The 72,089-nt window shown below is 43.3% G+C and overlaps 3 protein-coding genes across 3 annotated transcripts; 2 read left to right on the forward strand and 1 right to left on the reverse strand.

The window, feature by feature from the left end:
- Positions 1 to 9,926: 9,926 nt before the first annotated feature.
- Positions 9,927 to 13,119, reverse strand: LOC121858476 (myb-like protein V). Its single transcript, XM_042354923.1, has 2 exons — positions 13,042 to 13,119; positions 9,927 to 10,448 (listed from the first exon to the last, which is right to left on the reverse strand). Exons 1-2 carry the CDS (start codon positions 13,117 to 13,119, stop codon positions 9,927 to 9,929), a joined length of 600 nt encoding a protein of 199 aa, XP_042210857.1.
- Positions 13,120 to 14,104: 985 nt separating this feature from the next.
- Positions 14,105 to 52,511, forward strand: LOC121858477. The gene is made up of 7 exons (XM_042354924.1): positions 14,105 to 14,290; positions 26,821 to 27,014; positions 29,199 to 29,244; positions 43,489 to 43,558; positions 50,949 to 51,051; positions 52,004 to 52,019; positions 52,327 to 52,511. Exons 1-7 carry the CDS (start codon positions 14,146 to 14,148, stop codon positions 52,509 to 52,511), a joined length of 759 nt encoding a protein of 252 aa, XP_042210858.1. The 5' UTR covers positions 14,105 to 14,145.
- An 8,477-nt stretch (positions 52,512 to 60,988) lies between these two features.
- On the forward strand, positions 60,989 to 63,620 carry LOC121858478 (S-antigen protein-like). The gene is made up of 2 exons (XM_042354926.1): positions 60,989 to 61,004; positions 62,887 to 63,620. The coding sequence occupies exons 1-2, from the start codon at positions 60,989 to 60,991 to the stop codon at positions 63,618 to 63,620; spliced, it is 750 nt and encodes a 249-aa protein (XP_042210860.1).
- The last annotated feature ends 8,469 nt before the right edge of the window (positions 63,621 to 72,089 follow it).

The raw sequence follows: 72,089 nt of genomic DNA on the forward strand, positions 1-72,089 counted from the left end.
TGGTGTATGGTGTGGACGGACAGGTGTATGGTGTGGGCGGAAAGGTAGGGGAAGTGTAAGGTGTGGGCGTGTCAGTCATCGTGCAGTATGGTGCTTATCTACTGTTTTCCGGTCTAATATTCACGTGCCGGACGAGGAGGCGTAGCGGTAATTATCTCTACATAAACGGTATAACGGAGGGGTAATCAGAAGGGGCTGTGTGTTATATAGAACAACGGTAACAGCTGCCATAACGGGGGTTTGGTCATCTTGTTAAGTGGGAGTCGAAGGAGAAAATCTACCCTTCACCTGGTTGCTGGCGGGCGTTCGAAGCTTCACCTATTTATTCGAAGCTTCATTTTGTTGTTTCAGGCTTCAGTCATTCGAATTTTCTTGTAGTTATTTGGATTTTTTTATTAATTTTTTGCGCGTGTGTGTGTTAAAAATGACCTAACTTTCTCCTGACGAATAACAAGAGATATACCTGGCAGTGTTTCAGGTATATATCTTGAAGGCGTGAATAACGATGATGGCAGTGACGTGTAGTACTGTCGTTGGCAACACTGCTCCTAGGTCCTTTACTGATAACGCTGCTCAGGGCCCCGGATATTGTACACCTCCAGAGCACATTGTATACACTCCAGGGAATATTGTACACCCTTAAGGAGCATTGTACACCCCAGGGAACATTTGTGAACGCAGAGGGGCCATTGGATCATTATGCATCCCAGTTGGGGCCATTATATGCAGTATAGGAGTAAGGGATTACATTGTACACCTCAGAATCAAGTTTGTACACCATGAACCATTGTACAATTTGGTTAATGGTCCGAATACATTTAGCTGTGTTGTTGTTGATTGTTATAGAGGACGTCTCCTATAACTCGTACACCATAAGGAATATTAATGTTCACCCGTTTCTTTTTTTTTTACATTTATCATTTATCAGATCCAACGTTTCCTTATGAATGGTTTGAGCGAGAGAACCCCCATCACCCCCACACACACACACACACACACACACACACTTAACCTCACTCCCCCTACACACACACACACACACACTTAACCTAACCATACCATGATAATATCAGTAATTACGAACACCAAGATACAGCATGTACAAAGGAAACACCACACCACAGTACAGTACCTCCACCACAGCAGAGCCACGTACACTTAAGAGACCACTCGCCACGGACATGCCACTCGCCACGGACAGTCATTACAGCACGTTGGACTGTCATTACACACTGTTATTATTCGGTCACCTCCAGTTAACAGTTCTGGGTGTTTTAATTCCAGCGTGTGTGTTTTGGCCAGGGTGGTTTATGCCAGGTTGAATATACTCTGTCGTTTTATTTCTTTCTCTCTGTTTCAAATTTTCTTACGTTTTATACATTTTTATTTTATTTTTCCTTTTCTTTATTTCCTGTCTTCTCTTCCTTTTCCTTTCTTTTCTTTCTTCTCTTCCTTTTCCTTTCTTTTCTTTCCTCTCTGTTCCTTCCTTTTCCTTTCCTTTATTTCTTTCCTTCCTTTTCATTTCTTCTCTTCCCTTTCCTTTCTTTTCTTCCTCTTCCTCTCTTTTCTTCCCTTTCCTTCCTTTTCCTTTCCTTTCTTCCTTTTTTCTTGTCTTTTGATGTTTATACGATTTTTCTCTTTCAAGACGGGATCAGGTCTTGAAGATTCGATGTTCGTACTAATATGTCTAAAAGATTTGGTTCAGGGGATTTTATAGTGATTATTTTTATAGAGTTATAGACACGGTGTAACTTGTTATTTGTACACACACACACACACACATACATACACACAAAACACACACACACACACAAAACACACACACACACAAAACACACACACACACACACACAAATCAAGGTAAATGACAAGACAATGACAGGTGATGTACAACGCTCCCAGGCATGATATGACAAGAACAGACGGGACTTCAATGCCCCCACCGACTCACCTAGGAGGACTCTAGTTACCAAGTGTTCTGGTAGTGTAGTAGTAGTAGTAGTGAGAGTGAGTGCCCAGGAGCACACCGGTAGCCTCTGGGTAACTCAGCGGTCACTCACGCTGGAGTCAACAAGTCTGCGGTGTACTTGTGGCTAGGCCCTCAAACCCGCCCCCCCCCTTCACCACCGCCTTCGGGGTTGTGTAGGACTCCAGGGGATCCGTTGGCGCTCAGGTATGGCCAAGGAGTGTACTAAGCATTGGATAGGGCTTTGCTTTCACTGAACCCCATAACTTTGGTGTAATTTCCGTGACAGCTGCTGTGGGCGTGGTAGGCGTGGCGAGGTAGGCTTGGCGTGCTATGGCTGCCGCAGGGGGTACGATGGGGAAGGGGCCCTAAGGCGTGTTGTTTTCCATGAGGTGGGTGACAACTCCCCCCCCTCCCCCTCGGTAGAGGATGGGAATGCATATTGGATTGACTCACTGCCATTGTGTTGTTGGGGAGGGTGACTGTAGTGCGTGTGGGGGGGAGAGATGTGTAGTTTGTGTGTGGGGGGAGATGTGCAGTGTGTGTGTTGGAGATGGTGATGAGTGTGGTGTGGGGAGGAGGATCTGCGGTGCTTTTACCAACATCCGCAACACAAGAGACCGGCCCCTAGGTGGAGCAATGTTGCATCACACACACACACACACACACACACACACACACCAAGGTCCCGTCCAAGTCTCTCTCTCACGTTATCTCTTTTCACATCAACTGCAACCGTCTTACATAAATTGTACACATTACACACACTCATATGTAGATAAACAGCATTACACGGATCAGCTGACAAGAGTAAACAAACTCCCTGTATTCACGTATGACTGTATATTAAATCGACTGATAAAAGTAAACAAAGCCAACTCAAGTGCGACAACGTAAACATTGAATTTGATGATAAAAAATTAACAATCCCAAAACACATTCCTATCAGCTGACAATAAAAAAACACAAATCACCCAACTAACTGGCCTTGATCTCACACCAGCTGATAAGATAAACGATAAACAAGCTTCGAACTCATGCTTAGTGATTTAAGCTGACTCAAGCTTACAATAACAAACTATGGCCTCAATCTGGGTGATGAGGTGAATAAAACAAACCCTATCTCAGCTCAAGCGCCGCGACCCACACCTCCTCGGAACAGCTGACAAAAACTGGCAGAAGCAGAGTGTGGCAAAATAACACTTGTTGGGCCTGTTCCGCCTCCCGGTGACGTCAGGCTCTCAAGGGTAACATATTGTTCCCTCTATTTTCCTCTCTCTCTCTCTCTCTCTCTCTCTCTCTCACCACTATCTCCTCCACACGTTTTACCTTATCTACCTTATCTTACTTTACCTACCTTCCCTTCCCTTCCCTTCCCTTCCCTTACCTTCCCTTACCTTCCCTTCCCTTCCCTTCCCTTCCCTCCTTACCTTCCTTCCTTCCTTCCTCCTCCCTCCCCTCCTTGCAGCAGCCCCTTTCCCTTATCTTCCCTTACCTTCTAGCCCTTCCCTTCATCTCCTTCTCTTACCTTACCTTACCTTACCTTACCTTACACTTACCTTCCCTTCTACCTTCCCTTCTCTTACCTTCCTTCCAACCCTTACCTTGTACATACCTTACCTTACCTTACCTTACCTTACCTTACCTTACCTTACCTTACCTTACACTTCCCTTACCTTACCTTCCCTTTACCTTCCTTACCTTCCCTTCCCTTCCTTCCTTCCCTTCCCTTACCTTCCTTCCTTCCTCCTTCCCTTCCCTTACCTTACCTTACCTTCCTTCTTCCCTTCCCTTCCCCTTCCTTCCTGGACGTATATATAGGTTGTGTTGTCTCAGTGTCTAGCTTCTATTGTGTTAGTTAAATCTGTGTGTTTGGTTTTTCCTTCACGAGTCTTGACAGTGTCCGCTTAGCTTACGGTCCGTCGTGTGTTTTGCCGCCTCGTATAACTGGGGCCCACAGGTGCTGGTGCTTCTCTTTATTTTTTGTTGTAGTTCTCTCACCCTAACCCTCATTCTCCCCCCTCACCCACCCCCCCCTCTCTCCCTTCAGCCTCCCCTCTACCCCCCTCAACCTCCCTCACCTGCAGAGGATCACGACACAGACGAAATACCTCCTCCCCCCAGGTGTGTGCGTGAAAGATTCCTACACATTGTCTCACTCCCTCGTCATTATAACGAGGAAATATTTAAGTTATCATCATTAACAATATCAATTATCAAACGGTACTCTTATTATCCTATAGAAAGATACACCGTAATTAGCAATAACAATTAATACCTCGTAATTACAGGTGATAATTATGATGTTGTTATATACCATGAAGACGTCAGTGGATGGTAAGGAAAGCTGGTAATTATCTTCACTACACAACGTCCGGTGAAACTATAGATAAGAACTCCCTGCAGGTCGCCTCACAAAACTGTAATGTCACACAAACTACGACACATCATGGAATAAGGCATTGTTACATCCGTGCTTGTTGGGGATGTGGTGTTGGGGACGTGATGGTGTTGGGTGTGGGGGTGTTGGGGTATGGTGGTGGTGTGGTGGTGGTGGTGGGCGTGATGTTGCAAGGGTGAGCTGGTGTGATGTAATGGTCGTGGAGTTGTGTGTGTGTATGGTTGTAGTGGTTGTGTAGTTAAGAGTGGTTGAATTGGGGTTTTGTACTTAGTTGGTAGTGGACAATGGACTTGGGCGTGTGTAAGCTGCAGTGGGCGTGCAGTTGCCGTGGTTGCAGAGTATGTTGATTTGGTGAAATAACGGGGATGGTTCATTCAGTCATGGCCGCCCTGCACCAGTTAAGTGTGTTGAACATGGGTGAGTGAGGAGGAAATCGCTCTTCTCTCCACCTGCCCACCCCGCCTGCCCCACCCCGCCCTGCCCACCTCGTCCTGCCCCCACCCCGCCCTGCCCCACCTCGTCCTGCCCCCACCCCACCCCACCCTGCCCCACCCCGCCCTGCCCGCCCCTCACCTATTTCAACACCTTCCTCTTCCTGTGTTCACCTTCTCTCCCTATTTCATCACTAACTTCCTTCCTTTCCTTTTCCCATTTGAGCCCTTCCTCCCTCCTTCCATCCCTGTCCTACCTCTTCTTTCCTACCTTCCCCTCCTCCCCATTTCCTACCTACCCCTTAGCCCCTTTTCCTACCTCCCTCTCCTTACTTTCCCACCCTCTTTCTCCCCTTTCCTACCTTCCCCCTCTCTCCTGCCTCCCTCCTTTTCTCCCATTTCCCCCTCTCCTTCTCCCTTCCCCCCCCCCTCTTTCCCTCTCCCTCCTTCCTCAGTCCCCATGAAAGTTGTGTGGTGAGAACCAGCTATCCAAGGTGTTGATAAGTAGGTTTCCATTCTGTAGATAAGCGTCTTCCTCCCTCTCGTTATGACGCATTGATCTGGTGAACACGGTCCCTAAAGTTGGCCTCTTGGGTATATAAACTTGTGTGTGTGTGTGTGTGTGTGTGTGTGTGTGTGTGTGTGTGTGTGTGTGTGTGTGTGTGTGTGTGAGTGTGCTTCCTGTGTATTTCGCCATCTTTACAACCCTTCCCTCCCTCCTCCTCCCTCCCCCCTCCCTCCCCATTCCTTACTCCCTCCTTCAACCCCTCTCCCCCCTCCGCCCTCCTGTGACAAGTGAAATCGTCTACTTTCTTCCCTTTGCCCTGTGACTCTCTCGTGACACCCGGAGCTGAGAAAGGCATGTATCCGCCCTCCACGCCCACACGCATTACCCAACACACACACACCGCCCTCCCACCCATATTGTCATGGCCACACACTGATGAACACGACACGTTATTACTCGTGTACCATACGCCCATACACGCCCACAATTAATGTTTGTACTTAAATGCTTACACCTAATAAACGCCCACACACACATACTATTATGGGCGTGAAAGACTGTCCCATATACCCGACACGCTCGTTCTTATACACCGCACGCACACACTATAGGACTACGGACCATTAGGACTGAGCTCACGACCCTAATGGATAAAATTGAAGTTAAGCTGAGGCCTATTAGAATTGAGGCCTTTTAGGAATGGGGGCTATTAGAACTGGGGCCCATTAGAACTGGGGCCTATTAGAACTGGGGCCCATTAGAACTGGGGCCTATTAGAATTGGGGCCTATTAGAACTGGGGCCTATTAGAACTGGGGCCTATTAGAACTGGGGCCCACTGAAGCAGAAAGCAGAAGGAGGGCAGGAGCGGGTGTGGGGGTGAGAGGAGCTGCCAAGTCGACCTTATCAAACGACCTTCACCTCCGCTCATTCCCTTACTAGCCAGCTGAGGTGTTGGGGTCTACACTACATACATACATACATACATACATACATACATACATACATACAAATTTACCGTATACGCATGCATTAATACACAAAACACACACACACACCATTGTCGTTGTTGTCATTATTTTTGTTGTTTTTATATTATTTTTGGTTTGGTTTTACATGTGGGTAAATGATATCATTGTTTAGTATATAATATTGATTACAGGTCAGACTGTAGAGGGCAGGACCTGTTATACATGGGGAGGGGGAAGCAGGTCGATGGGGAGGAGGAGGAGGGGGAGGATGTGTGTTTGGGGGGCGAGAGGGAGAGGAAAGCTGGGGTGAGTGTGAGGTTGAAGGTGATCAGGTGGAGGTAAGAGGGAGGGAGAGAGAGAGAGAGAGAGAGAGGGAGGACATCAACTCAGTTAACGGAGGTAAGGTGGCCTGGGAACCTGTCGGGTGAAGGTAGCCAATTGACTTTGTGGAGAAGTAATGTGGGATGCTCGTAGGAGAGAGAGAGAGAGAGAGAGCATCAGTAAAAGGAGGATTGTGTGATTTAGACCGTCACCTACACACCTGTACACCTGGGTCCTTACCTTCACACACCTGTACACCTGGACCGTCACTTACACATCCCTTTACACCTGGGTCCTCACCTACACACCTGTACACCTGGACCGTCACTTACACATCCCTTTACACCTGGGTCCTCACCTACACATCCCTTTACACCTGGGCCGTCACCTACACACCTGTACACCTGGACCGTCACCTACACACCTGTACACCTGGACCGCCACCTACACACACCTGTACACCTGGACAGTCATCTACACACCTGTAAACTCACACTACATTCACCTACACCTGAAGACAAGTAATTAAGCACCTGGTATGTTTGGGTTTCTTTGTTCTCCAGTCGGAAATATTCGCTCGTTATTAAGTGAGCATTGAAAACACCTTATCACCAGGATGACTCATACTGATACCCCCTCCCTCAACCCCGGTCGACCTTCCCCTCACTCTAGTCGACCTTCCCCTCTTCCTCGACCCTCCCTCACTACATTCGACCCTTCCCTAACCCCAATCGACCCTCCCCCACCCTAGTCGACCATCCCCAATCTCATTCGACCCTTCCTCAACTTCAGTCGACCCTCCGCAATCGACCTTTCCCTATCGACCCTCCATCAAATTAGATTGTTGCTGTATTCATATCATTATAAAAGGAATCTAAAGTTTGCGTACGAGAGAAGTGAAATTACAACCCGCCAACGGGTATTTAGAAAAAGGTGATTATTTTGTTGTTGTGGTTGTTGGTGGTGTTGTTTTAACTGGTATGTTATAGTTGTTACTCGGTACAGGGATACAGAGCTTGATACACGGTGGCTGGCTGTATTTGGCTCTGCTTAGGTCATAAATTCAGTGGTCATATATTTTACTTGACCTTTTGGAGTTCAGTGGTTACATATATATTATTTATTAGGTTAAAGTGAAAACAGTCATAGAGTTAATGTTGATATGTAAATTTGGTCTTATAGTGATAGCCATAAAGTCAGTGTTTATATGGGATTTGATCTTGTTATATTATCCGTAAACTTAATGGTGTAATATAGGGGTTTTTTATTAGAGAAACCTAAATAATTATTATATATTTAGTCTTTATTTTCTGTTGATTTTATAGTTCCTACTTATTGTACGTCCTAAAGTAAAGTATTCATACCTTGTTTAAATGAGTCTTTTTAGATCTCTCGTTCCCCCACAATCTCATCCTTGGCCTCCAGAGAAATAATGAAAACAACACGAAACAGTATTGGTCATGTTTAATAGGTTACAACTTATTTAGTGAAGGGGGGAAGAGGGAGGTATGTGAGGAGGGTGAGTGTAGAGACACAAATTTTGTTTATTACTTTCTTGGACTTAATAAAAGCAGAAATGGCTTGCACCTCTCTTTCTTCTTGATTCTCCTTTTCATCTTTCCTCCTCCTTCGCTCACTTTTTTTCCTTTTCTCTCCTCTCTTTCCTCTCCTCATTGGCACTGCTTTATCCCTCCTCTCTCCTGATCCACAATCCACTCCACCTCACCCTTCCCCCCTCCTCCCTCACCCCCTCCTCCCTCACCCACCCCCTCACCTGAGAACAAGTTAGATGGATGTTGCCAGAAACACATCGACTCGGTTGGGACAGGATTTTATTGAATTTTTTTTTTATACTTTTTTCCGTGTTCAGAGGCGGAAAGTTTATTGAGAGAGTTTAGTAAAAGTTGAGGAACAGGTGTGAGGAACAGGTGTGAGGAACAGGTGTGGGGAACAGGTGTGAGGAACAGGTGTACTGATAACTAGACGTAGTGACGGCGACTATCATGGGAGTATTGACCGTAAGCGAGATATTGATGGGAATTGACTCAGAACTTCGGTAGAAATTTACGGTGTTAGTTCATGTGGATGTAGGTATTAGGTTGAGTAATTCCCTGCTGGTGTCAAGGTGGTGTCATAATCTGGTGTCTTAAACTGGTGTTATAACCTGTGCCGTAACATGTCATGACCTGGTGCCGAAACATGTCATGACCTGGTGCCATAACATGTCATGACCTGGTGCCATAACATGTCATAACCTGGCGCCATAACATGTCATGACCTGGTGCCATAACATGTCATGACCTGGTGCCATAACATGTCATGACCTGGTGCCATAACATGTCATGACCTGGCGCCATAACATGTCATGACCTGGTGCCATAACATGTCATGACCTGGCGCCATATCATGTCATGACCTGGTGCCATAACATGTCATGACCTGGTGCCATAACATGTCATGACCTGGCGCCATATCATGTCATGACCTGGTGCCATAACATGTCATGACCTGGTGCCATAACATGTCATGACCTGGTGCCATAACATGTCATGACTTGGTGCCATAACATGTCATGACCTGGTGCCATAACATGTCATGACCTGGTGCCATAACATGTCATGACCTGGTGCCATAACATGTCATGACCTGGTGCCATAACATGTCATAACCTGGCGCCATTAGGTTGACCTGGACAGAAGTGTACCTGGACTGCTGTACACCGTCATAAACACTAGGGTCACGAGCACTGACCTTCGTTGTCTCGCCTCTGCTTGTGGACCGGCTGACACCTGATACCTGGCCTCGGGGGTTGTTTCCTGTGTTGCTGCTGACACCACAAATCCGCTGATACCACGCCCTCGCTGACACCATCCTTCATGACTCACCTGCTGTTGTTGCCTTATACTTGTTTGTCAGGCTGGTCGAAGACTGAGTGGCGGGGAGAGGTCTAGATAAGGCAGACATCCCTAACAGGTGATGGTGGCGTTACTCAAATGTCTTTTCCAACATCAAGATAAAACAAAGCTATCGTCCGCTTCTATTAATTTCTGAAACTTTAATGCGTACTAACTTGTATCATTACCAACTTGTAAAAATGTAACAACCTAACCTAACCTATACAGATTCATTCTTGCTGACGCCGCTGCTGTAACCTTGCTGACGGACTACCCTTACTGCCTGCCTCCAGTCTTATTACTCTTGTTTTTAACTTTTTTCTTTTTTTTTTCAAGTTCGTCCTGCCAGGAGATGAGTCAAGGGTGTGGGTGTACAAGTCTTGATTTTTGGGTCGAGTGAAAACGATCGTGGGAGTACTGGGGGCGTGCTGGGGGTCATTTACCTTGTTTGTGGGCGCATTGGGTTTCCTTGTTCTTTGTGGGTGTAATAGTTCCAATGGCTTTGTTTGTGGGTGTCCTGGAATCAATATTCTTGTTTATAGGTATGAAGGTGTCGGTGACTGTGGGCGTGATGGGTTCAGTGTTCTTGTTTGTGGGTGTGATGGGTTCAGTGTTCTTGTTTGTGGGCGTGATGGGTTCAGTGTTCTTGTTTGTGGGCGTGATGGGTTCAGTGTTCTTGTTTGTGGGCGTGATGGGTTCAGTGTTCTTGTTTGTGGGCGTGATGGGTTCAGTGTTCTCTGTGGGCGTGATGGGTTCAATGTTCTTGTTTGTTGGCGTGATGGGTTCAGTGTTCTTGTTTGTGGGCGTGATGGGTTCAGTGTTCTCTGTGGGCGTGATGGGTTCAGTGTTCTTGTTTGTGGGCGTGATGGGTTCAGTGTTCTTGTTTGTGGGCGTGATGGGTTCAGTGTTCTTGTTTGTGGGCTTAATGAAGGTCACTAGACTAGCTTGTAGAGGTGCCTGGGGTAAGTGACCTGGCTTGTGGTAGTGCTAGGGTTAGTGACCTGGCTTGTGGTAGTGCTATGGTTAGTGACCTGGCTTGTTAAAGTGCTAGGGTTAGTGACCTGGCTTGTGGTAGTATGTAGAAAAGTGCTAGGGTTAGTGACCTGGCTTGTGGTAGTATGTAGAACTCAGGGTCCAGGTCCCAATTTCTCTCTTGTTGGTCCAGGTTGTTTCGTGTCGTCTCCTACACACTGCTGGTTTGGCCTCCTTCCGTCTCCGTCATTTTCAATATACTCTAATGTTTGTCCTTTGTGTGGTCAAGGCGTGTGCTTAAACCCCTCCTAAGATTAACTTCCTATTAACACTTAATAATTGTATGGGGCGCGACGACTGGCAGTTCTCAGGGGTTTTTAGGACGGGATGATCTCAGGGTTTTTTAGGACAGGGCGACTGGCAGTTCTCAGGGGTCTTTAGGACCGGATGATCTCAGGGTTTTTTAGGACGGGACGACTGGCAGTTCTCAGTGGTCTTTAGGACGGGACGACTGGCAGTTCTCAGTGGTCTTTAGGATGGGGCGACTGGCAGTTCTCAGGGGTCTTTAGGAAGCGACGACTGGCAGTTCTCAGGGGTCTTTAAGATGGGATGATCTCAGGGGTTTTAGGACGGGACGACTGGCAGTTCTCAGGGTCCTTCCTTCCTTCCGTTCTTCCTTCCTCCCTCACAGTCCATAATCAGGACTGGCTGAGGACGATGTAACAACAGCGAAAAAACCTAACCTAACGCCGAATACCAAAGAGCTTTATAAATAGCATCACGTTCTCTATCACGGGGGAGGTTTTGTCGCGAAGCAAAAAATAAAACAAAAAACACGTCACGGCAAATTGAAAATTATATTACATCTCCACCCACTAATGAGTTATATCAACGTGTATAACGGTGTGTGTGTGTGTGTCGGTCAGCATTAGTTAATTGTACCTAGACTGTGGGGACGGGGGGAAAGGGGCACCTGGCGATACTGTACTACAACACCGTTATCACGTAAGGTAGTGCTTTGTTGGATCACGAACCCTCACACACACACACACACACACACACACACACACACGTACTCACTCACTCATTCACACACACACTCACACCGCCCACATAATAACATACGCCCTCATCACCACTGTCTCTTGTGGTCTCTTACTTAACTAACACATTGGTCTTCTCCGTGTGTGTTGACAACTACTGGCTGAGTGTGTGTATTTGCATACACAGGTACTGTACACATGTTTGTGTGTATACCGGTCCTTGTACATATGGTCTTAACTCGTTCATTTTTCACTACCTGTGTTGAGTTACAATGGAGTATACGTGTACATTATACATATGTTAGCGTATGTATATGTATGTATATCTGTGCCTCTACTGAAATAGTGAAGTGTGACGTCAGTCTGTGTACTATCATGTTAGCTACAACTGAAGTGTGCAGTATGCTGTACATACCTGTGTGTGTGTAATGTATGTGTGTGTGTGTGTGTGTGTGTGTGTGTGTGTGTGTAACTATAGTGAAAATATGACGTATGATCGTCCAAAGTGGCGTACTGTTACCTGTGGTAGCGCAAGATCGCCAGCAGGAGTGACACAAGATCCCCGGCAAGAACATTTACCATTCCAGGTACAGTAGAGCGACAGAAGGCGGGTCCTCTTGTCTTCCCTCGCGGCATTACTGTTATAAAACACACTACCGCTGGATCCTTACACACCCGCAGGTCAAAGGTCAAGGTCACTACATCGAAAAAGACACAATTAGTTAGCAGGACCTCCCTCAAGTGTAATCCTATTGGTGATATGTGTGTGTGTGTGTGTGTGTGTGTGTGTGTGTGTGTGTGTGTTAATGTCATGCAGACGGGTGCCTCTGGCCGGCCTTGGCACTCCTCTTGCGATGACTCTGTGTAACTAGTTAGTGATGTAAGCATTGAGGTCGACGACACGGTGAACGTAAGGCACCCGTCGATTATGCATATTGAGGTCGACAAAACCAAGAGAACGTAAGATACCTATTGATCATATACAGTGAGGTCGTCGACACAGAACGTAATACACCTGTCGCTCATAACCATTGCTTATTAAGTACAGTATATAAATAGTAAAGCCATCGACGTAGATAATTAATGTGTGATGTGTCGATAATCACTTGGAGATTTTTCGACAGCTCCAGGACCGTCGTTAGCACTCGACGGTCTGAGGGTTGTGATGAAAGTTTCTTTGAAGTTTGATATTAATAGACTGACAGCTCCCCTGCGCCCCCTGACCGTCCTTCCACGCCTTCCAGTTGTCCTCCCACGCCCTCCACCAATTAGGGGATCCTGACCTCGTGTATCTGATGCCTGGGTCACTCGGCAACATTTTAGACCAATCAGCGGCCAGCATGGATAATATGAACCAATCAGCAGCCGATACCATCAATGTGAACTAATCAGTGGCCGCCACATACTTCATGAAGCAATCAGCTGTCCACACCGGTAATATGAACCAATCGGCTTCCGACACCGACACTTTGGATTAATTGGTGGACAGCATTGACCTAATTATCCAATCAGGGAGAATGAGTGGAACAATTAACCAATTGAGCGACGCAGGAATCTTGATCGACGAAGGTTCTGAGGACTGACGTAAACAATGATACGTACAGGATGTCCATCTTGAACCTCACGTATTCTATGCAGTCTTCCGTGCTTCCTCCTACGTATAAGACCCTCCTTCCTCACACAGCCTCCTCCCATCCATATATCTCCCACGCTGTCTCCTCCCATCCCCATGTCTTTAAGGCTTCTTCCCACGCCCCCTCCCAAACACACACACACAGCCTCCACCCATCCCCATAATCCCAGACTCTCTCCCACGTATAAGGACCTCTTTTCCACACAGGACGTCCTCTGAATCCCCCGCATCTCCCACGCTGTTGCATCCTCCCACACGCGGCAAGGGGTAAAACCAGGTTAGGAGGGCCCCTTTATCCTCCCACATCACCGAGGGCGGCGGTCTCTTCTGCGTGTCACCTTGAACCCGTGCTGCCCCAAGTCATCATCCGTCGCTGTTACAACATACGTAAAAAATAAAAATTCTATCGTGTTATTCTATTAAGGTGGCATTGTTTTTGTTGTCTCACTGTATTGCTGTAATTCTTGGTTTGCATTTCTTATCGGTGTTGTGTCAGGTGGCTGTAATCCTTGTCACTGTAATCCTTGTATCATTGTACCTGGGCGTCGTGGTATTGTATATACTGTAGGTGTTGCCTCACTACACTCGTTTTACCTGACCTCATGACGGGATAACAAGGACGCTGTAGTGTTGTTTTCCTGTAGCAATGTCTCCCAGTGTCATCAGATCACAGGGTTACATGGTTAAACTGTAGTCATGTGTTACCGTGTATCGTTGTTTTGTTATATTCACCTGCCACGTATCATTGTCACTGCTTCTATGGTAACACATTGTATCACTGAAGCATTGTGTTCCTGTATTTCATGGAGTTGTATTGTTGTATTAATGTATTATTATTAGTTACTACACGTGTCTTGTATCAATGTACTCGTGTATTTTAGAATGTATTAGTGTATTGTTTTAGAATGTCATCAGTCTCCTAACATAACACACTAATCACATACTCTCTTCCCTTCTGCAGGTGGTGGGTGAGGGGGCACATACGGTGGGTCAAGCACTACGCCCCATGGCCCAGGAACTACGGCTGGTGACCTTCGCTCTGGCTCTGGCTGACTCCCATGCTGAGGTCGACCTTGATGCCCCAGCTTACCTCCTCGATGGGGATACCATACTCCTTCAAGATGCCATCGACTCCTTTGACCCTAGCATTGGTGAGTGTGTGTGTGTGTGTGTGTGTGTGTGTAAACGTAACGCTGGCTGCCAGCTGAAAAGGTATAAGGATAGTCTTAAGACAAACCTGAAAAAGTGCCAAATCGACCCCCTCACCTGGGAGACGATTACTCCACACCGTAACGCTTGGAGGAGTACCACACAAGAAGGTGTCAATACGTTCGAATTAGCCCGACTGCATACCGAGGCAGACAAGCGCCAGCGCCGTAAAGACGCTGCCGCCGCCCCTCCCGCACTAGATGTAGCCCTCCACATGTTCAACACCTGTAAACGACCCTGCCGGTCCCGTATCGGCCTCTTTAGTCATCTCAGAACTCACCAATGAAGGTGACATCCCTAATAACTCGTATCATAGCTGGATGATCGTCATACTAGATTCCGAGTGACGGCAAAGTAGTGTGTGTGTACAATATTGTGTGGCGTCAACTTTTGTTATTTTTACTGACATTTTTTTTAGAACTTTTACATTTACTTTTTTTTTTTACTTTTTGCCGACTAATTATTTTTTTTTATTTTAATGAGATTTTTCTGAACCGCCTCTAATTAATCTCTAACTTATTAATGACTATTTTACTGACTCAGGTGTGCTTAGTGTACGACAGGTGAGAAAGACTACTTGGTTTTCCCTCAATGTTTCTACAATATTTCCCAAACTATTTATCAATCTGGAATTTATTTATTTAGTTATTTATTGCTGAGCCTTTCCGCAGTTTTGTGATAACTTCCTGATTTTTCCCTTGACTTCTGATATCCTTAATATTTCCCTGATTTTTCTGATGTTTTTTCCCTGGCTTTCCCTTGACATCACCTTAAACTCATAGAGGGAGGATAAAGCTTTATATTTCAGGGGTCAATTCATCATGCTGAAGAGGATGTCATCATACTTCAGGGGTTAATTCATCATACTAAATGGGTTAAGTCATCGTCAAGTCAGTCATTTAGAAGTGTTTGACCTTTGAGATTGTGTTGATGTTCGTAGGTAAGAGAAAACGAGTCTACAATGGGGTGATGTTGTGTTGATTACTTTGTATGGTGCAGGTTAGATATTGATGGGTAACAGATGAGTCAGATCCACACCCAAGTCACCTGTTTTAGCGGTGAAGGAGCCACAGTTCTCGGCCCGTTATACACCAAATATTATAGAACTGGAAGATTTTTTTACGTTCAAGCAGGTCAGTAACTCTCTAACATTCGTCGCTGGAAAATGATTATACAAATCGTAGCTTGTGACAATGTGACCGGCGTGTGTTCCCGGTGGTAATTTCAAGAGTTTCCTACAAGGGGCGGTAGTTAGTGTTGGCGGACGAGGAGCAATGGTAGTTTATTATGTGTCAAGTAATGTAGTAACGTCAGGTTTGAGGGTTGGGTCATTATCATCAGTGTCGAATCGAAGTCGCTTTATACCAGTTATTTTTGGGTGGTTTGTGGTTAGGTTAGGATTTAAATCTCGCTAAAGAGTCTCGTGGGTAAGATTCTCATATACCGAAGAGGTGGCTGTAAGTCTGACAGACAATTCCACGAGACTATTGACAGCTACGAAAATGATAGCGGAGAGTGTAAGGTGGGCGGTGCAGTGGTGGTGACGACCGTTTCTTGTGGGTGGCGGATAAACACCCACCCACAACCACCCAAATACACACACATATTCACACTCACCCACATACACACACACACACACACACACACCCACCCACCCACCCCCACCCACCCACTCCACCCACACCCACCCACCCACCACCCACCCACACTCCACCCACCCACCCACCAGCCCACCCACACCCACCCACCCACACACACACCCACCCACACTTAATTCACCACCCAATACCCACCACACACACACACCCACCCACACACACCCACTCCACCCACCCACCCACACACACACACACACACACACCCACCCACACACCCAAGCACACACAACACACGCACTTCTGGGAACGCTGTAAACTACCCACTTTATACTCGTACATGTCAGTCCGCTCACATTTCTGCACTACTGTAGTCGCGACACTCCCGCCGCCGTCCAAGTGACAGTGAGTCGTCATCTTTTATCCAACACCTCACAAAGCGACCATCGAACTTAGGCTTGACGCTCCCACTGGTCGGTAGGCGTTGCTTGTTATAATTGAAGAAGTAACCTCGTAATAAGACTTTTTTTTTCCCACAAGAAAAATTGTCAATTAACGGCTCCCCAGCGTCGAGGAACTAGCCATGAGAACTCGGTGGAATTTTTTGGCAGCCGAGTTGTTGTGACGTGTTTACATAATTTGTCACGAGTTAGGGAGATATGTGTGTGTGGTAGGGAGGGTCTTATCCACAGCCGCCCGCATGTTCTTCCTATAAGACATTGATATACGAGGGGGGGGGGGAATTACTCATTTAACCACGAGACAAAAAGCAACTGTTTCAGGCGACGTGGGTGTTCTCATCGAAGCGCTCAAGCTACACTCCCGCACACCTGTACCTGCCTCCGTCCCTGCTGCTGCGCCTCTGTTGTTTCTGGTTGTTGTTACTGTTTCTGGGGTTGTTGTTACTGTTGCTGGGGTTGTTGTGTTGTTGCTGGGTTGTTGTTACTGGGGATGTTACTGCTGCTGAGGTTGTTGTTCCTTCCGCTGTTGTTGTTGTTAGGGGTTTGTTGTTGTATCTGTTACTGAAATTGTTTTTGCATCTGTTACTGTTGCTGCTAAAGGTTTGTTATATCCGTTTCCGTTGCTGCTTCCGTTGCTAGTGTTCTTCTGTTGCTCTCTGCAGACGTGGAGTGTTTCTGTGGCACTAGTCTGTGTTTCACCTTGTGTTACCTGCATGGACCTACCACAGTTACCACATCACACACTTGTTCTGTATATGGCTTTAGTTAACCCATCAGGAGGCTGCGTCATAGTGATAGTTGTTATTAGATGATTTTCAAGGTCAATTACACGTCAAAATAAGGTTGGAAATGGTGGGACAGGATGCCATATTGGGGTCATGTTAGAATCCCATTTAGGTTGATCGACGGAACTCATTTTTGTTAGTTTAAGTAAAAAATCTATTTCACTATGTATAATTAGATGGACTTTTAAGATAGGTCAAAAATAATAATAGTATGTAATAGAAACTCCATGTTGGTGATTAGAGGATTAAGAACAAAATTAGGAATGTAGTTAATAGTTTAGGATTTTTTAAAGGAATTTCTGACAGTATTAAGATATTTTTGTTACAGCGATGGGGAATTATTGTATTATGAAGGCAGTGGATTAACTGAGGTCTATGTGAAGTGAATAGCATTACACATAGGCCTTAATAATATCTTAATATGTGAACTAATTAGCATCTTGGTGAGGAAGGAACAAAGTAATTAAACTAAATAGTGAGCTAGTATTATACAGGTTTAAGGGGAGAATTTTAGTAATTAGTACAGCATCATTAACTTGATTACCTTTGAATGAGTTTTATTCAATAACAGTTGGTCTTCAAGGAAAACTATGGGAAGCAACACCTCTTTTGGCCAAATAAAAACTGGATATTATGGATTCATTTTGCCTCACCCTGTATTTACATGACGATTGTGGAATTTTGCCGTGATCAACTGGAGAAGAGGGGAAGGAGGTAGAGGGAGAAGGAGGGAGGAGGTAGAGGAAGAAGAAGGGAGGAGGTAGAGGAAGGGGGAGGTAGAGGGAGAAGGAGGGAGGAGGGGGAGGAAGAAGGATGGATAAAGAGGAAATAGTTAGAGAAGGAAGGAGAAAGTAGGTAGAGGGAGGAGGAGGGATAGCTCAATTTGTTGGGTTTCGCCTTAGTAGCCTGTCCATGAAGTGTCCATCTTGCATTGTCTTCATCCGCCGGGGTCGTCACTATAGGGTTCCCATGTTGGTCACCTCTTCCGCCTATACCGTCGTTGCAGCGGTCTGATATTAGAGCTGTGTGAGCATGTGTTGGGACCCCAGAGCAATTGACATTCTTATTCACATCACGCACTCACAATCACTCACACACTCACTCTCACTCACACTACCTCCCACACACACACACACAAGACGAGGAATAATTCATTAACATGCGAGTAACGACAAAGGAAACAGAAACTTGAAAATATATAAACGTTCCCTTGATTATTTACATCCTCAGGAGACCCTTGGCTCTACCTGCTGCCTCCTACTTGTCCACCTCAGGATGTGGACAATCATGGAAGTGTTTTAATATTTTCATATCTCTGTTTCCTACTCGTTACCTGCAGCACACACAGATACGCACACACGCATATACGCACATACACACACGCACACAAACACAATGCTAACAATAAAAACAAACTCTTTAATGAACGCCTGACAATATGACCACTATAACATAACACCACTATAACATAACTATTTCACGTCAGTTAGTAATATATTAATTGAGAGGTTCCCGTCTTGTGCACCTGAGATTCATATTATCACCTGAGTGATTAGTTACAGGTAGTTGTTGAGTCACAGGTAAAAACAATGTGGCTGATTGAATATTTGGCTGGGTAAAGGAGGAAAGAGGAGAGAGGGAGGGAGAAGGAAGTAGAGGGGGAAGAAGGAGGGAGGAGGTAGGTGAAGGAGGTAGAGAGAGAGAGAGGAAGGAAGGAAGCTGGGGAAGGAGGAGTTAAATATTTTATGTCATCCTTCCTGGTTAAAGTCATCGTCACTGTCATGGCTGGACGTACAGTACTCTTTGTTTTATTGGTCACTCACGGCCAGTGCCCGAGGTGACACTGCCCCTATTCCTCCCTCCTTCCCTCCCCTTCTCTCTACCTCCTTCCTCCCTCTTCTCTCCCTCTTCCTTCCCCCCTTCCCCCTCCCTCCTCCCTACTCCTGCTGCTATTGGTTCTTTGAGGGCTGGTGGAGGTGGTTGATGGTGGTAGTGTGGTTGATGGTGGTAGTGTGGTGATAGTGGTCGTGATGTTGTGGTAGTAGTGGGGATGCGAGTTTGATGGTGGTGGTAAGAGTGGTGATGGTGGTAGTGGTGGTAAGAGTGGTGATGGTGGTAGTGGTGGTAAGAGTGGTGATGGTGGTAGGGGATAATGGTGGTGGTAGTGACAATGGTGATAGGGGTTGCCAGTAATGTATGGTGGCTAACAATATAATACAGGGTCTGGTGGAGTGTGAGAGAGGAGGGGGAAGGTAGGGGGAGGGGGGGGGTAAAGAGGGGGAAGGGGAGGCTAAAAATGGGCGTGGGAGAAGGACTAACTGTGGTTCTTACGTCACGGGGGAGGAGAGAAGGAAGGAAGGAGGTAGGGAAGGTGAAATGAAGGAGGGAAGGAAGAGAGGAAGAAAGGGAAGGAGGAAGGAGTCAGTGGGCGGAAGAGCTAAGGGTGGATGTCGGCAGGAGGGACGGAGAGAAGGAAGGAGGGCGTTGACTGTAGCCTGGTCCTCCCAGTACCTTCTCATGGCCTCGACTGGGTCCGATGTTACCTCTTCCATCTTATGTACATCTGTTCTTCTCTTCCTTCTTATTCCTCCTTTAGTTTCTCCTCATTCCTTCTTTCCTCTCTTCCTTATTATTCTTTCCCGAGAGAGAGAGAGAGAGAGAGAGAGAGAGAGACTTTCAAATTCAAGGTCATGCCACAATTAAGCCAGGTGTTCTTTCATTCATTACCATCTTTATTGACTCTCCTGTTTGTTTACATCGGGAGTAACACTTAAGGAGTCAAGTGCAATATTTAGTGTGTGTGTGTGTGTGTGTGTTTACCTTTTTTTTTAAGACCAAATACTGGAATCAAGGTTAGTAAAGCCCTCCCATCCATCCATCATCCCCTGCACGCTATTGGTCAATACTCTTCCCCTCTGCCCCCCTCCCCCCTCCCATCCCCAATAATAACATCAACAACCACAAAATGACGAACTGGTGGTCAACACCCAATTAGCCTGAGCTGATCTATTCTGCCTCGGGGTCGTCTCTCTCCTCCTCCTCCTCCTCCTCCTCCTCCTCCCTCCTCCTCCTCCTCCAAATTCTTCTTCCCTTCTCCTTATTCCCTCCTCCTGCTACCCTCCTCCTCTTCCTTTTCCCCTCTCCTTTTCTCGTTTGCCTCATCCTCCTCCCTCTTCCTCCCTAACCCTCTCCCATCCCCCACCTCCCATCCTCCTACCTCCTCCCACTACTCCTCCCCCTCCCTCCTCCTCCCTACTTAGTGGCCAGCACGCTCAAGGTTGAGGAAACTGGAGTGGTTGGTATCGCCTCTCTGCCTATTGAGTCGATAATGATCATCTTTTAGTAATTAAAGTACAATACCTGGCTGTTCAGTTCTCGGTGATTGGTTGTTTGTCTGGTGAGAAGTGTGACAGTGGTTGGTTAGGTGGTTCTCACGGACGAAGAAGAGGAAGAACATTTTGTTGAAGAGGTGGAGTTGTTCTTCTCAACACAAGAGGTACACCCCCTTACCACTCCTCCCCTCATCTCCCCCACCCACCTCCCCCAGTCATCACCCCCACCCTCCCCCAGTCATCACCCCACCTCCCCTCATCACTCCCACCCTCCCCAGTCATCACTCCACTCCCCCACCCAGTCATCACCCCCACCTCCCCCAGTCATCATCCCACTCCCGTCACCCCAGCATCCCCTCATCTCTCTCTCTCTCTCCATTTCAAGTTTTCTTTCTCCGCTAAGACCCATGTCTGTGTTTAACTAAGACCCACACCTGTATTTAAGCAACGAGACCCACCACACTCAAAACTTCACCAAGACCCCGAAGTCTACCTGGCTAAGACTACGTGATCAACACCGTGCAGATATTATTTTCATTTTTCTTTCTTGTCGATGGGAAATTTTTCTTGCATTTTAACTGTTTGTTTCTCCCCTGTTTGTTTCTCCCTCTGTTTGTTTCCTCCCCTGTTTGGTTCCTCCCCTCTGTTTGTTTCCTCCCCTGTTTGTTTCCTCCTGTTTGTTTCCTCCTCTGTTTGTTTCTCCCCCCCTGTTTTTCCTCCCTGTTTGTTTCCCTCCCTCAGTTTGGTTCCTCCCCTCTGTTTGTTTCCTCCTGTTTGTTCTCCTCTGTTTGGTTCCTCCTCTGTTTGTTTCCTCTCTGTTTGTTTCCTCTCCCTCTGTTTGTTTCCCTCTGTTTGTTTCTCCCTCAGTTTGGTTCCCTCCCTCTGTTTGTTTCTCCCTCGTTTGTTTCCCCCTCTTTCCTCCCTCTGTTTGTTTCTCCTCTGTTTGTTTCCTCCCCTCTGTTTGTTTCCTCCTCTCCTCTGTTTGTTTCCCTCTGTTTGTTTCTCCCTCTGTTTGTTTCCTCCCTCTGTTTGGTTCTCCCCTCTGTTTGTTCCTCCTCTGTTTGTTTCCCTCCTCTGTTTGTTTCCTCCCTCTGTTTGTTTCCTCCCCTCTGTTTGGTTCTCCTCCTCTGTTTGTTTCCTCCCTCTGTTTGTTTCCTCCCTCTGTTTGTTTCCTCCTGCCCTCTGTTTGTTTCCTCCCCTGCTCCTGTTTGTTTCCTCCCTGTTTGTTTCCTCCCCCCCGTTTGTTCCCCCCTCTGTTTGTTTCCCCCTCTGTTTGTTTCTCCCCTCCCCTCTGTTTGTTTCTCCTGTTTGGTTCCTCCCCTCTGTTTGTTTCCTCCCTCTGTTTGGTTCTCTGTCTCACTGTGTCCCAGAGGGGCTCAGTTAATGTGATGTTCCATTAGTGTTAAGGGTTTTGAACTTATTTCTCTGCAACATACCTTTATTGCATGGATGGTCAAAGGGTTGCAAGAGTCAACACACGTTATTGGCATTAGCGGTGTGTGTGTGTGTGTGTGTGTGTGGCGCGTTTGTTCAGTGGCGCAACGCTATACAGGCGCTGGCTGACTTAGAGTGAGCTAAACCAGCACAGTGCCCCACTAACTGTGTCACTCTCACTCACCTCTGCTTCACCTAACTCACCTGTCCACTAGCATCCACTGTACGTGTGTGTGTGTGTGTGTGTGTGTGTGTGTGTGTGTGTGTGTGTTCGTATATGTGTGTGTGTTTCTGTATATATCACAAGCTAGGTCACACACACACACACACACACACCTCATAGATAATAGGAGAGGTGAAAGAATATTAGAGGGGGAAGATAATTCCGAAATTGAAGAAATTAGGAGAGAGAGAGGCAGCTGACCTGACCTCCTTGCTGTGGGTTAGCTGAGGTAATAGTTTGTTAGGGTAATACATGCCTGCCCTTATCTCAATCCACTCCCCCTCACCCACCTCCACTCCACCCCCCACCCACCAGGAGCAGCCGACCAGTAGTCTTTAATGTGTCAGTGGGTTTTTGTCGTGGTGATGAGAGAGAGAGAGAGAGAGAGAGAGAGCTGGAGGTAGTGGGTGAGTGGAGAGGTAATGAATGGGTGATTGGTGGGTGACTGGGTGGGTGACTGGGTGGGCAGGTGGTGGGCTGGTGGGTAGGTAGGGGTCGTATATGTATATGAGGTAGTTTTGTATTTTCATATTGTATTGTGTTGTTTGCTTTTGTTTACATGGTGTAGTAAACAGATTTGTGTGGATGTGAACAGCTAGCTTTCATGCCCTGTTTATAGTTATTGTTTGTGTTGATTGTTTGTTTTTGTGTACAGGTGCTAGTAAACAATTTAATTAATATTTGTATTTTTCATTTATTGTTTGCTTTGGTTTGTTAGGTACAGTATTTGTATATATTGTTTGACATACTTCTCTTTGTTTGGTGTACAGGAGACGGCAAACAATTTGGGTAAACTTGTATACTTTCATGTTAAATATTGTTTGATCAGCTGTTGTTTACCTGGTGTACTTATAAGGTAGTTGTAAACAGATTGGGAGACGTGATTTCATTCTACTGTTTTGCTTGCTTAGGCGTGGTAGGTACTTTCATCGAATTTGTTTGACCTGATTTGTTTGTTTGGTTGATGGTGTTAAGAGAACAAATCAAGTATGTGTAAATACCACTGAAAAATCCTGTTTTTGCTCATCGTGTTGTTTACTTTTGTTTGTTTGTTTGTTTGGTTCAGTGTGTGTGTGTGTAACTTGGTCTGTTTATTTGTTTGTTTGATCTGGTTTGTTTACCTGTCCTAATCTAGCTTTGATATAACTTAATTAAACCGTAGCAATACCTGACCTAACCTAACCTCTCTATCTTCATTCAGTCATTGTTCAGTTATCGTACAGCGGTTGATTCTGTCTCAAAGGTTATTCAATCACCGGCCAGACAAGTGTGTGTGTGTGTGTGTGTGTGTGTGTGTGTGTGTGTGAGACTGCATGAGACTGTAAGTTATTATCGTTCACCCATAATAAAGTCAAAGAACCAATCAGGCCTCGGTTTCATCACGACACGTCGGGGCAAGAAAGATGTAACCTGAGAGAGAGAGAGAGAGAGAGAGAGAGAGAGAGAGAGAGAGAGAGAGAGAGAGAGAGAGACTTAATTATTCTTCATGTCTTTAAATTCCATTGTAATAGCGGCACCACCTTTAAGACGAGAGAGGGTATTGTTATCGGTGTGTGTGTGTGTGAATGAGTCATAGAAACAAGATGCTGCATTAAGAATAGTTAATTTGTCTCGTTAGTGTTATTACAGCAGTTTCACCTGTAATTACCTCACTTGAGAATACCTGGAGAAACCTGGGTATTGTTATCGGGATTGTAAGATTTATTATTGAAGTTATTGTTATCGGGAAGGTATTGTTATCGGCAGTGTATAACTTCTTGGGATGTTATCTGTATTGTGTAATTGATTATCGGGTTATCAGTGTTATCGGAAGTGTGTGATTTTGTTATCGGTGTTGTATTATTTTCTTGAAGATTATTGTCATTATCGGTTTATAATTTGTGATATTACTGGTTTATTTTTTCATTATAATTTTATCTAAGAAATTAAACCTTATATCAGACATACGTAACTACGGACAAGAGGTTTAATTCGGTTTAGACATGAATTAAACACTAACTGGTCTTAACTTAATTTAACAGCCTAGATTAGATTGGACCAAAACGTCAAGCTAATAAAGACCTCAACGCCAGGCTAATGATTACCTCAACGCCAGACTATAGGAACAACAACGCCAGGCTACATTGGACCACAACGCCAGGCTCATAAAAACCAGAACGCCAGACTAATAAAGACCTCAACGCCAGGCTAATAAGAACAACAACGCCAGACTATAAGAACAACAACGCCAGGCTAAGACTAGACCTCAGCGCCAGGCGAGAATAACGCTGACTGTACAGGTATACACAAATGTACAATCCTCAGTAAAGGTAAACTTGACGAGTATGCCAAATGTCTCCATGGTACGCTGTGTTGCCGGCGTAGATCAGCCGTTCGGTTGCGTAGGTAATAATTCAGGTATGGGTCACCTGAAGATTACGCACCCTAGATTATTTCCACCTGATAATGTAACACCTTAACGGTACCTGTGGGGTGTTGGGTTTGGTTAGGTTTAGCTTGGTTTGGTTAAGTTAGGTTAGGTTAGCTGTAGCAGTGAACATCTTATCTCCTGTCAACCAGATTTCTCAAATTTTGCGTCCTGTCGCTTGAGTCCTGTACCCCGTCTGTATCTCTGTCTCTCCGTCATATTTGTGTGGCGGTGTGTCAGGTGTTGATTTAAATTCCGTCTTTCCATTCGTCTTTTAAATCCGTTGTCGATTCCCTTCCGTCTTGTGAAGGTCTCAAGAGGCTAGAGTGGAGAAGTAAGTAGTGACATTTATATCATTTGTCGCCTCCCTATCGTAGACAACTAAATTAAACGATAAATAATTTTGAAAGTAATAAAGAATTGAATTATAATCAGGATATAAGACTTGATTGATAACATCGATTTAGAAAGTATTATTGACTTATAAAATCCAGGCAAGTTTTTTAGATTATAATGACAGGTGATTTGCAGGTGTTAATCAGGTGGTGTTCTTAGCTGGAGACGTGAGGTGGTAAGGTTAGGTTAAGTGGTCAAAAGACAGGTAACGGGTCATCTCGGCTGGGTAAAGCATTTGAGTGCAAACTGGTTGGGGGAGTTGGAGGTGTAGTGGGTGTGGGTGGGGGTGTGGGTGTGGGTGGGGGTGTGGGTGCGGGTGGGCCAAACGACTCCTACGCCAGGAGGGAAGGTGACCAGGAACTACTTACTACCTGTGTGTATGTATGTACCTGTATCAACGCCCACACCTACAGGCTTAAAAGTTATTGGGTCATTGTCACTGATGGAAGGGCGACTTTCACACACCCAGAGAGAGAGAGAGAGAGAGATATCACAAAAACAAAGTACAGAAATCGTGTGTTTAAGACGTCGGAAGTTCGTGTCAGCTGTTTGTATACATTTCGTGCTCGTAATAACAGCTTAAGTTGGCGGCAATCATGTGTTATCATGTGATGGTTATCTTGTACTGATTCAAAGTACAGTAGCGTGAGAGTTTTGTTGAATTAAATATTACATTTCAACCAAACAGTCAAAAGTATGTCCAAAATATAAATATCTTACTCGTCTGCCACATAACTCATTCACATCATTATAGTTAGCTTAGATTTGTGTGAAATGTAATGTTGATATAATCCCACCAAATCATGACCACACTCTTGAATTATTATATAAATTAGTACCGTTTGAACATCACAATACTTCATACATTACAATATTGCTCGTAAAATGTAAACAATATCTACACACCTGAGTTACGTGATGAAGTGTGTGGATTACCTGAACTCATGCAGATGTTCCGAGAATGAGGATGTCACATACAGTACAAAAAAAACCCAGAAACCGGAGCCAAGTGTTTATTTGTAGACAGTAAGTGGCTGAGGGGAAACATTAACACCTTGAGAAGAATTCTGAGGGAAATACAGGGGGGGGGGCATACACCTGCTTAATTACACCACAGTTACACCGACACTGTATAAATAACACCACTGAAAACAAAATCACTATAGTTAATACCCCTACACTTTCTCCCTTCATATTATCAACTACTAAATTATATAACAAGTATACATGGCTGAGTAGTAGTTAGTGTGTCTTGTAATTGTTAAGTATTGGTGCTCATTATCTCCAGTATGATGTTGCAAAGGGTTAATGGATGTTGCTTCTGTTGCGTAATTGTGGACCATCGCTTGACATTGTTTCTCAAGGTAAATTGTTATGTTATCATTGCTGGGTTTATGTTAGGTTAGTGTGTGTGTGTGTGTGTGTGTGTGTGTGTGTGTGTGTGTGTGTGTGTGTGTGGCCAGTAGTCGAAACAGTACACCCAGTCACACACACACACACACACGCACGCACGCATACGCACACACGCACATACCTCAGTGTCAGGTAAACTCCCCCCTTCACCTCTTGTCTACCTGACGGCATCTTTTTGTCTCCTTTTCCCGCAAAATCAAATTACTACTACTCCCTCCCTCCCCGTCCTCCTCCTCATTCCCCTTCCCTTCCCCCTCGTCTTCCTCCCCTCCTTTTGTCCTCCTCCTCTCCCTTCATCCTCTAACTCCTCCCTAACCTTCTCTTCCTACTCCTCCCCCTGACCGCATGTTTTTACCTCCTAGCCTCAGAGTTACATCATCACCTCCTCCTCCTAACCGCACTCCTTTGTTTTTTCCCCCCGAACAGAGTTGGAGCCGAGGTTGCGGATGGCGGTGGTGGTTGCGGCAACAGAACGGACGCTGGCGAGGCGGCTGCAATGCGTGGAGGAGGTGTACGGGCAACACCTGCGACGCCTCACCTCCGTCACCCATTACCAGTACGAGCTCCTCTTCGGCGGCGTCGCTCCTATACTGACGCAGTCCCAGGACCTGCTTACTAGGGTGGGTACTGTGGAGGGAAGGGCTTACTAGGGTGGGTACTGTGGAGGGAAGGTCTTACTAGGGTGGGTACTGTGGAGGGAAGGCGGGAGACACAAACACACACTGATGATGTCCTTGGCGTTCGTGAGGCCCTGGGCTAGAGTGGCCTTGGGAACGCCCGAGAAGTTAAGAAATATTTGAGGAATTTCTGAAGTAAACCACATTTTTCACTCACACACACACACACACACACACACACACACACACACAAGGCCAGCTCGAGGGCGTGGGAGTAAGGCCGTTGAGGTGGTGCCATCTTTGGACACCATCTGTTTTATGCCTGTCCCCCCCCCCCGCCCAGTACTCCGTGTGTGTGTGTGTGTGATTGTCTGCCATTTACATATGTGCATATACATACACACGTACATGTACAGTAGCTAAAACAACTAACTGTGCAGCTGGGGGTCGATATGCTCCGAAATTTTACGTGTGACTAGTGACAGCCTTCATATACCAAAATTTATCGTCCATGGTTCTCATATTGTTTCCCACAAAGTATACACAGATAGTTGTTTTAGCTACTGTACACACACACACACACACACACACACATAACTATCTTACTCGTATTATTACAGTATTATGAAACTAAAACAGTGTTCACTCAGGGGTTTAAGTTGTCCTGCGAGCAACCTGTAGGTGGTGATCGACCTTCATGAGAGCTTACACACAAGTCACAATATGTAGTAAACAAATAGAATAAAACCTGAGAGAGTTACCATCATGAATGCATCCTATAGTAGCTTCAGTTCTCTCTCCCGCACGCACGTTTATACACCTGGTGCGTCGCTCGTCCACCTGCTGCACCTGTATGGCATTAATAGGAGCCTCACCTGTGTGTACACTCCCACCATACCATACCTGGCCGTCTAGTGTTAACACCTGTGGGGCCGAGCCAACTAGTAGTAAGGTCACTGTTGATAAGAGCTCTCTCTCTCTCTCTCTCTCTCTCTCTCTCTCTCTCTCTCTCTCTCTCTCTCTCTCTCTCTCTCTCTCCCCCCTCGTACGACCTAGGTTATAGCTCCTATGTATAAAGGAATTAGACTTGTTTATTCGTTCCCCGTTTTGCCTTCTGTCACAGCTTGATGGAGGGTGGACAGTCAACACAGTCGTAAAGTTAAGTGTTAACAGTACCTCCCCCCTACACACCCCTCTCTCACCCAGTACACTACACCCAACTCAGTGCAGGTATACAACATACATAGACAGTACAAGTATACATACAAGTATACATGCAATAGATTCATACATACATAAAAGCCTACAGTAGATCCACCAGGGTAAGACATTAACATACGTAAGTGTGGAACCAACATTACTCGTGTTTGTATTACGTGTTGGGTCATGTATAGAGCTGTGTGCTGTTGTCTGCCTGTAGCTTGGTGTAAGGTCTCTGGGTTAGGGGTTACGGCTGGGTTAGGGGTTACGGCTGGGTTAGGGTTTACGGCTGGGTTAGGGTTTACGGCTGGGTTAGGGGTTACGGCTGGGTTAGGGGTTACAGCTGGGTTAGGGTTACGGCTGGGTTAGGGGGTTATGGCTGGGTTAGGGGGTTTGGCTGGGTTGGTTGCAGCTGGGTTAGTTGGGTTAGGGGTTACGGCTGGGTTAGGGGTTACAGCTGGGTTAGGGGTTACAGCTGGGTTGGGGTTATCTTGGGTTAGGGGTTATAGCTGGGTTAGGTGTTACAGCTGGGTTAGGGGTTACAGCTGGGTTAGGGGTTGGTTAGGGGTTATAGCTTGAGTTGGGTGTTACAGCGGCTGAGTTGGGGTTTGGAGTTGGGGTTACGGCTGGGTTAGGAGTTGCAGCTTCACCTCCGTCCAATTGTTGTTGTTGTTTATGTTATTGTTGTGGGTTAGAGGTGATTATTTTTTCCTGTACCTTTCTTCTTAAACTCTCCTTTCCTTTCTCATCCTTCCCTCTCTCCTTCTTACATTCCCCCCTCCCTCCTTCCACATTTCCATTTTTTCCTCCCCCCTCTCTTCCCTTTCCTCCTCTCCCCCTCTCCCTCTCATTTACTTCATCTATTATTTAATTTTCCATATAGTGTTATCAAATTGTCTTCCAGGTGTATTAATTAACGGTGTTCTTAATTAATATACAGGTAATCTAATCTAATTTTGTTTATTGGTTTTTCTCGTGTATTTTCAGTTGGAGGGGACCATAGCCACCTGGGACCCGGATGAGTCTTGTCTCGGTAAGTGTGTCTGTCTTATTGTGTTTACCTCGTGTGTGTGTGTCCGTCCGTCCGTCTGGTTAGTCTGCACATTATCTTGACAGTGTGGACAACGTTAATGCTGATGCGAAACTGGAGTCAACTGGCTCGAGTAGACCTGTTCCTCGTCCATATAGGTACACGGAGGGAGACTCTAGCCGTGGTGTGATAATTTGAATGAGCCACGGAACTAGAATGTGTCACCAACCTGGAGGTACTGATTAATTTTTCTACCTGTGTGTGGCAACGAGAGAACGCACAGTGCATACTATAAGTCGTAATAAGTGACCATCACGATACGTAAATCTCCTTAATGAAAAAAAAAATAATTGCTGACGTTTCTAGTATTGGGTTTACAGGCTCATGTCACCTTGCACAACCTCATGTTACCTTATACAGCCTCATGTTACCTTGCACAACCTCATGTTACCTTATACAGGCTCATGTCACCTTGCACAACCTCATGTTACCTTATACAGCCTCATGTTACCTTGCACAACCTCATGTTACCTTATACAGCCTCATGTCACCTTGCACAACCTCATGTTACCTTATACAGCCTCATGTCACCTCACTCAACCTTGTAATAATGGTTGCCCCTCGTGGTTGACTATTTGGCCCTCAGGCTACCCGGTCGTGAACCTGTTGACGGTGTACAAGCTGCCGCCGTGTGATCATGTGTCAAGAAATAACCCAGGAAGATCGGGCAGCTCGCCAACTGCACTGGCTAACCACTAAACCGTACCGCGATCCGCTAATCGATTATCTTCGAGGTTCACCATTACTGTCGCGTGGATAGGAGACGAATGGCGTAAAGAAACTCGCTCACAGTTGCACTTTGCCTGGGGGTCGAACCAGGGGCCACTCGCTTCTGAGGCAACAGGTGGGGCGTAGCAAGTAACAGGTGTGGGTGAAGCAGGAACAGGTGTGGGTGCAGCAGGTGAGGGGAGGGTGTAGCAATAGGCAGGAGGTGGACAAATAGTATCCCGAAGCGGACACCCCACTGGGCTCCACCCTCCATTATCATCACACACACACACACACACACACACACACACACACACGTAAATCAAACAATGCAAACGTTTTGCCCTGGGGGGAAAAACGTTCATATCGTGCTCAAGGTGACCAGACAGTAAACAATGCTCTATTCTTATTACTGTCGGATAAAAAGCGATAATTTTTCGAGGTGTCACCCCCAAACCCTGCAAACAATGTCACAGTTCTAGTACTAACGTAAGCAACCTAACGAGTACTGCTCATTCAAACAATACAAACACAAGCATCCTAGCAAGCACTGGACAATGCTAACAGTTCAAACGAGTCATTGATCCCGGCATCCTCGCAAGAACTGGACATGCTACCAGTACAAGCAGGGGGTAGGTTCTAGCACCACGACGAACATTATAACAAGCACTGGACATTCTACCTGAAAGACAAATCACTACTTTCGCCTCTAACACGGGGATGATTAAGCCTACTGGGTATTTTTGTGCAAGTCCCGCTAGATGGTAGGGTGGGGTGGGGTAGTTGAGGGGTGGTGAGGGGTGGGATAGTTAGGGGTACTGTGAGGTTGTGTGAGAAGGGGTAGTGAGAAGTTGGGTGTGGAGGGATGGAGACTGGGGGAGGGAGGGGGGGGAGGAATAGTTGTACTGGGCACGGAGCACACTGGTCCCGCTGTAGGGCAGAACGGAAGTAGAAGTAGACAACAAACTGGTAGAGAAAGGTCGTGGCGTGGCCTAGTGAGGTGGACGGGATGACTGAGGGCGTAGATAACATCCCATCGAGGAGTAAAAGACCCAGTAGAAAATATCCTACTGGCGGAAAATCCCATCAGCGAGATCACACAGGTGGGCAAGCACACATCAGCTGCTGGTGTTGTGGACTGCTACAGGAGCGGCCTGGAGACGTGTGGATTAAATAGGTGGATGAGCGTCTTATGGGTGTGAAGGGGGGAAGGAGGGAGGGAGAGAGAAATCAGGTAAATAGGAAGGTAATAGGTCACTGGGTATCTAAACTTGTCAAATGAAAGAAGTTGGTGGATGGATGGCTATAGGTACTGTACAGTAGTTGGTGATTGGGAAGGAGAGGAGAGGATAGGTGTGTGGGTAAGGGGGTGTAGCGGTGTGGGTGGGGTCTGTAGCGGTGTGGGTAGGGGTGTCAGCGGTGTGGAGTGAGGTGTAGCGGTGTGGGTGGGGTGTAGCGGTGTGGGTGGGGTGTGGGTGTGTGGGTGGGGTTGGTGTGGGTGGGGGTGTGGCGGTGTGGGTGGGGTGTGGTGTGGGTGGTGGGTGCTGTGTGTGGGTGGGGTGTGGCGGTGTGGGTGGGGGTGTCAGCGGTGTGGGTGGGGTGTGGCGGTGTGGGTGGGGGTGTGGTGTGGGGTGGGGGTGTGGCCGGTGTGGGTGGGGAGTTAGCCCCGGTGTGGGTGGGGTGTGGTGTGGGTGGGGGTGTGTGTGGGTGGGGGTTGTGGCGGGTGTGGGTGGGGTGTGGCGGTGTGGGTGGGGTTGTGGTGTGGGTGGGGATTAGCCAGCGGTGTGGGTAGGGGTGTAGCGGTGTGGGTAGGGGGTGTAGTTTTATGAGGGTGGGCACTGTTGTTCTACTGGTCGGAGTAGGTCGGGGTGGTGGTGGGGGGTGAGGGTGTTGAGGTCGTGGTGAGAGTGGTGGGGGTCCCTTACTATGCAAGTCATGTGTGGTTGTGGTGGTGGGTAGTCTAACAGGCACTGGTGTGTGTGTGTGTGTACATTTAAAGAAGTGTGCCAACCACCCCATACTCTTGCTGCCTCTCGCCGCCTACCTCATTATCAACAACCACTACCTTCACTCACCCATCGCCCTGTCTCACCCACCACCACCACACTCCTCCACCAATGGCTTCTCACTCTCCAAGCTAAACACCACATGACCACATATGCTGCTTGTGTAAAGATACGCATCGGTGGACTATACCTTACCTCTACCATACCTGTCCCTTCCTACCATGCCTCTCCCTTCCTATACCATACTGTACTACTAACCAAACAAACAAAGAAACCACCCAACCATAAACTCCTGTACTATATCCAGGTTTAGCACGATAACCTTCAGGATTATATAATTCAGGTACAGTAATTGGTATTCAAGCGTACACCTTCAGGAGTTTCCATTTGGGTGACGGTATCCTGGAAGTCGCTCCTTAATACCTGTTATTGAGGTGAGGAAAAGTTAATTAAGAAGAAATACCTGTTTATTTACCATACAGGTGTTTTTTGGGGGAGGGGGGGGGCAATTAGGTTCACGTCCTTATAACAGGTAGTGAGAATGTCATAATAGGTGAGGTTGTTAAATATTTTTTACTCTACCTGGTTATATAGAATCGGATACTCTTATAAAGGTAATTATTAGGTTCTATATCCCCGGTGTGTTAAAATGGTGTTGACTGCTGCTTACAAGTGACCAGACCTGTTGAACCTAATCACAGCCGAGTCAAGGTGGCGTGATAACCTATATTTAGTTAGATTTGTGTCTATTAATGGCTAAATCCAGTCATTTTTAACGTTATAACGGGGAAGCCTTAACCTCAATATGCCCAAGTGGACCCTAACTATACTGTGTGTTTTGTGTTGAACCTTCAGCTCGATGTATTGAAGTTGTGTGGAATGTTTGATATAATCTCTCTCTCTCTCTCTCTCTCTCTCTCTCTCTCTCTCTCTCTCTCTCTCTCTCTCTCTCTCTGGTGTGTGTGTTGGTACAGTGGTGTGTCTGTCGGCTTCACCTCACCAAGGGCCGAAGGGAGAGACTCGCATCAACATGGGAATGCAGCAACCTAGATATACCCTTGACACACACACACACACACACACCAAATGAGAGTTGAAGAGTTGTAAATAAGTTTTTTTTTTCTTAATTATTAATGTAAATAAACAAAATATAAATAACACAGACCTTTATCGACTTGCCGGGGTTAGGTTAGGTTAGGTTAGGTTAGATTTGGTTAGGTAAGGTTAGATTAAGTTTGGTTTGGTTAGATTAGGTTAGGTTTGGCATTATCTTGAACTCGTATCTGTCCTGTGTAAATGGTCACGTATCCATCAGCGGCTTGTAGTGTCTGTCTCTGTCTGTCGTTTAACAAGTGGCGAAATTTATCTCAATTTTCTCCCCGGTTTACTTCACTACATCAAAGTGTGTATAAGTAGGACCTGTGTAGTGGAGGAGGCTCTTGAGGGTATACTCCACATCATTGGCTCCTCGTTCTTGTCCAATCACCGTAAATCTTCTTGTATTCTTATCCAATCAGCATCAAGGTGCCTGTGTCTTTATAGCCAATGAGCGTCAAGGCTGTTGTGTTCTTATCCAGATTGCGGGGGATTGGTTGCTTTCCCTCTCAATTTAAAACATAAAAATGGTGTTATTTAGCCAATCACGATCGAGAAACATGTGTTATCAGCCAATCAGGTTAGAGACGGAAGCATCCTTCGACCCTATATGTCCTTGGCAACGTACATGGGAGGGGGGGGAGGAAGTGGTCAAGTTTTATGTAGAACAAAGAAAATTGATGTTACTTTACCTTACCACACCACACGACACCACACCACTCCACACCACACCACTCCACACCACACCACACCACACCACCCACACCACACCACCACACCACACACACCCTCCACACCCCCACACACCCCACCACCCCACCACCTCCTCCCTCCCTCCCTCCCTCCCACCACACCCACACCACCCACACCACACTCCCCTCCACTCCACTCCACCACACCACACCACACCACACCTGAAAACTTACCTGTAGTACAAGGATCCCAGGTAAAAGGAAGCGTTGAACCAGGAACCTCACACCTGGAGTCACGAGTCAAACACTTGAGACTACCAGGGTGAAGGAGAGAACACAAATAATGTAAGAGGGTAAATGAAGAGCCGGAAATGTAACCCTTCAACAACTGTGGATATCTTGAGGGTGTTCCTGTGTCCGGAGGGTCATGACTTGTGCCTGGATCAGAGAGGGGGGAGGGAGAGAGAGAGGAGGGAGAGAGAGAGGGGGGAGGGAGAGAGAGAGAGATGGGAGAGAGGGAGGGTGAGAGAGGAGACAGAAGGGATTACCTGAAGATTAGACATCCCAGTTGACCTCACCTGAAAATTAACCATCCAAATGCTAACCTAACCTAACCTAACAGTAACTCATAATCTCTCTCACTTAATTAAAACCGATTTGGCGGAAGGTGTTAGACCCGTGTATCCAGATTTTTTGGGGGAATATTAATTAGTTTGACGGTCAGGTAAACAAATTCGCCAACTGAGACAACATTACTCGTTACACCTGGTGGCAAACACTATTCGTTACACCTGGTGGCAAACAATACTCGTTATACCAGAATAAATTATAAACAAGACACGTGCTGAGTACATTAGCCGGGGGGGGGGGGTTAGGTTTGAGGGATGACTGGCACTTGTATTATTTTTTTGTATTTAATTTAACATTTTGTGTGTGTGTTTGAATGGATGTTTTCCTTACCTGCTTTTATAACTTGATGATTATTTCCCCCACGCGTATTGTACTGCAGTCTCTTGTATTGTTACCACGATTGTTTTTTATTAGGCACGGGTCAATAATATATACAGGGCACGACAAAGACGGGGTTGATACAGTCATAGTGAAGGCGTCTCTTCTAATTTGTGTTTCCATGGCTTCGGACGCAGTTGATTGTTTACTTTACTATAAAATCAGTTACTTGTTAATCTATAGTCAACAACACACGACTACAATGATGTATTGTGATCAGGTCAACTATGGTGGCAAACTGTCAGAACTTGTGGTGGTCCCCCGCGGCGTGATGCAAGGCTGTGTACTGGCACCTTGTTTGTTCAGTCTGTTCTTCCCAGCGGTAACTGTTAAAAAAGCCACAGGAGGATCTAACGATGATTACATTGGCTTCCCATCATGTAGGAGAGAGAGCGAGTATAGTGTTAAGATAAAAACTCCTCCTCAAGCTCCTGTAACTGATAATGTATTCATCTCAGCTCTCACTAAGGTCGTCTTGGCTTATTCGACCAACTAGTTGTTCACCTCTGCCAAAATATTCAGCTTGGCTATTAATGGCTGAGGTTACCCGGCGCCTAGTGTGGACCATCTGAGTTATTATAACACATGACAAAACACTTCCAGATGTCATAAAAGTTCCGCCTGTCTGTGAAAAGGCAATTTGTCATCTTCAGCGGCAAACAACTTAATGCCACGGTAGACTTCTGAATCATTAACACCAATATTATATTTAGCCGCTGATAGAAACAAGTACAAGTGACGGAGCGCTGCAGAAAAATAGCAGAAATTTCCATCATCACATCTGTAACTCCCACAATTTTGCTCTGTGGTTTTGAAATCTGGTCAGGTAGCAGACGGGCCGCGAATATCCGCGTCATCCACATGTGTTGCTCTAAGATCTTCAGGTATCAATGGGGGATAATTATGTCAGGTATAATAGAGTAGACACGATGAAGGTATTTGCTATCCTCAAGGGCATTCAACCACACTGGACTGGTCATTGCAGTTGCATGCCTTATGACTGTTTGTCTAAACAAGTCTTGTATGGTGAGCTCACGCATGGAAAACGTTATAAGGATGGTCAGTGCCTTGGCTACCTCCACCCCTGAGAACCAGTCGACGCATCAGTGACACCGGGAGAACCTGTAGCTGAGGTTCTCACTGGAAAGTGGACCCCAGTTAACTCTTGAGACCTGTAGAAGATTAAGCTCCAAGCACCACGTCCAGGTGACTCCCGACGAACATACTCACACACACACACACACACTAATTAAATTGAAAACTCGTAAAGCAAAAGCTGATTTTCCAGTTTTGTGGCCAAGTGAAGCGAAGTCGACCTCGAAATCGAAAGTCGGAGAAAGAGGATGAACTAATTGTATTTATATAATCACACGAGTTAATTATACTTACATGAATGTAGGATTAACAGCTTGTGTTGACATAACCACAGGACCAGTCGATTGTGTTTACATCGTCACAGGATCAGCTGGTTGTGTTTACATCGTCACAGGATGCCGTCCCTGACCAGGCAGGCGTGACGGTTCAAGATGAAGAAGCAAGGAATGACGGGGCCCTGGGGGTGGTTACTACCGTCCATAAATAACACCATTGTTCACAACTTCTACATGTCCTCAGTCTGTGTTGATACAAGTAGTCGTTACAGTGAAGTGGGCGACAGGCAGAGTTAAATATTGACGTAAATAACCATCTAAGCTAAAATGTATCCAGGAAGACAATTACGCGGTGTAGGTAACGAAATACAGTATAATGATATCCAAATTTACTATAGTTACATAAGTGTAAAAACGTAATTTTTTGTAATAAGCGTAACGTTAAGGAAAGTACTGCTTCTAGATTTACTGATACTAATTTATTTTTTGTGAATGTTAAGTGTATTTTGGACTGCGCTGTAGACTGTAGAGGAAGCGTGTTGTAAGGCTTGTTGAGACGATGATCCGCGAGGTGGCTTAAGGAATTTAAAGTTATTATCATCATCATCATCATCGCTTCTCGCCCCGTGTGCCATTTCCCTGTGGTGGAGAGAGTTATAATTTCCCACACGTTGACCATCAACCAGGCCACGACACCTGCTGTGGGAGGCTCCTGACCTCCACGTGTGGGGCTCACTAGGTTCTTGACCTCCACGTGTGGGGCTCACTAGGTTCTTGACCTCCACCATGTGGGGCTCACTAGGTTCTTGACCTCCACGTGTGGGGCTCACTAGGTTCTTGACCTCCACGTGTGGGACTCACTAGGTTCTTGACCTCCACGTGTGGGACTCACTAGGTTCTTGACCTCCACGTGTGGGACTCACTAGGTTCTTGACCTCCATGTGTGGGGCTCGCTAGGTTCTTGACCTCCAGGTGTGGGGCTCGCTAGGTTCTTGACCTCCATGTGTGGGGCTCGCTAGGTTCTTGACCTCCAGCTATACATCACACCCCTGTGAGCCAATCAAGCCTAAACAGGAACCACGGGCTGATGTACAACAAAGCAAGATCATTTACTTATAGTTTAAACAGCTGTACACACGCCTGCCTGCACACACGCGCCATAGGCAGAGTAGCTACATGCACGGCGAATTAATTGCATTTATGACGCAGGTGTACACACCAAGACCCCGCGGCAGGTGTTGACGCAGTGCAGGTGCCCGGGGCGAGTCTCATTTGACAAGGTGCTGAACTCGGGTGGATGTCAGGGAGAGAGAGAGAGAGAGAGAGAGAGATGGTAGTCAAAATGGCGTCAAACCTTCACCGAGACGTTACCGAGCACCAAGACACCACCAGAAGACAATGCCGTGACTCATCCTGACGGCGGCCGTGAAGGTGTCCTTAGTGTAATGACTTCAAAGTGGCATTGAAATTGAGGTAATGACGCAGACGATTACCTTAATGAAGACGATGACGAGTTTGGACTCTTAACCTACCCCCCACCCCCCCTCCTCCACTACACCCACCCACTCGACTCTCTCTCTCTCTCTCTCTCTCTCTCTCGTATCGTTGCGCTATTGTATAATTATGATAAATGTAGGTAATAATGGTGAATATTTTTTGTACTAGTTTTAAAAGGTTTTCAAACTGTCTCATGTACTTGTTTATTGAGGTTTATTATTTTTTTATTTTTGTTTATTTTTTGACAGTCGAGGAATTTAATATTTGTCTGATTTTTTATTTGTTTTTTATTTATAGAACAAAGTTGTCATCCTTCTAATATGTGGACACAGACACACACACACACAGACACACACACACACACAGACACACACACACACAGACACACACACACACACACACAGACACACACACAGACACACACACACACACACACAGACACACACACAGACACAGACACACACACACAGACACAGACACACAGACACACACACAGACACACAGACACACACACAGACACACACACACACACACACACACAGACACACACACACAGACACACACACACACACACACAGACACACACACAGACACACACACACAGACACACACACACACACACACACACACAGACACACACACAGACACACACACACACAGACACACACACACACACACAGACACACACACAGACACACACACACACACACACACACACAGACACACACACACACACACACACACACACACAGACACACACACACACACAGACACACACATAGACACACACACAGACACACAGACACACACAGACACACACACACACACACACACACAGACACACACACACGAAGTCTAATTTGTACAGAAATAAAGTGATGTTGATTAGCTGGTCGCCATTAACTGATTTAGCATGACTATTCGATTTCTTCTGTGACATCACTTCTTGCTGACTTCATTCCTAAGATGTTTGAGCATGACATCGTTTGTTTAAGCCCAAAGCTCTGATTGGTTCATTACTTGACGACATGGGTTGAGAGCAGCAGTCATGTAAACTCTTTTTTATGGCACTTAACTCGATCGCTGCTACACCCGGTAATCCAAGTAACCTAACCTTCACGATCAATTGAATTTAACGGACGATAACACTTGTCTGAGGCGATAATAATGACGTCAGCTTCACCATGACAACAGTGACGTCAACTAATCTCCTCCAATCAGTGTGTGTGTGACGTCAACTAATCTCATCCAATCAGTGTGTGGACAATCAGGTAAGCCATGATAGATACTTTACAACCCGTCAAATGATATATCCAACAGGTAAAAAATTCCTCTAAGAATTTTACGAGCAAGTTGTGGTAACGATATATATTTTTTGGATATACTTTGGGTAATTTTCTCTCTCTCTCTCTCTCTCTCTCTCTCTCTCTCTCTCTCTCTCTCTCTCTCTCTCCAAAAATAATTATAATAGTAATAATCAAAACAATTAGATAACCTTTACTTGTCCTTCCTGGGATGGTTATTTATATCAGCGTAAAGAAACAGTCTTCTTCCTCCTCCTCTTCTGCCGCCTCTTCCTCCTCCTTCGCTTCTTCCTCCTTGTCTTCCTCTCCTCCTCCTCCTCCTCCTCTTTCTCTTCTCTTCTTCCTTCTACGTATCTCCCTTCACCTCTTCATTATTATGATCTTACTCTTCCTGCTTTCTTATTTTCATCTTCCTCTCCTCCCTCTTTCTTTAGTTCCTCCTGCACCTCCTCCTCCTCCTGATCTCCCTCATTACCTTCTTGTCTCTACACTATAATCTCCTTCCTCCCTCCTCCTCTTTCTCAATCTTCCTTACTCCTCCTCCTCCTTTCATCTTCCTTCCTCCTCTCTCATTATCTTCTCTCTCCTCATTATCTCCCTCCCCATTATCTTCCTCCTCCCCCATTATCTTCCTCCTTCTTCCTCCTCCCCCCTCATCTTCCTCCTCCCCCTAATTATCTTCCTCCTCTCCTCATTATCTTCCTCCTCCCCATTATCTTCCTCCTCCCCTAATTATCTTCCTCCTCCCCTCTCATTATCTTCTTGTCTCTACACCATTCCACCTCCCTTCTCCTCCCCCCTCTCCTTCACCTCTTTCTCCATCTTCCTCCCCCCTCCTCTTCCTCCCTCCTCCCCCCTCCTTCCTCTTCCCCTCCTTCCTCCTCCCCTCCTTCCCCTCCCCTCCTTCCTCCTCCCCTCATTATCTTCCTCCTCTCCTCATTATCTCCTCCCCATTATCTTCCTCCTCCCTCATTATCTTCCTCCTCCCCTCTCATTATCTTCTTGTTTCTACACCATTTCCACCTCCCTTCTCCTCCCCTCTCCTTCACCTCTTTCTCCATCTTCCTCCCCCCCCCCTCCTTCCTCTTCCCCCTCTTCCTCCCCCCTCCTTCCTCCTCCCCCTCCTTCCTCCTCCCCTCCTTCCTCCTCCCCCCATTATCTTCCTCCTCCCCCCTCATCATCCTCCCCCCTCATTATCTTCCTGTATCTTCACCATTTCCTTCTCAACACAACAGCTGCTCGCGGCGTTCATCACACCTACACTACAATCACACTCTGTTACCGCCGCCGCCCGCCCCCAACTAGACGGTAATGCGGTTAATACTAATGGTTTATCACTCCAGTTTTACCTCTAGTGTGACGGCCTTAATGATATTAGATCAGGTTTAATGGTTTGTTGTGTTTTAGGTTTTTTTTGTGGTGGTGTGTGTGTGGGATATAAAACTTCAAGTAATAAAGGGGGGGAGGTAGAGAGAGGGAGGAAGAGGTAAACAAAGAGAGGGGGGGAGGGGGAGGGGGGGCGGATGTCTCCAGCTTATCGTTCTCGGGGTTGTTATGGCGTAACCACTGAAAATTAACTCAATTTGAACCTTCCCAACACAACATAAATGGTGGACGAGACGTGACGATACGTTAACTGTCCATCACAGGGAAAATAAACGTGTATATACAGCAATATACATTATATACGGACGTGACTGTTTATATTAGGTAGTAGTGGTCCTCTCTCCTCCGGTAAATGGTTTGTGTGAGAGAGAGAGAGAGAGAGAGAGAGAGAGAGAGAGAGAGAGATTCACATTACTCGTGACTTTATTAATCTTGTTGTCAATGTAATTAATTCAGGTTCGTAAGATAAGTTATCACGTGTGTACGATACTTAAGGCTGTAAGACGTGTGTGTGTCGCTTGGGTATATAACAGTGTATGGGTGTAGTCGATACATGGGGTTGTACACAGTGTCTAGGGATATATGTATCATGGGGAAGGGAAGGTGTGCCGTGGGGGGAAGGAACTATTATGGGGAGGTGCTACGTGAGGGGGCGCTATATACCCCACACTCAAGGAACACAACATAACGTCCACAGTGGGAAGAACACACACACACACACACACACACAGATTTGGTTTAATATAAAATTTTTGCGGTGTGTGTGTGTGAGGCGCTATGTACTATGGCTCCGTGTAGCCAAATTAAAGTGACCACAACGAGTACCTGTGGAAAGGTGTAGCCAATAAAGCCTTACCGAGAGACATACATATAGATGTGTTTTATGGCAAGACAGTGGCTCATCAACCAACATTTATGGCTGAAATTATCCACGGCCTCGGGTTCTTGATATTTATCGAATTTAATGTGTGTTTTTGTGGGGTTTGTGAACTGAATAAGGAATTAATTGAAAGAAAACGGATGCATGAAATTAAAGAAAATGTATTCGTATTTTTTTCAAGGGATACTGCTTGAAAATAAAAGAATGTGGTAATTTTGTTTTTTACTGTTGGTGGAACGAGAAAATTATATATGGTAAAAAAATGTAAATCGAAATGAAAGTCAAGTAGTTTTGGTGTAATTTTTCCGACATTTACAAGATGTTATTTATTTATTTATTTATTTATTGATGTTTTGTTAGGTTATAGTATCCCTAGCTTATAATAATAATAATAATAATAATAATATCGTCCTACATCATTCACTATTCAATTAATATACAGAATTTTACACTATTTCTTTCTTTTTTTAAGAGATAAAGAATTTGTTTGAGGGGATTTTTTTTTGGCTTAAATTTCCCGCCAAAATTACCTCAACACTCTTGCTCATTATGTAGTTGAGAAAGATTGAGGTTTTATCATCTATTACAGAATTATCTTTGTATCATTTAGCGTATTTTCCTGTAGTTGTTCTGACAGTTTATAACGAAATGCAGCGTTCGTGAGCAACAACCCTACGAGTAGTGAGTGTTGGCAGTCATTGGTGGAGGTGTATTAGGAGAGGGTGCAGGGACTTCTCTCTTTCCTGGAATATAAATAAATGTGTTATATCCCTGTACAGTTAGATTCGTGGGATAGGTTAGGTTAGGTTAGGTCCAGGTTAGAATAGGTTAGGTTAGGTCCAGGTTAGGTTAGGTTATATCCTCAAGGCCAGTGGTCCTCTAACTGAAGCGGCGGGAACCATCTTACTTCAATTAGACAAATAAAACATGGTAGTGGATATAACGGATACAGTACAAAGCTCTATAGAACAAAATAGTAACCTAATGGGTGGTAATAAATATTAATGTAATGTAAATTGTGTTTTACGTTCAACAATACACAAGGAATGGATTACTTATGAAATTCGAGACTGAATATCTTTGTATTTTTGTGAAGTCTGGTTCAAATTTATTTACATCTCCCATAAGTTCTGTTGTGTGGTTGTTGGGGGGCCTTGGGCGCAGGTCTTATTGTTTACATAAGTCTGTTGGCATCTTATTTCTCCCAAAGCTCCAACAATGACTTGGCTGTTTTGTGAGTGTTTCAGGATATTAATCTACAGGTCCAGGAACTACAAGTGTGTTCCAGCAGACCCCCCCCCCCCCTCAATATATAACTGATAATTACTGATAGCTTCTGCTTACAAAGAAAAAGATGTTATATAAATGAGAACAATATTTTCCTACTCTGAATCTCAGAGAAAATCAGGCTGTAAATTCCTAGTGTTATCGTTAAACTCTTTATATACCGTACAGTATTTGTGATGTTGTCGGCTGCCTGGCATAATGTTTCCCTGTTATAAACCGTAACATATTAGGTGTTTGGTGCATCAAGTGTTCAAACAGCGTTATCTTACCTTATCGGCCTAGTTGACCGCTCATAACATATTTTGGATGTTATGCTGGCCGCAAATATACATTAACTGGCCGCAAGCGGCCGCAAATGTGAGGGTTACGGTCTCCCTGATTTAGACGCTACAGTATTTTGGCAAATGAAAATGCATTTTATGCGAGCCACTTTGAGGCGTTCACACTGCACACATCTACTGTAGGTTCATAGAGGAAAATGGGAGTTAATAAGTTAAGGAGAACCTAGGTCTACTGTACAGCGGGTGGTAGTGACCGCTATACGTGGTCTGGACGTACTGGCCACAGGAACGGTGTGCATTTGTCACTACTTATTGAACCAGAGTAATCCAATTATATGAGGCTCCTCCACTGTGTATACCAGGCGGCGTGTGGGACCCAAGTAAACTCGCTATATATATATATATATATATATATATATATATATATATATATATATATATATATATATATATATATATATATATATATATATATATATATATATATATAGTTTTATTTTATGATGGGAATTATATACTTATTTTATTGTATTTTTTATTTATTATTCATATTTTTATTTATCTACTTTTGGATTTATTATTATTATTATTATTATTATTATTATTATTATTATTATTATTATTATTTCACTTGGCTGTTTATCTAAAGTTTTATTTTGTTTACCTCCCACAGGTCCGTTGTTCGTAGCTGAACTGTGGGAACAATATGAAGAGTACTTGGACCAGTACCAGGAGGCAGCCAGGTGAGTGTGTTAGAGCAGGCGAGTGTGTTAGAGCAGGCGAGTGTGTTAGAACAAGTGAGTGTGGTAGTCAGTGTCCCATTACCACCATATGCTGGGTCTTTGATAGTGCTGTGCTCATTGGGTATAGTGATTTATGTATGCTGATGGTGGAGGGAGGGAGGGGGTGGTAGAGGAAGGGAAGGGATGGCAGGTGGTTGCACGTAGGTGTGTGGTTAGATGTGTGCTTTTAAATTGCATGGGTTTGTGTGTGTATGTGTACGTGTGTGTGTGTAAAGGAAGCGGACACACACACACGCACACCAACACTGCCGCTGTGGTAATCTAATTCGCCATAAAGGTTGATTACCTGTATTATCTCACCTGTAATGTAGACGTTAGGAGCGTACACTCTCGACCTACATTATAAACTACACTACACTTAATGACGTTATATGCAAAGCTGGTGCGGCAGTAGGCAGGTCATTTTGCAGGGTTAGGTTAGGTTAGGTTGGGTTAGTTAAGGTTAGGTTAGGTTGGGTTAGTTAAGGTTAGGTTAGGTTGGGTTAGTTAAGGTTAGGTTAGGTTGGGTTAGTTAAGGTTAGGTTAGGTTGGGCTAGTTAAGGTTAGGTTAGGTTGGGTTAGTTAAGGTTAGGTTAGGTTGGGTTAGTTAAGGTTAGGTTAGGTTGGGTTAGTTAAGGTTAGGTTAGGTTAGGTTGGGTTAGTTAAGGTTGGGTTGTGTCAAGTTAGGTTAGTTTGGGTTAAGTCAGATTAGGTGAGGTTAAGATAAGTTAGATTAAAATAGGTTAGGTTAGTTAAGGTTAGGTTAGGTTGGGTTAGGTCAGATTAGGTTAGGTTAAGATAAGTTAGATTAAGATTGGTTAGGTTAGTTAAGGTTAGGTTAGGTTAGGTAGGGTTAAATTAGGGAAAAGATCAATAGTAGACTAAGGAGAGACTAACTTGAACGGGGACCTTACCATAGAGGCCCTTAATAGACTGAGTTCCATTACGAGATCACATTTAACGAAGTCCAGTTATTTGACGGGAAATTGTAAACTAGTGTCCCGATAAAGCTCAGGTATAGCGGCGGCGGCGTGATGTAGTGCTGATCGTACCTATGAATTATGTGTGAGCGAGTTTTAATGGAGATACTTAAAGCCGTGAGTTAAATTCCTGATGAGTTATCGCCTCGCTTTACCATTTCCGCCTCGGTAACCTCATGTGAGCAGCCTATAGAGTTCTAGCACTCAAAGCGATCAGGAGGTAAGGGACAGACAAGACAGACAGACAGACAGACAACCAGACAGACAGACACTTCTTGGTGGATAATAGTGAAAATGGTGCTCTGTTTTAATAATAATAATAATATTAATTAACGGTTTATTGAAAGAGCTTACATGGCAGCCAGAGGCTGAAAATATACTGATTACATGTTGGGGAATGGGTTGCGAATTACAAATAATGCTACAAGTGACACCATTGACACCGATAAGACATATAATAACTTAGATGGGGATCAGCTCAAACTACAGTTCATTTCAGCATAGTGACAGTGTAGGGAGCAGTGTTTACTGGGAGTGAATACACTGATTTATTACATGTTATTGATAATTTTTACAATGGTTGGGACTGGGCTGTTCTTATAGCGATCAGTTCGTGCACGTATGGGCTGGATGCGGTTGTGGTGTCGAACAGCAATTCTCGGACAGGGGATCTCAGGTGGTAGTAGGGGCCGGTGTCGGGGATGGTGTAGAAGCTTATGAATGTGTGTGTGTGTGTGTGTGTGTGTGTGTGTGTGTGTGTGTGTGTGTGTGTGTGTGTATATTAAGACTCGCCACCAATCATATTACCCTTTTATAATGCCCGGTATTCTGACGCGACGCGTTACAGGAAACGATTTATTTACAAAGATGATGACGTCATTTCCCTCATCACTTCCACCTGAGGATGTAAGGAGCTACACCCCCCCTCCCCTAAACTATCTCACTTAAACGACTACAGAAAAACGTAGGAGTTGGCCAAGTCAGCGACGAAATTGGCCCGACATCTTCTATACTCTGATGATATTGTCTCATTACTATAGTTATTTGAGGGGAGGTGAAGAGCTGCTTGGTTTGGTTAGGTTAGGTGAAAAGCTGTTTGGTTATGTTAGGTGAAAAGTTGTTTGGTTAGGTTAGGTGAAAAGCTGTTTGGTTAGGTTAGGTGAAGAGCTGTTTGGTTAGGTTAGGTAAAAAGTTGTTTGGTTAGGTTAGGTGAAAAGCTGTTTGGTTAGGTTAGGTGAAAAGTTGTTTGGTTAGGTTAGGTGAAAAGCTGTTTGGTTAGGTTAGGTGAAAAGCTGTTTGGTTAGGTTAGGTGAAAAGCTGTTTGGTTACGTAATCTTTGTGTTTTTGTCCTTTTTACTTATTTATTTGTCACATTCTTGTCGTGGTGATGCGTAGCACTGAAGAAACATGACCTTCACTCGTATGACCTTTGGGCTTCACCTCCTGTGACCTAAGGCTGAGGGGGTCAAGGCTCAGGTCATCATTGCTTCTCAGTTTATTACAGATGATAGCCACCGTGACTTCCGCTTTCATCTGGTTTTTTTTTACGACAATGAGATCATCTCCTTCAGTAGTGTGTGTGTGTGGCTGAATGCGTCCGACACCACACCCGCCTGAGACACAGACAGACAGACAGACAGACAGACAGACAACAATTGCCTTAACTACCTAAAGTGACTACAACACAGGATGCTACAAATGACAGCTTTTTTCTCAGCTTGGTCTTCGATTTCACGCTTGATAGATAAGTGAAAGCTGGTTCCCAAAGCTTGAGGGTCTGTTACTACGGAAACACCACACGTATTATTGAGCACTATACTTGACAATGTACCCCCCCCCCTCCATAAGTGGAATTAGGTACTCATTCAGAGATACTGTAAGTGATTTAAGTGCTCTGAGGTTCGAACCAGTGACTCGTAAGATAGGAGGTGAGTTTTGTATCCACTCAGCCTTCACAGTCTATATAGATAACTGTATAGGTATTTATTCAGTTGTCATATTAGTTCACATGGGTTTGGGATTTATATAAACAGTTTATGTATATGAGCAATGATAAAATACCTTAGCTAACCTAACCTTCTCCTCAAAGACTTAATTAATGATGGGAATATGTTGTGTAGCCTCAGTGTTTATGACTCAGTGGGGGACAACATAGTCACGAGGAGGACATGTTATAGGTGACACTGGTACCTCATGTAGTGGTGCCACATGATATGGGTGGTGTCACAGGCGAGACGGTAGGCCCCAGTTCACTCGCCTGTCCATCTTGTACCACCTGTTAAATCCCTCGGGCCTGTCTTATAAGTCGAAACAGTTGTGAATTTTTACTATTTTGTTACAAAAAAATACGAAGAACAGTTTTGTTTATCTCGGGGTGAGGTGGGTAGGGGGGTGAGGAGTGGGTAGGGGGGGTGTGGAGGGGGAGGGGGTGAGGAGGGACAAGAGGGTGGCAGGGGGTCTTTGGGTATTAATGCCCCTAATGCCGCTATACGGGGGGGACATGTGGTCGAGCTGATCTACAATGGTAGTCACTGTATCGCCTCCTCTCAACGCCTCACGTACACATAGTAGGTTATCGCGGGAATGAGAACGAGGGATCTTAAGGACGTGTGGTGTATGGGTGACGCTGTACTTGCTGAGGTGTGTGTGTGTGTGTGAAGGCGAGGGGTCGTGAAGGAACGTCAAGTAAACGTTTACATGTCGTATAGGGAAGATCTTGAGAAACGTCCGGCGTCTGTGTGAACATTACCAATAAGAAACGTTTGATGGACGTTCTGGGAAAGGGGTCCTGTGTGTGTGTGTGTGTGTGTGTCTTTCGAATAGAGGAAACATGGGAAGACTTCAAGTTGTACGTGTGATCGCTACCTGAGATGGTGGCGGTGCGTGTGCCAGGGTGAGCAGAGGGGTGGTGGAGTCGCTCGCTCTAACGTAGTTGATTGTGGCAGTTCACACCATTATCTGAGGCGCCTTGCTGGGCTACCACCTGCGCGTTCACAATTGAGTTTTAAGAGATTTGTGTGTGTGTGTGTGTGTGTGTTTCGGCTTTAAGGTTTTATTAGTATTAGCCTTAAGGTGATCAGACTTTAGCTTGAGAAGACTCCTGGTATAAAATATTAGACTGTGTTGCCCTAGACTTGGTTTAAGACAGTTTCAGCCTCATTTTGTGAATTTTAATCCAAACAGACTTTAACTATATGCCTTAAATTTTGTTCAAGACTTTGGGGGGGGGGGGAATCAGACTTTAATATATATAAACAATTTGATCCTCCTAAGGCTGATTCAGACTCTACTGAGATAGACTTCCAGCCCTTAATCCGACTTAGTTTAAAAAAAAAATTCGGCCTTAACCTGTTAATCTTGAGACTGAATTCTAAAGTCTTAAACTGAGAGAAAAAAAAAGACAATTTGTTTTAGTCACGAGTGCTTGTCTGGACGCGTGAGTTGGGTAGCAGAGTGCAATGAGGAGCTGGAGGCGTGAGATGGGCTGAGGTGGGTGAAGGAGGGACGGGAGGGAGGGAGGAGGGAGTTTATCTCAGTCAGGCAGTCAAGCAGGAAGTCAGTCAGTCAATCAGTCAATTAGAAAGTCAGGCAGTCAAGCAGGAAGAAAGTCAGTCAGAAAATTTATATTCTGGGGATCGAGGAAAATCGGAAACTCATAAGATCTCGTCGTTTCTCAAGATGGAAGGAGGAGGAAGAGGCGGAAGGAGAAATAAGAGGGAAAAGAGGAAGATGGAGTGGGAGAAGAAGGAGGTAAATAATGAGCTAATTACTTTGTTTGCATGTACCTTGATCACCTCACACACACACACACACACACACACACACACACACACACACACACACACATACTGAGCTTATACGCTGCAGTGGCTTATACGACCAAGGCCAAGTAATTTAAGACGATATACCCATAACATTATAAATCTATTGGTGTTAACAGTTAGTGAGGTCCTGTATACAGGTGAGGGAATGTGTGTTAGAGAGAATGGGGAGGTGGGGGGAGGTAAGGAGGGGTGGGGGAAGTGAGGGAAGGTGGGGGGAGGTAAGGAGGGAGGGGGGGTAAGGGAGGGGGGGTTAAGTAAAGGCAGGGAAGGGGAGGATAATTAGGAATAAATTGAAATAAATAAATATTACATTGCACCCGGAAAAAATATGGGATCACCTGAAGATTAGGCACCCCAGTTTATTTCATGTGATGATGAAACACCACAGCGCTGACCTACCCTACCCTACCCTACCCTACCCTACCCTACCCTACCCTACTCTACCCTACCCTAACCCCCTCTAGATAACGGCGTGAGGGTGTTTAACCATCAGGTGAAATAAACTTGGATTGCATAATTAATCTTCAGGTGATGCAAAAAATTGTCCTTCTCTGTAGGAAATTATTTACCACCGTCATCACCTGGGTATTAACATTCTTTTCTGCGTCTTGATTGGTCGCGCTGATTAGTGTTGCAACCCAATCAACGGTGACATTGATATCGGGAGGCGGCTATCGCATATGTCAGAGGGTAGAGGAATTATTGTTGGGTGTTAACAGGAAGAAGAAAAAACAATCCGTCGTAATTATGCAGTGTTTTGTTATCTTGAGGCGTTATCTCAGGGGTTATCTCTTGGGTGTGTTATCTTAAAGAGGTGGGGGGAGAGGGGGAGGTCATGATCAAGTGTTTAGTGTGTGTGGGAGATGGTCAACTCTCTACTAGGGTGTGGGAGACTTCGTTCGTTCTCTCTCTCTCTCTCTCTCTCTCTCTCTCTCTCTCTCTCTCTCTCTCTCTCTCTCTCTCTCTCTCTCTCTCTCTCTCTCTCTCTCTCATCACACCTCGTTAGGCCTACGTAATCAGTGAACAGTAATCCGATCCCGTTATAACGATCACCGCACGACTGGACACCTCGCTTACCTGGTGGAGGGAGGTGGGGGGGGTGTAGGGGAGGGAGGAGGGGGGATGGTCATCTATGTGTGGGCTACCTCCAGGTATGTAACTGCCCAGGACCTCGAGTGTCATACTAATAAGACTTACCGATTAGGACTTCAACTGTCAAGGCTTACCGTTCGACCTATTAGGCTTACCAATGATGCTTCCTAAACAACATATAGTAATAAGGCTTACCAATTAAGACTTGCCAGTAAACCGTCCAAATACGTCTTTTGCAGCAGGACTTACGAATAAAGAAGACTTACCAATTAAGACTTAACACTAAAACTTTCCAATTAGACTAGCCAACCATATGACAGCTGAATGATCGTACACCATCATCATCATCACTACATAAACAATAGACGCGTTGTTATATTTCTAGAGTGGGGGAAAAAAAGGTTGAACATCCGGATTATTGAGAATTCGAACAGATTGAGACTTAAAGGAAGAGATAAATAGGGGCGTGTTTTCTAATCCGTCATCACCGCCATCTGGGGCTGAGGAGAGGTTGACTGTATTCTCTAACTGAAGGGGTCATGTGTGTGTGTGTGTGTGTGTGTTTATTGTTGTAAGTTTTAATAATACACAGTGTAGTATCCTTTATGTATGTGCACTTACAATTAAATAACACACAAATTTTTTAATAATATACATTTAAATTACCTATGATGTGCGGGTGTATTTAAGAGTCCGTGCAATGTTTAATAGTTGCTATGAGTCCACGACAGAGAACTGACTAACGAATTGCGTGTAATGATCATGGCGTGTCAGTTAAGTTACCCATAAAAATCTCGAGGTTTTCTGTGAATTGACAATAACGTCCATTTTCTATGTTTTCTCAGCTATGTCGAATCAAGTATTTTTGTTTGGGTTTTAACGAGTCAACACTACTTATTTATAATATTTAAACATATTATAAGCAAAATACATGAAGCTATCTGTCGTTTCGTTACCGTCATATTTCACCCCCAAGAAAGAGACGGTAAACTAGGTCCTAATTTTTAGTAGTAGGTTAGTATATGCAGTATCTTACTGAACGTACTTAAAAGCGTTGAAGTACTGTAATACACATAAGACTTGACTACCTACGGACCCCTAAAGCCAAGGAACCAACATGAGTCACTTCCCAAGAGCCCCTCCACTGAGATACCATCGTCCCCCCCTCACTGTTTTTATCATTACATCAGCGAAGCTAACTGTTTGTTGCCTTGAGTGCCACAGAGATGGATGGGGAGGTGCTCAAGGTTTTAGTCCCGAGGTGTAGTTAAGATGTCTTCATGGTCATAGGATTTTTTTTATCAATACACTTAATTTTTTTTTATCATTGTTTACTTGTGCTGGACTATGTATATTGTTTTGTATGTATAGTTTATTAATATTTTGTATGTTTGTATTGTCTATGTACGTTACTTCATACTGAACTGTGTCTCTCTTCTCTCTCCTTCCCTACAGAGTCCTCCGGGAGAAGCACAACAACGATGAGGAGTTCGTGGCCCTGTGTAAACTGAGGCGAGGCGCGGCCAAGCACTCCCTCCCTCACCTCCTGCATTTACCGGTCAGTCTCTCTCTCTTTCTCTCTCTCTCTCTCTCTCTCTCTCTCTCTCTCCATACATCATTTGGTGGTTATCTCAATTCACCGATTAATTATTCAACCTATCTCGTTCACACCCCCTTCACTTCCCTAAGATTATCAGTACAGTATTTTGTTTTTCTCGCTTCATCTGATTTACTTAAGCACGTTTGGGTGACAGTGTTGCCATAGCAAACATTGGCAACACTCAAGGTTGTTTGGGGGGTGATGGTTGTTGTTGTCTGACTGGTGAGTTTTAATGTTTATTATTTATTGGAGTCGGAGAGCGATTGTTGTTTTCATATGTGTGTGTGTGTGTGTGTGTGTGTGTGTGTGTGTGTGTGCTTATAGATGAAGGCCTCAGGTGTGTGAGTAAATGTTTATGTTATCTAAATTACGAGAGAATTCAGTTTACTTCTTATTTAATTTATCATTGTCGCCTTGGTCACTGATCTCTGGACATAAACCTTAAGCTGGTTTATTTGGCTGTCATGGATTGCCTATGCTGTTTATGTATCATGTAGGTGTTAAAAGTGGCTGTCACTGAATAAAAATCGATCCGTCTTGGTGTAGATTGTGTTTCAAAAGATATCGTCGTTTTGCTTTTCATTAGTTTATTTATTACATTTCATTATCGTAATATATATTCAACTTATCTTTTTTTTAAATTTCGTATATCCCTTGTAAGCACACTATGTTGAGAACCTTAGTTACCCATAAAACGCTTGAGTAGTGAATAGAAGAAAACGTAAACCGGATCCATTTTCTGTGACAGTCTCTGAGGACAGGTGTGGATGTTTTTACCTGGAATATTTCTGCATTAACTCATTATCTTTTCATGAGATTGTCAAACCTTTGATGTTTTGCTAATGCCTGTATATCGGTCAGATGATCCCAAAGTATACGAGATAAAAGGTTTTCCATTAATTTGTTTCAGAGGAAGTGCCTGGCTTGTGTGTGTGTGTGTGTTTATCTGTATTTAAACAGTGACTGGTAACAGAATATAAATATTTGAACAAGAACTCCGGAAAAAAAGAATCTACGGATATCCTTTTTCCTTGTGGTGTACGCTGTTTGAATACTCTTTACGGGATTATATATTCTAACGATACCGATTTTTTTTTAAATTGGCGAGGAATTGGTATCTGTTATCACCGTGCAAGACGATAATTAGTTCTCGGTTGATTTTTAGTCATGGGTAAAGTACAGAGTCATGGAGTAAATATAAACATTAGCTATTTAATTTTTTTAATGGAGTAGCTATTGATCTTGGCTCGGCTCTCGATATATTCAAGCCAAGAGTGGTGAATACTTGGCCTGGGTACACTACCAACGGCCTTCACGCGCCAGAGGTCAATGTGATTGTGGTACGCATGCGCAGGGGGTCGCAGCGCCACATAGCTTGTAAACCATACTTCACCAGAGACCTTGAGGAGTTCCATTAGCATAAATTGGTTACTGTTTATTTAATTTCCTGTATCATTTGCGGTTATTGTGTACATTGGCAAAGTAGATAAAGTTTAGCTCGCAAAAATAGTCAGCCACTTTTCTTTGAGATTAAAAGAAAAGCAATTTATTCTAAGCGTGAATCTTGTCCTATGTCTATCTAATCATGCTTCTGTTTATTAAAAAACAACAATAGTACTTATATTATTTTACACTTAAATTTTCAACGCTTCCCTCCCTCCCTCCCTCCCTCCTTCCTTCCTTCCTTCCTTCCTTCCTTCCTTCCTTCCTTCCTTCCTTCCTTCCTTCCTTCCTTATCCCTTCCTTCCCTGGAACGAGAGGTGAGGGTTACGTTAGGTTACGCAGTATTGTAGTTGACCTGAGTGAGTTATCCCGTGGGTCTCTGGTCAACACAGGGGAGTCACTCAAAATATTATCTAGATTTTCTTAAGCGAAACTATTCACTGAGAATATTATGCAGTGTTACTTGTGAGAACACTCCATAATTAACACCTATGTCATACCTGCACTTACATCAAATATATACGGTGAAAACTTACGAAATAATGTGGTGGTGAAAATGCTTAACATATCTACACCTCCACCCACCGTCATAATAATATACGTTGCGTCAATTTCCTTTCACTTCAATAAATTTTTCCTTTTCACGAAGACAAAACAATTTATTTATATGAAACAAAGAAGAAATATTCTAAAAGGTTAAGACTGTATTGTAAGTGGTCACTGTTTTGTAATTTGGCGGCAAAAACATAAGGTACAACACGTGCTCTTAATATTGTGAGCTCTGAATCTTGTGTGTGTGGTGATGAAGTGTAAGAAAGACGTGTGGGTGTTGAAGGATTTCGTGAATGTAAGAGTTGCAATATATCAATTTGTAAATGGAAATAAACATGCCTATTATATACCCATTTATGTATAGTATAGCATAGCATAGCATAGCATAGCATAGCATAGGTGTCCCCAAATGTCGTACAATAATATATGCACTACCAAGGCCAGCAGCCACTCCTCTCCACGCTCTCTACAAGGTCCTGTAAGGGAGGCGGCGTAGGAGGCCCTCACGGCTCAAGTCCCTCGACGCATTATACATATATATACTGTATATTAGTGTAGAGACGTCTTTATGTTTGTTACTGTGGAAACTGACGTAGTTGTATGGACGTTGGGTGTGTGACGTGGTGTTTGACTTTTTATATAAGTATTTTTATTTGTAGACAGTTGTGTGAAGGTTGTGGATTGAAGCAGAGGACGCAATTGATTGGTTATCTCTTTCAACTCAGGTATTAAGACAAATCTCCCAGATAGATAAAACTAACCTATTTTCTCCCCCCCTCCTCCCCTTTTCCTCCTCCTTCCTTCCCCTTTTCCTCCTCCTCCTTCCCTCCCAAAAACGATAAAAAAGCAAACTAATTTTTTTCCTCACGTCACAAATCAAGAAAAACACCCCAGGCGAGGTCACACACACACACACACACACACACACACACGCACACACACACACACACACACACACACACATGGCCATTATCTCCGCCACGTGAGGTAAAATTACCTTCACTGGAGCAATACCTGGATTCTTTTTCTTTTTTTATCTACACAAGGTTGAACAAATCTTATGTAAATTAGAGCAGTCCATCATATGTATGAACTCTTTTTAACTCTTTTAATTTGAACCATCACTCCTGCAGCTGGTGAGGGGGGGGGCAGGGGTAGATAATGGGTTAAGGTTTGCCTCTTAATTACCGATAGTACTTACTTCCTCAGGTAACTCAGGTGAAATTTAAAGTAAATTAAATATTACCTGTAGACTGACGTAACTTTCGTGTGTGTGTGTGTGTGTTGAAAGGTCGACATATTGACCCAAAGAGCGTTGTTCTATACACGTTGCTGTCACTTTGTTGTGTGGTTAGCGTGCACAGTTTTACCATTCGTCAACAGCTGATGTATCCAGTAATTATCTTCTGTAACTTTATTCTCTGACCTTTCAAGTAGTGAAGGTCACCCCAAGGTCACTTTTAATACACGATGGTGAAACACTCGCTAAGTATTTCTGTGTATCAGTATATAAGTGTATGTTTATTAGTGGTGCATTATGGACGTCCTTGACACAGCAATGAGGTCAAGTGGGGTCAAGTGGGGTGTAAATTAATATAAATCACGTGTGGAAATGGTGTCACGATTCTCCCCTGACTGTACACAACACACACGGTAAGATGACTAAGCGTAAGATACCAGAAGACTGTTCCTAAACCAGAGCAGCGGGTGAAGGTGATATCAATTTGGGGGTCAGTGTAGCGATAAAACTTGGTGCGGGGAAGTGAAGTTTATAGTGTTATAGAGAAGATAAAGTGAGTCGTAACAAGTGAGGGATTGATGCCGAGTTGTTTGTTTTATAGTAAATAATAATAAGTCGGGGTCATGGCTATTATTGGGGGAAGTGCTATAGATAGACTAACCTGCTGTAGAGAGGATTGTGTTGTGGAATTGCGTCACCCTTATTCCTCTCTCTCTCTCTCTCTCTCTCTCTCTCTCTCTCTCTCTCTCTCTCTCTCTCTCTCTCTCTCTCTCTCTCTCTCTCTCTCTCTCTCTCTCTCTCTCTCTCTCTCTCTCTCTCTCTCTCTCTCTCTCTCTCTCTCTCTCTCTCTCTCTCTCTCTCTCTCTCTCTCCTCTCTCTCTCTCTCTCTCTCTCTCTCTCTCTCTCTCTCTCTCTCTCTCTCTCTCTCTCTCTCTCTCTCTCTCTCTCTCTCTCTCTCTCTCTCTCTCTCTCTCTCTCTCTCTCTCTCTCTCTCTCTCTCTCTCTCTCTCTCTCTCTCACATTATATTCTTCCTCACCTAAGACCTAAGAGGATCTGTACTCACTCGTATCGTGGTTATGGGTCTTGAAGTCTTGAATCAGTCCACCGGTTGATATTCTTGCTGACAGACACACTGACACGTACAGCAGTGTGTTGAATTAAGCGAGCCTTTCTTAGTCCTTCAGCTGTCGTGTCATATTATCCTATTTGTCTCGCCACCATGGACAGCTGTGGATAATATGTTCTTGTTTATATTATGTTCTTGCAGATAAAATGTTCTTGTTTATAAAATGTTCTTGCAGATAAAATGTTCTTGTTTATAAAATGTTCTTGCAGATAAAATTGCTGGTCTTGTATCTATATTGGGTTTAATTCTGATCAACGTTGTATTTCATTATATTGTCTACACAGTTTAACATAATTTAACACAAAAGATAAACCTTAGTAAATATTGTTAAAACCACAATCAGAGACTTACCTGTTTGACCCTCAGGTGCATGTCAAGGATTAAGAACATAAGAACATAAGAATGGAGGAAACTGCAGCGGGCCTATTGGCCCATACTGGGCAGTCCCGTTTACACCCAACCCCTATTGCTCATATGAACATCCAACCTATGCTTGAAGCAATTCAGCGTATTCGAGTTAATGATGATATTTGGTAACTTGTTCCATTCATCCACTACTCTGTTTCCAAACCAGTGTTTACCTATTTCACGCCTAAATCTAAATTTGTCTAATTTAAAACCATTGTTACGAGTTCGCTCCTGGTTGGATAGTTTGAGTACCCTTGTAATGTCCCCTTTGTTTAGCCCTGCCTTCCACTTATACACCTCTATCAGGTCGCCCCTCGCTCTACGTCTCTCAAGGGAGTGCAAATTAAGATGCTTTAACCTGTCTCTATACTCAAGGTTCCTAATGCCCGGGATTAGTCTTGTCATTCTCCTCTGAATTCTTTCCAAGGATTCTATAAAATTATCGAGGGGAAATTTTGTCCTGAACTGTATATTTTGTTATGTTATCCAATTTGCCTCACTACATGCATTAGGAGGATGATATATAACTCCGGTATTCTGGTAAGTGTAGTGGTGGAAGGGGTTGATGGTGGTGTTGATGCTGTCCTTGTCTGGTCATCATCGTGTCCAGTCTTGTACTATTCGTGTTTCATTCGTCTTGATTAACATGGGTAAGGTTCGAATCTTTTGCCCTTGATTTAGATGTTTACAAATGTCTTTTAATTTGTAGATATATCAGTGTTTTGGGAGAGTCTGGGAACCCTGACCTGACCTGACCTGACCTAACCTAACCTAACCTAACCTAATCTAACCTAACCTAACCAAGTAAAACAAACTTTCTTACAAGCAAATTTTCGAGATGTTTAGAAGGTCTCCGTGTAGTCAGGCATTATAGGTCTTTTGTGTGTCAAACAGTGGAACTTTTATCAGGTGTTTTAGTGACCAGGAAGAGTTCAGGTCGTAAACTGAGAACGAATTTAAATAGGAATTTTACAAGACTTTTGCTGCAGGTTTAAAGTCTGATGGGAAGGTGTTGAGAAATTAGACTTATTTTTTTTTTTTTGCTGGAATGACTTGTGTCGGGGTCTGTTATCGCTTGTGTTATATTATGAACGCCTGGAACGACAGTGAAGAATTTGGCTCTGTAACGTGTCGCCATCTGGTGGAGGAGGATGAAGCAGCGAGTCACGACACAACGGAATGAAACTAAAATCGAAACAATGATAATGTAAAAAAAAAATCAAATAAAAAGATAGATATTATGAAGTGTCTCGCTCCAAGTGTATTAGTGTTTTGTTGGTCAGTTATTCAGCTTTCACATTGGCGCCTCTTGTGAATCAGAAGTTCATAACATAAACCGTACTAAATATAATCACAGTGTCTTGTAGGTTTTTTTTTATTATTATTTCCGGACATATTTACCGCAAGCTCTAGTGTTTTGAACTAACTCTACTTATTAACACTCCATGACAATACCTGGAACATTTCTTTTTTTTTACCGTCATGATGGGGCAAAGTGACTCGAGATTAAATTAAACAAAGATCTGCTGGGGATGTAGCTGATCTTCCCCCCGTGGTACCAGAGAGTAAACACCACAGGGGAGGGGAATGTTGTTACCCTGGGATCCTCTTACACCTTAACCTGTTGCCTCGTTCCCCCTTTGACTGGTCCAGTGTTATGGCAACTTCGCTCTACTCAAAAAAAAAAAAATTCATGTGATTTTTTTTCTAAGAGGATTATAGTCCGTTACTTCTCTCTGTTTTGTCATCTAGGTCCATTTGTATACAGTTTTAAAAGTCAGTGTTCATTAAAGGAATTGCTGGTTAAAGTGAGGGAATATTTTAATGGAGAATTTTCGACTATATTCTTGTGCCGTAACTAAGTGAACGTTGAGTCTTGGTGTAATTTGGATGGTTGGATGCTGTTCTCTCTCTCTCTCTCTCTCTCTCTCTCTCTCTCTCTCCCCGTCTTCTCTTACGAGGAATATTTATCTTCCGAACCCTTGTAAATTCCGGACCCAGGACCTTCACCTGAGCTGGGTGACCGTGCCAAATTAACCTTGGGTGTGGAGGTGTGATTCATAATCCCCGTAGAGATAAGGTGAATATCACAAAGGTCGCGGGTGTGGGCGGGTGTGGGTGGGTGTGTGGGAGAAGGAGATGTGTGTGTGCAAGGAAGGGGTGTGGGAGATGTGTAGACGAGATCTGTGGTCCAGCATTGAGATCTGCTGAAAGGCACCTGTGAATTATGTGAAACTTTTTGTACCTGAGAGGGAGAGTGGAGAAGGGGGGTAGGAGGGAGCATCTGTTGGGGTGGGGTGGTGAATGTGAAAGCACTGAAGGTTCGTTTTGGAGTCAGCTATTAACTTGTAAACGCTAAATGTACCTTGTAAAGATGTTTCACTTATGACTCATCAATGTTTGTTTGTTTTTTCGATTTTTTTGGCGGGGATATATTTTTATGGGGTCTTTTATGAGGTGTAAATGTTGTGGTTTGTCTCTGGTTTAATTAGTATACCTGGTTTGTTTTAATGAAGTGATGCTGTGAGTAAAATAATTATATACCAGTAAGGTTGAGTGGAGGTCTTCATGGTCGATTCTCTCAGCACTGAACGGGGATAATCTCGACTCTAACAACACCCGCTTTAAATGGTTGTTCACTCTCTGCTGAATACCAAGTTGTTTTTGTGGTATTCAGTTGTTTCAGTACTTTTTTTTTTGTTTAAGAAGTACTTTTCGGTGTAAGTTGTCATGTATATATTTCGACCAACATTGTTAATAAGTTTATGTATGTGGATGCGAGTGGGCGTGTGGGTGGGCGTGGCGGGTGGGTGGGCGTGTCTGGTGGGTGGGCGGTAAAAGGGTGGAGGATTGAAATGAAGGTTATTGAATTGACTCGTAATCTGATAGTGTTTTTATCACTGGCAGTTTATTATGAAATGTTGTGGAGGCCTTTGGTGGCGTCCCTCCATTATGGGGTATTGTAAGTGTGTGTGTGTAATAATAATAATAATAATTAACGGTTTATTGAAAGAGCTTGGCAGCCAGAAGGCTGAAAATATACAGTTACATATTTGGGGAATGGGTTACGAATTACAAATAATATACAAGTAAATATGAGTGACACAAATAAGACATATAATAACTAGATGGGGAAAAGCTCAAACTACAGTTCATTTCAACATAGTGACAGTGCAAGGAGTAGTGTTTACTGGGAGTGAATACACTGATTTATTGGTAAGTTATTGATAATTTTTACAATGGTTGGGACTGGGCTGTTCTTATAGCGACTGGCCTGTGCAGCACGTATGGGCTGATGCTGCGGTTGTGGTGTCGAAACAGCAATTCTCGGACTAGGGATCTCAGGTGGTAGTAGGAGCTGGTGTCGAGGATGGCGTGTAGAAGCTTCTTACCACTTGGTGATGAGGTCGTGGTGATGGTCAGTGAGAGTCGAAAGGGTCAGTGTGCTGGAGCGCTTCTTGATATGTGGAGTAGGGAAGGAGAGAATAATCTTTGCATGCCCTCTTTGTCTGTGTGTGTGTCTGTCTGTGTGTGTGTGTGTGTGTGTGTGTGTGTCTGTGTCTGTGTGTGTGTGTGTGTGTGTGTGTGTGTCACCTTGGACTGAAAATTGTGTATATATATTTTTTTTCTTTCTTCGGTTAGGTTAGGTTGGGCAGGTGGGGTGTTTGTTTGGTTAAGTTAGATTGGGTGGAGGTTAGGTTAGGTTAGGTTGGGTGGAGGTTCTTCAGGTGATCCCATTATTCTATTTTGGGAAGTAATTTAGTTAAACTCTCACCAGGTATTAAGACACACACACACACACACACACACACACACACACACACACACACACACACACACACACACACACACACACACACACACACACACACTCAAATAACTTCTTGTTGGTGAAAAACTCTGGCGTCTCAGGTAGGTTAGGTTGGGTCCTCATCACAGGTAATCAACTCCACGCTAAATTACCTTCAGCTCGTTGAGTGTAACTGGATCCACCTAACCTCCCAGTCGAGGAACTAAGACGTCATGCAGTTAATGATCGTGACTGGCAGCAACAGTTTCCAGTTAACATATTTTTCTTTGGTAGGAACAGGGGAATTGGAGAGAGAGAGAGAGAGAGAGAGAGAGAGAGAGAGAGAGAGAGAGAGAGAGAGAGAGAGAGAGAGAAAGAAGTGAAAGAGCGAGAGAAGAATGTAAGGGTAAACGGAGGGAAGGAAAGAAGATTGGAAAGATAGAGAGAGAGCGAGCAGGGAGGTCAAGTAGAGGGAGGGAGAAAGAAGGACAGGGAAGGAGGGAGAAGGACAGGGAAGGAAGGAAGGAAGAAAGAAAGAGGACAAACACGAAACACATTAAATCATCCACATTCCTCCGCTACAAAAAACAAAAACAAAACAAAAAGGTGAAAAATTACCTTCGTGCAAAATATAAATCAGATCAGAGTGAAGAAACACCTCATTACCACCAATTACCACAGGTGTCGTTATCTCCTCGCAGGTTAGGCCGCCATTAACCCCTCACCCTCCCCCTCCCCTCCAGGTCAATCAGCTGACCTCTCGGGTGACGTCATCATTTTGTATGCTGTTAGTGTCATTCTCGTTATTGATGCTCGTTTATGAATTATTTTTGTTTGTTTGTTTGTGGTCTAATGTTATGGTGGTTAGTTTCTTATTAATTTTATTGTTATTGTTAATATAAAAGAATTGGAAAACGACTCAATTAGACGATAAAAATAATTACGACACAGTTAACTCCCACAACAATACGAACAATAATTACAAAAATAAAAGCCACATCGCCAGAAAACTAATAAAAGTCAATGTCAATAAAAAAAAGAACCTGAACAACAATAGCAGTAATGTTCTAGACTGTAACCCTGTACCTCTACCACTGATTGGCTGCTGGGGCGTGAGTATGGTGAGTCAAGAGTGAGTCAAGCTTGTGAGTAAGGCGAGTCATAGTCAGGCTTGTGGGTCAGTGAGTAAGGCGAGTCAGAGTGAGTCAAAGCTTGTGAGTCTGAGAAAACAATTCCGTGAGTCAGTGGGTGCAGTCTCTTGAGTTAATGAGTGAGTCAATTGTTGAGACAAATCCGTGAGTCAGATGAGTCAAGCCCCGTGAGTCAGTAAGCGTCATGACTGTTATTGTTTGTGAGTATTTTAGCCCCAAGGACGTATAGGCGTGGTTGGGGAAGGGGGGGGGGAGATGAGGGGAGGAGGTGGAGAGGGGGGAAGAGGAGGGAGGGGGAGATCTATCTTACACTGTCATCAACACTTCCTGTACTGAGTGTCTGTAAGCTTGGCAGTACAAGATGTTTGTCCTATAGGTGTAAGAACTTGTGGTACCTGTCGACTTTTGTTACGATTTGTGTCATGTTTTGTTAGAGTTTTCGTGATATTTTCCCATGGTGTTGAAGATTAGTGGTTACTTAATGCCCGTCATACGAATTTCTGTGACTTTGGACTGAACGAATAATAAGCTCAGTCGACTCACTATACAATAATATCAGTCGACTTACTGTACAATAAACTCAGTCGACAGAACAACAATGCATTCCGTCATTTGTGTTACAGCTCAGTGGCATTTCCGATCGAAGATTACAGGCCTGGTTCTGGACTGTAGTTAAGAGTTATGCTGACGGAGGGTGTGGTGAGACTTGCCCACAGCTCTACGATCAACTTGTCTTTTTTTTTCACCAATTTTATTTTTCTTCCAGGTACTAAGACCCAGGTTATGTAATATAGGTAGTACATGGTTTTTTTTTTATGTTTCCTTTACGTGTTCTGTTCGTGTATTTCGTCAGGAATTATATTGGATTATCTATAGATATTTCAATCAAACTCGGTTATATTAAGTTTATTTGGTAATTAGTTTGACTGTGTGTGTGTGTGTGTGTGTGTTTATTTTCGGGCAATACCTCCACTGTCCCATACTTGAAACCCATGCACTCTGGCCCACACCTGAACTCTGCACCCCCCTGGCCCACACCTGAACTCCTACCCCATTTACGGAGTTGTGGTGGATGTCGTCCTGTGGCGGTCACTGCGTTAATGTACACCTCCTCCTTCCCTCCCCTAGCACTGTCCCGGGTCACCTAACCCAACACCCATCGAGATCATATGACCCATCGTCCAGGTAAACTGTCAAGGGGGTACAGGTGAAGTGATAGGTAAGGTCACACACACACACACACACACACAGACACACACACACACACACACACATCAGATTATATTCATCATCTTCCAGGTATGGCGCCATAATGATAATATATTTAACAGAAACACTCCTACTTCTCCACCCTCGTGTCTCAGAGCTCATAATATACATCATTATATTAACATACTGTCATAATATAATCTGTCATACCATACTAACATATACAGGAGTGGAGGGGTAGGGTGGAGGGGTAGGGTGGAGTGGGGTAGGGTGGAGTGGGGTAGGGTGGAGTGGGGTAGGGTGGAGTGGGGTAGGGTGGAGTGGGGTAGAGTAGATCTTCATCCTTCTATCTGTAACAGTTCAATATCAGTTAAAAATGTTCGATTCATATTCTCTTAAGGTCTTCTGAAGATCCATTAATACTCGTACTGACTAAATGTAAACAAACAAGAGAAAGGTGAAGAGAAGTTTAATCTATGAAGAGAGAGATTATGAGGGACAGGTTCTCTTTTGTCTCTTATAGTTTCCTCTGTAGAATATAGAAAGAGGGAGAGAGAAGGGGGTTATCTCTCTCTCTCTCTCTCTCTCTCTCTCGTGCATTGTTGTGGGGTGAAAAAATTGATGTTTTTTTTTTTAGAATTTCCTGCAGTATGGAAATACCAGCTGAACTATAGATGAAATACCAGCTGAACTATAGATGAAATAAGAGGTGAACTATAGATGAAAATAACAGGAACTATAGATGAAATACTAGCTGAACTATAGATGAAATAACAGCAGGAACTATAGATGAAATAACAGCAGGAACTATAGATGAAATAACAGCAGGAACTATAGATGAAATAACAGCAGGAACTATAGATTAAATAACAGCAGGAACTATAGATGAAATAACAGCAGAAACTATAGATGAAATAACAGCAGGAACTATAGATGAAATACCAGCTGGAACTATAGATGAAATACCAGCTGGAACTATAGATGAAATACCAGCTGGAACTATAGATGAAATAACAGCTGGAACTATAGATGAAATACCAGCTGGAACTATAGATGAAATAACAGCTGGAACTATAGATGAAATAACAGCTGGAACTATAGACGAAATAACAGCAGGAACTATAGACGAAATACCAGCTGGAACTATAGATGAAATAGCAGCTGGAACTATAGATGAAATAACAGCAGGAACTATAGATGAAATAGCAGCTGGAACTATAGATGAAATAGCAGCTGGAACTATAGATGAAATAACAGCTGGAACTATAGATGAAATAACAGCAGGAACTATAGATGAAATAACAGCTGGAACTATAGATGAAATAACAGCAGGAACTATAGATGAAATAACAGCAGAAACTATAGATGAAATAACAGCAGGAACTATAGATGAAATACCAGCTGGAACTATAGATGAAATAGCAGCTGGAACTATAGATGAAATAACAGCTGGAACTATAGATGAAATAACAGCAGAAATCATAGACGAAACACCAGCTGGAACTATAGATGAAATAACAGCTGGAACTATACATGAAATACCAGCTGGAACTATAGATGAAATAACAGCTGAACTAGATGAAATAACAGCAGGAACTATAGATTAAATAACAGCTGGAACTATAGATGAAATAACAGCAGGAACTATAGATGAAATAGCAGCTGGAACTATAGATGAAATAACAGCAGAAACTATAGATGAAATAACAGCAGGAACTATAGATGAAATACCAGCTGGAACTATAGATGAAATAGCAGCTGAACTATAGATGAAATAACAGCAGAAACTATGATGAAATAACAGCAGAACTATAGATGAAATACCAGCTGGAACTATAGATGAAATAACAGCTTGAACTATAGATGAAATACCAGCTGAACTATAGATGAAATAACAGCTGAACTATAGATTAAATAACAGCAGGAACTATAGATAAATACAGCAGGAACTATAGATTAAATAACAGCAGGAACTATAGATAAATACAGGAACTATAGATGAAATAACAGCAGAAACTATAGATGAAAATACAGGAACTATAGATAAATAACTACGGACAAAATAACAGCAGGAACTATGGATGAAATAACAGCAGGAACTATAGATGAAATAACAGCAGGAACTATAGATGAAATAGCAGTTGGAACTATAGATGAAATAACAGCTGGAACTATAGATGAAATAACAGCAGAAACTATAGATGAAATAACAGCAGGAACTATAGATTAAATAACAGCAGGAACTATAGATTAAATAACAGCAGGAACTATAGATTAAATAACAGCAGGAACTATAGATGAAATAACAGCAGGAACTATAGATGAAATAACAGCAGGAACTATAGATTAAATAACAGCAGGAACTATAGATGCAAATAACAGCTGAACTAGATGAAATACCAGCTGGAAACGAGTGAAAAGAATAGCTGAAACGGCAGACAAATAACAGAAAACTATAGGACAAATAACAGCAGTGAACTATAGATGAAATAACAAGCAGAACTATATGTACAACAGCAGGAACTATGATGAAATAACAGCAGGAACTATAGATGAAATAACAGCAGAAACTATAGATGAAATAACAGCTGAACTATAGATTTAACACAACAGCAGGAACTATAGATGAAATAACAGCAGGAACTATAGATGAAATAACAGCAGGAACTATAGATGAAATAAATACAGGAACTAGATGAAATAGCAGCTGGAACTATAGATGAAATAACAGCTGAACTATAGATAAAATAACAGCTGAACTATAGATGAAATAGAAGCTAAACTATAATAAAATAGCAGAAACGGTAGATGAAATAAATAGCAGGAACTATAGATGAAATAAACAGCTGGAACTATAGACAAATAACAGCGAAACTATAGACAGCACAGCTGAACGGTAGACAAATAACAGCAGGAACTATAGATGAAATAACAGCAGGAACTATATAGATGACAACAGCTGAACTATAGATGAAATAACAGCTGAACTATAGGAGAAATAAACAGCTGAACTATAGATGCAAATAACAGCAGGAAACTTATGGAGATGAAATAATAGCTAAAACTAGATGAAATAACAGCAGGAATTAGATGAAATAACAGCAGGAACTATAGGATGAAAATAACAGCTGAACTATAGATGAAAGAATAGCTGAACTATAGATGAAATACCAGCTGAACTATAGATGAAATAACAGCTGGAACTATAGATTAAAATAATGCAGGAACTATAGACAAATAACAAAGCAGGAACTATTGATGAAATAACAGCAGGAACTATAGATGAAATAACAGCAGGAACTATAGATGAAATAACAGTAGGAACTATAGATGAAATAACAGAAAGAACTATAGATGAAATAACACAGAAACTATAGATGAAATAACAGTGAACTATAGGATTAAATAACAGCAGGAACTATAGATTAAATAACAGCAGTGAACTATAGATGAAATAAATATAGGAACTATAGATGAAATAACAGCAGGAACTATAGATGAAATAACAGCAGAACTAGAGATGAAATAACAGCAGGAACTATAGATTAAATAATAGCAGGAACTATAGATTAAATAATGCGGTGAACTACAGATGAAATAACAGCAGAACTATAGATGAAATAACAGCAGGAACGGAGAGATGAAATAGAAAGTAGCTGGAACTATAGATGAAATAACAGCTGGAACTATAGATGAAATAACAGCAGAAACTATAGATGAAATAACAGAAAGAACTATAGATTAAATAACAGCAGAACTATAGATGAAAATAACAGCAGGAAACTATAGATTAAATAACAGCAGGAACTATTATAGGATGAAATAACAGCAGGAACTATGCAGATGAAATAACAGTTAAGGAACTATAGATTAAATAACAGCAGGAACTATAGATGAAATAACAGCAGGAACTATAGATGAAATAATTATGGTAAAAACTATAGGATGAAATAACAGCAGTGAACTATAGATTAAATAACAGCAGGAACTATAGATTAAATAACAGCAGGAACTATAGATGCAGCTAGCGCAGGAACTATAGATGAAATAACAGCAGGAAATCTACAGATGAAGCAGCAGCTGAACTATAGATGAAATAACAGCTGAACTATAGATGAAATAATTGTGCTGAACTATAGATGAAATAACAGCTGAACTATAGATGAAATAACAGCTGGAACTATAGATGAAATAACAGCAGGAACTATAGATTAAATAACAGTAGAAATTATAGATGAAATAATTAGCCGGTCTTTATAGATGGCAGGTGCTGGAACTATAGATGAAATAACAGCAGAAACTATAGATGAAATAACAGCAGAACTATAGATGAAATAACAGCAGGAACTATAGATGAAATAACAGCTGAACTATAGATGAAATAACAGCTGGAACTATAGATGAAATAACAGCTGAACCAGATGCAGTTAACAGCAGGAACTATAGATGAAATAACAGCAGGAACTATAAGACATGATGAAAACTACTATAGATGAAATAGCAGCTGGAACTATAGATGAAATAACAGCGGACTAGATGAAATAACAGCAGAAATCATAGACGAAATAACACGAGAAAGATCGAATCAATCACAATGTTTACATTCCCAAAATGACGTCAGCTGAGAGACAGTCAGACAGACATTCCCCCGTCATTTTTTTTGAGTAAGACATTTATATTTTCCCAGTAAGTCAATGTTGATGTTTGTCTGTCAAAATTCCAATATTATAACGTCACGGGAGGATTAGTGGCCCTGGTTTTTAGAAGACTGTTAAGATGACCATGACTACACCTCTCAGCTCTGTGTCTTTGGGGTAGAAACGAAGGAACTTGTATTGTAATTGTTTTGTTTTTGTGATGAGATAAAACATAAAAGGTGTTAATTAGTTAATATTCTTAACAAAAGGTGAAAGTTTGTGTAGTAGAGGTCACGGGTTATTAAGGTCACGGGTTATTAAGGTCAAGTTTCTCTTTTTTATTATTTTGTTTTGTTCACTGGTAATCTCTTGAGTACGTTGAGTGAGTTCAATGAATAAGATGTATTGAACTCTTGAATACGATGCTAACATTCAGAGTAGGGTATATTATTAACCCCTTGAGTACGATATAGAGTACAACGAATTAGCCCATTGAGGTAATATTAATACCGAGTACAATGAATTAGCCCCATCCGACTTACATCTCCCTGAGGAACTAAAGCACTGATGAAGATTATAGGAGGAGAGTGTTGTGTGTGGTGTAGGGAAGAATGTTGTGGTAGAGGCTGTGTGTGTGTGTGTGTGGTGCTTAGGTGTTTACTTACGATCAGCTGTTAAGTTGTTCTATATCACGCTCGGCAGGTCCTTCTGTGACGTCATTTGGCGGGAAACCCAATAGACAATGATGATTTGGGTTAGCACGCTTGAAGAAGGTTCGTTGACAGGAAATTTTACTGGGAGAAAGTTTTACTCGAAGTTTTATTTACATGAAGTTTTGCCTCACAAAGTTTATTCACCAAAAGTTTTACTCATACAAAGTCTTACTCACAAAGTTTCAGCATAATGACCCATGAATCTCCCATTACACAGCTGTTTAGGGCGTCTGGTTGAGTCAGAATTGGTCATGGGATATTTATTGGTGGTTTCTATGGTTACCTCGTGCTGGTCATCTTAGGAGTGTGTGGTGACGAGGACCAACGTGAGGCAGGGACTGGGGACGTGTTTCCAGGTTCACTCTTGTGGTCTTCCGTCGCTGTGGAAACTCCTGCAGAAAATGAGTTTTGTTTTTTGTTTTTTACGCCGCTTTGTATGTGTGTGTGAGCAGTGGACCCATGATCCAGGAAACGCAACTCCATCTACGCAATTTCCGGGGTGACATACATGGTGTGACACGGTGGACACGCCCAAAGACGGACACGGAAACATGTAGTTTTGAACACTGGACCATAAGTGCAGTATGTGTGTGTGTACGTATGTGTGTGTACGTATGTGTGTGTACGTTCCCCCGACACACCTGCACCTGATAGCTTTCACCAGGTATATATCCCCGAGGACTCAAATCACCTGTCGCCTCGTTTACCTGTGCAATTTCCTGCAATTTTACGCCAACAGAGCTCGTGTGCTACCTGGCCCCTCTTCATATACCTTATAAAAATAATTAGCCAATATCCGTAGTGTGGCTCAGGTGCGTGTTTTCGGTTATGATTAATTGCTCAATATCCGTAATTTCATCCACGTTCGTATTTTCTTTTATAATTCTGTTTTTTTTTCCAGTTGTGTTCATATAATTTTTCCTTAGTGTTGTCATTAGGTATATCTTTTATTTTTTACCTTGATTGAAGTTCGTGTGAATTGTTGTTGTCTTTGGGTGGTGGGGTTAGTAGTGGTAGTGATTGTGGTGGCAGTAGTGGTGGTAGTATAATTGGATGCCACTTCGAAAAAATTAGTTAGTAGTTGTGGTGATAGTAGTGGTAGTACCGTAGTAGTAGTTGCTGTAGTAGTAATTTTGATCGTGGTAGCATTTATTATAGTAGCAATAGTGGTATCAGTAGTAGTAGTAAAAGCGATAGTTTTTAGCTCCACTACTTGTAATTTTTGTAGTACCATAGTAGTAGTAATAATAGTAGTAGTATAGTGAATGAGTAACACCTTCGGAAAGAAACTGACAATAAGATTTTTATTCGTGTGTAGTCAAGCACACACCTTCCTACCCTGACCTAACTGATGGATATATTACTGTTTCAACTACAGCTTTTAACCTAACCAATGACTTACTCTGGGTCACGCTTGTTCTTCAATTAGCTGCCAGGTTATCTAGATAATGTACCTTGAATATCTCTGTCATCACTTTTTCCTGATTTTCTGCCCAATTTTACATAAATGGCTATGTGAACCTGCTAAGTCATTTTCTTGTATCTATCTCTATTTATATATAATTTTTGTGTCTATTTCCCACGTAATTTTAGGTTTGTTTATCATTAATATGTACTTTTAATACAAGTCATATATAATTTCATGACAATACTATAATCTGGTATAATTTCTGTGTAGTTTCCCGATAATCCCAACATTTTTAGACACACAGACACACACACAGACACACACACACACACACACACGCACATACACACACACACACACTCCACCACCACCACCACCACCACCACTCCACTCCACCACTCCACCACCACCACACACACACACACACACACACACACACACACACCACCACTCCACCACCACTCACACACACACACACACACACACACACACACACACACACACACACACCCACCACCCACCACTCACCACCACTCACCACCACCACCACTCACACACACACACACACACACACACACACACACACACACACACACACACACTTACTTACATTTCTCCTCATATTTTTTCCAAAAGAACTAACACTAATTATCCTCCCACAGGTAAGTGATCCTTCTGGGCCGGATATTACCTGGTGGTCTCCCGTGTAATTCAGGTAAGTGTTTGGAGAATTTTATCTTCCTTGTTCGTGTGGTAGCGGGAAGACAGTGTGGTAGGCCAGTCTCTTCTTCGTTCGTGTGATAGCGGGAAGACATTGTGGTACGCCGGTCCCTTCCAGTTATCTTTTTACATAGAGTGAGACAAAAATAACCAAAATGCATTCTGTTATCTACTGTACTTGTTATCTTAATCCATTTTTTTTTTAATATTGGTGACAAGTTTATCTGTTATCCTTGTGTTACGCGCTTGATGAACTTTAGTTGAAGCGTAGTGAAGCAGTGTTCGATTTGGGATCATTAATTATATCTTGTTGGAATCACCCGAGTCAGTAGTTAGGAGTTTTCTTCCGCATAATTTGACGCCTTGGGAGCTTATTTCGCCGTCTCTTTAATAATAATGGAAATAATAATAATAATAATAATAATAATAATAATAATAGTAGAAATAATAATAATAATCATTCTACTAATAACAACATTAATAACGGTAAAAGAAATAACGGTAGCGATAACAGAGGTGAACATTAACAGTAATAAGTAAAATAATTCCTGGTAGAGTGGCGTGAAGGCCTCAGTAACCACAGCTCTGTACCGCCTGATCTCACCCTGAGAGAATATCCTTCATAATGCTTGAAAGTTATCGTTTTTGTGTAGAAATTGGCCCAGTGTTTTTATTGTTTATTTATTTATTATTTTGGGGGGATGAAAGACCTTATCTATATTCAAGATCGTTATTACAGGGTCATGGAAAAATAATACCTGTGTGTGTGTGTGTGTGTGTGTGTGTGATTTTTGAGTGATTAACAGAACAGGAACCATTGAGTGCAGTACCTCTTTGATACACACTTCTAAATACCAACTGGAACGAGAGAGAGAGAGAGAGAGAGAGAGAGAGAGAGAGAGAGAGAGAGAGAGAGAGTATGACTGTGTTGGTGGAAACATGGGAACAGTGACTGGTGCTGGACAAGGCCATCTTGACACGACACCCTCCCCCCCTCCCTAGTAATTTCTACACACTAACAATAACAAAAATTTTTACCATTTCTCGTGTGTGTGTGTGTGATTGATATTTCCGGGTGTGGTACATGTGTTTGTGTATCAGCGTATGGGAAATATGTGTAATAAAGTCATTTAATAGAAGAAATGTTATATAAATCAATAAAGGAAAAAGATTTATGAATACCTAAGTACAAATAAATGAATAAATGAGGCACTGAATAAGAATGTAGTTTGTAATGAATAAACTTAATACAATTGATACATTATTGGTAGTTATTTTCGTCATATCTAAATTTTTAATAGTTTATCAGTAAGTAATGTTGACCTTTTTCTTCTCACGGTATCACAATAAATACAATAAACAGATTAAGTAAATAAATTAATTAAACAAAACTATTAATAAAATATAAAACCAAATACTTTATTGTCTCGCTAAGTAATACATTTCTTGGTGTTTTTATTTTAAGATTTTTTACCATAATTTACCTGAAGTATGACTGTAGGCATAAGGACAACACAATCTTGAATATTAAGCAGAATTTATGTAAAGTAGAAACAAAAATAAAATATTGTTCTGGACAAAAATACCGAATGTGTAACAAAGTGAAGTCGAAATATGTACCTTAAGCAGCGATAACTCAACGTGATCTAAAAAAAATATTGTAAGTAGAACACCAACCCAAATACCTGTCTTCTGTGAATATATAAACCACAAAACCTTTTAAAATTCCTACAAATCCTAAATAACTAAACCACTTTTCATATGACAGTACTAATACATAAAAAAAAAATCCATCAGTTTTTTCATAATATTTAACCCCAAAAGACACAATTTATCAACATGGTAAATAAACTAACAGGTCTTAAATTAATATAGCCAACGAGACCCAACCAATCACAAGAATAGAACCGCCTGCGTCAAGATATTGTAAATTATCCTTCAGGCGACATACTCCCAAGGCAGGGGCGTCGCGCATAGTTGGCTGGGGCGGTCACTGGGCGCGGCGTGACCCTCTCCTTGTGTAGCTATGACACTTGTGATCGCAGATACTCTTTGGTGGTGCTGGTATAAATGTGTTTTTTTTTTTTTTGGTCTGTGTGTCATATGGTTGTTCATATATTCTTTGGCTGTGGTATAGATCATTGGCTGTATGCCGTAGCTGTTCATATATGCCCTGTGTATGCCGTGGCTGTTCATATATGCCCTGGTTGTTTATATATGCCCTGTCTGTGTATTCTGGTTGCTTGTATATATCACTCAAGGCTTGGGATATACTCGTATACCTCAGGGCTCTGGTATATTTAGGCTCTGTGTATATTCCTGAACTGGGCTGTAGTGTTTAGTTCCAGATTCTGTTGTAAATTATTCCAGTGATGTATTTTGTCTAGACCTGAGTTATCTGTTGTGTGTTGCCTGCTCTCTCTCTCTCTCTCTCTCTCTCTCTCTCTCTCTCTCTCTCGTATTTATTAACGTGGAGACATTCATACTTTGTTATATTCTGATTTTTTGCTGTTGAATGAAAACCTAACCTAACCAAGCATTCTTTTACAGGTATTTACATGTGCAATACTCCATAAACACAAAAGGTAAACAGTTATT

The sequence above is a fragment of the Homarus americanus genome, unplaced genomic scaffold (assembly GCF_018991925.1).
Source record: "Homarus americanus isolate GMGI-L3 unplaced genomic scaffold, GMGI_Hamer_2.0 scaffold57980, whole genome shotgun sequence".
Taxonomy (NCBI): Eukaryota; Metazoa; Arthropoda; class Malacostraca; order Decapoda; family Nephropidae; genus Homarus; species Homarus americanus.

Excerpts from the sequence above, each read along its gene's own strand:
- LOC121858477 (XM_042354924.1), top strand. The coding sequence starts at position 14,146 with ATGGCCCAGGAACTACGGCTGGTGACCTTCGCTCTGGCTCTGGCTGAC. Across the intron at positions 14,291-26,820 it reads CTCCTTTGACCCTAGCATTG|AGTTGGAGCCGAGGTTGCGG; the intron begins GTGAGTGTGTGT and ends CCCCCCGAACAG. Across the intron at positions 29,245-43,488 it reads CCCGGATGAGTCTTGTCTCG|GTCCGTTGTTCGTAGCTGAA; the intron begins GTAAGTGTGTCT and ends TACCTCCCACAG.
- LOC121858476 (XM_042354923.1), bottom strand. The coding sequence starts at position 13,119 with ATGGACATCCTGTACGTATCATTGTTTACGTCAGTCCTCAGAACCTTC. Across the intron at positions 10,449-13,041 it reads ATTCCTGCGTCGCTCAATTG|GCACCTCTACAAGCTAGTCT; the intron begins GTTAATTGTTCC and ends CACTTACCCCAG.